This window comes from Gastrolobium bilobum, unplaced genomic scaffold (assembly GCF_033153095.1).
Source record: "Gastrolobium bilobum isolate Gb01-03AN ecotype WA unplaced genomic scaffold, APGP_CSIRO_Gbil_v1 utg916, whole genome shotgun sequence".
Classification (NCBI taxonomy): domain Eukaryota; kingdom Viridiplantae; phylum Streptophyta; class Magnoliopsida; order Fabales; family Fabaceae; genus Gastrolobium; species Gastrolobium bilobum.
Genome location: NW_026896968.1, coordinates 202,881 through 269,524, shown reverse-complemented (window position 1 = coordinate 269,524; position 66,644 = coordinate 202,881). Strand labels below are relative to the sequence as shown.

At 35.9% G+C, this 66,644-nt stretch overlaps 2 protein-coding genes across 5 annotated transcripts in view; one reads left to right on the top strand and one right to left on the bottom strand.

The window, feature by feature from the left end:
* Positions 1 to 16,027: 16,027 nt before the first annotated feature.
* LOC133303054 (pre-mRNA-splicing factor ATP-dependent RNA helicase DEAH1-like) lies at positions 16,028 to 44,023 on the bottom strand. Of its 3 annotated transcripts, XM_061502898.1 has the most exons (29): positions 43,825 to 44,023; positions 43,118 to 43,186; positions 42,876 to 42,980; positions 42,638 to 42,765; positions 42,304 to 42,510; positions 42,117 to 42,188; positions 41,473 to 41,559; positions 39,095 to 39,128; positions 38,898 to 38,952; positions 36,834 to 36,893; positions 36,590 to 36,661; positions 34,654 to 34,714; positions 34,186 to 34,265; positions 33,918 to 33,985; positions 33,748 to 33,805; positions 33,492 to 33,549; positions 33,340 to 33,408; positions 28,801 to 28,869; positions 28,488 to 28,577; positions 27,728 to 27,814; positions 27,296 to 27,411; positions 27,150 to 27,216; positions 25,682 to 26,722; positions 25,324 to 25,386; positions 21,655 to 21,778; positions 21,476 to 21,576; positions 17,832 to 17,894; positions 17,668 to 17,740; positions 16,028 to 16,471 (listed from the first exon to the last, which is right to left on the bottom strand). In XM_061502898.1, the coding sequence occupies exons 3-29, from the start codon at positions 42,973 to 42,975 to the stop codon at positions 16,431 to 16,433; spliced, it is 3,144 nt and encodes a 1,047-aa protein (XP_061358882.1). In that variant the 5' UTR covers positions 42,976 to 42,980; positions 43,118 to 43,186; positions 43,825 to 44,023; the 3' UTR covers positions 16,028 to 16,430. The 3 variants fall into 3 exon arrangements, with proteins under 3 accessions (XP_061358882.1, XP_061358883.1, XP_061358884.1); XM_061502899.1 differs by lacking the exons at positions 42,876 to 42,980; positions 43,118 to 43,186; positions 43,825 to 44,023 and having other exon boundaries at positions 42,304 to 42,558; positions 42,638 to 42,649; XM_061502900.1 differs by lacking the exons at positions 42,638 to 42,765; positions 42,876 to 42,980; positions 43,118 to 43,186; positions 43,825 to 44,023 and having other exon boundaries at positions 42,255 to 42,358.
* A 17,165-nt stretch (positions 44,024 to 61,188) lies between these two features.
* Positions 61,189 to 66,644, top strand: part of LOC133303062 (plant intracellular Ras-group-related LRR protein 7) — a 13,159-nt gene continuing 7,703 nt past the window's right edge. Inside the window, exons 1-7 of one of the 2 annotated variants that reach the window (XM_061502913.1) lie at positions 61,189 to 61,392; positions 62,419 to 62,488; positions 62,664 to 62,710; positions 63,616 to 63,724; positions 63,855 to 63,940; positions 64,486 to 64,576; positions 65,219 to 65,304. In XM_061502913.1, the coding sequence (XP_061358897.1) occupies positions 61,294 to 61,392; positions 62,419 to 62,488; positions 62,664 to 62,710; positions 63,616 to 63,724; positions 63,855 to 63,940; positions 64,486 to 64,576; positions 65,219 to 65,304 (588 nt within the window). In that variant the 5' untranslated portion in view covers positions 61,189 to 61,293. Of the gene's footprint in view, positions 61,393 to 62,418; positions 62,489 to 62,663; positions 62,711 to 63,615; positions 63,725 to 63,854; positions 63,941 to 64,458; positions 64,577 to 65,218; positions 65,305 to 66,644 lie in introns of both variants that reach the window. The other variant, XM_061502912.1, reaches the window with a different exon arrangement.

Below are 66,644 nucleotides of genomic sequence, written 5' to 3'. Positions count from 1 at the left end.
GATTTCCAAGACACAGCACCTCCACTATACTTCAAGTATCCCAAAACTCTTACCATAGCTTTCCAATGATTCTCATTTGGATTACTGGTAAAGCGACTTAACAGACTTACTGCATAAGCAATATCAGCATATAACATACATAAGCTTCCCAACACTTGAGCATATAGCTTTTGTGCTGTAGCTTTACCAGTGTTCTTTAATAAACTCAAATTAGAATCTACAGGATTCCTCACAGGAGTTATATTCAAACTCTTGAATTTATCAAGAACCTTAACTATATAGTGAGCCTGTGATAATGCCAACCCTGCAGATGTTCTATGGATTTTAATTCCTAGGATAACGTCCGCTATCCCCATATCTTTCATCTCAAACTTACTTTTAAGTAATTGTTTAGTAGCATTAATCATTTGATTATTACTACCCATGATCAACATGTCGTCTACATAAAGACAGACAATGGCAAAACCTTTTTCAGTATTCCGAACATAGACACATTTGTCACATTCATTAATTCGAAAACCATTTGATAACATAACTTTGTCAAATTTTTCATGCCATTGTTTTGGAGCTTGCTTTAACCCGTAAAGGGATTTTATTAAGCGACAAACTTTCCGTTCTTGTCCTGGAACAACAAAACCTTCAGGTTGTTCTAAATATATCTCTTCGTCCAGGTCGCCGTTTAAAAAGGCAGTTTTCACATCCATTTGATGTATTTCTAATCCATTCAATGCAGCTACCGCGATCAACATCCTGATGGATGTGATCCTTGTAACGGGTGAATAAGTATCGAAGTAATCGAAACCTTCACGTTGCCTGTAGCCTTTTACCACAAGCCTTGCTTTATATTTATCAATAGTGCCATTCTCTTTCATTTTTCTTTTGAACACCCACTTACTTCCTAACGGCTTATTGCCAGGAGGAAGATTTACCAGTTCCCAAGTGTGGTTGGACAAGATAGACTCTATCTCACTATTGATAGCCTCTTCCCAGAATGGTCCTTCCGGGGACGTTATAGCTTCCTTATACGTCCGAGGTTCATTTTCCAATAAGTATGTCATAAAATCAGGTCCAAAGGATGTGGCGGTCTTTTGCCTCTTGCTACGTCTAGGTTCATCTTCTATGTTCTCTACGGTATCAGTATCAGTTGTAGCATCTCGAGGTATCTCAACCTGATCATCATCATTACCACTTGATTCATGTTTTTTCTTATACGGAAATATGTCTTCAAAGAAAGTAACTTCCCTTGATTCAATCACTGTATTAATATGTATATCTGAGACATCAGATTTATACACTAGAAAGCGATAAGCACTACTATTAAGTGCATAACCGATGAATACACAATCCACGGTTTTAGGTCCGATTCTTAACCTTTTAGGTTTAGGAACCGCAACCTTAGCCAAACACCCCCACACTCTAAAGTATTTCAGGGATGGCTTCTTTCCTTTCCATATATCATATGGTATGCTTTTTATCTTTTTGTGGGGCATTCTATTAATAATATAGTTAGCCGTCAACATGGCTTCCCCCCACAAATTCTGTGGTGAACCGGACGTAATTAACATAGCATTCATCATCTCTTTCAGTGTCCGATTTTTCCTTTCTGCAATCCCATTTGATTGCGGTGAATAAGGAGCTGTTGTCTGGTGTATAATACCAGACTCTATACAGAATTCCTCGAAAGGGCCATCATATTCTCCCCCACGATCGCTCCTTACCATTTTAATTTTCTTGTTGAGTTGATTCTCAACTTCACTTTTATATTGCTTAAAAGCAACAATAGCTTCATCTTTACTATTGAGTAAGTACACATAACAATATCTACTGCAATCATCAATAAATGTAATAAAATATTTCTTATTACCCTTAGATGGTGTAGATTTCATGTCACATATATCAGTATGTATTAAATCTAACAACTCGGTTGATCTTTCAACTGATTTAAAAGGTAATTTCGAAAATTTTGATTCAACACATACTTGGCACTTATTATTTAAACATTCAAATTTAGGTAATAAATCTAAATGTATTAAATTCTTAATGGACTTTAGATTAACATGTCCTAATCTACTATGCCATAAATTAGAAGACTCAAGCAAGTAGACAGAAGTAGTAGTATTATTAATAATGTTGGAGTTGTTTACAGTCATCACATTCAGTTTGAAAAGGCCCCCACTAAGGTAGCCCTTTCCTACATACACATCATTCTTAGTAAGTACAAACTTATCAGAAACAAATACAAGTTTAAAGCCATTCTTGCTTAACAGAGATCCAGAGACTAAGTTCTTGCGAATATCAGGCACATGGAGCACATCATTCAGTGTCACTATCTTGCCAGATGTCATTTTCAAAGCCACTTTGCCCACTCCTTCAATTTTTGAAGTAGATGAATTACCCATATAAAGTTTCTCATCATTATCAGTAGGAGTATAGGAGGAGAACATCCCCTTGTTTGAACAGACATGTCTGGTGGCACCAGTGTCCACCCACCATTCGTTGGAGTCTCCCATCAGATTGCACTCCATCACCATTGCTGCCAGATTCAGTTCTTCAACCTGATCAGCAATATCAACCATATTGGCTTGAGTGCTCTTCTTCTTCTTATTGAACTTTTGTGGCTTCCTCTGATCTTTCCTTTGTTCCTTCTTACAATCCTTTGCACGGTGGCCAGGATTCCCGCAATTGAAACAGTTACCTTTGAACTTTTTGCCCTTTCCTTGCTTAGCATTTCCATCTTCAGAATATTTCCTCTTCTTTGACTTTGATCCCTCTTCAACTACATTAGCTTTGGAGATCATAGGATTGTTGCCATTCCTCTTGTCAGACATCTTATTGTCTTCTTCTATTCTCAATCTGGTAACCAGATCTTCAAGTGTCAATTCCTTGCGCTTATGCTTCAGATAATTCTTGAAGTCTCTCCAAGAGTTTGGTAATTTCTCTATGAAAGCAGCAACTTGAAAAGACTCACTAAGAGACATTCCTTCCGCATGAATTTCATGCACAATCACTTGAAGTTCCTCAACTTGACTCACAACAGATTTGGAGTCTACCATTTTGAAGTCCAAGAATCTGCCAACTATGAATTTTTTCAAGGCAGCATCCTCAGTTTTATACTTCTTGTCCAGACTTTCCCAAAGTTCCTTACTAGTCTTCAGGGTACAGTACACATTATACAGTGAGTTGTCTAGAGCATTGAGAATATAGTTCCTGCAAAGGAAGTCAGAATGCTTAAAAGCATCAATGGCAGCAACCTTTTCCTTGTCAGACTCTTCTCCCTCTTTCAGTTTAGGAGCATCTTCCTTGAGGAAACGGTCTAGACTCAGAGTTGTCAAATAGAACAACATCTTCTGTTGCCAGCGTTTGAAATTTGTTCCATTCAGTTTTTCAGGCTTGTCAGCATGCATTGGAACAGAGGCAGTAACATTGGCATTGCTAGTACTTACATTAGCCATTTCTGTTACACAAACAGAATCCGAAATTAATCACACAGATTAATTTATCACACAATAAATAAAACAGAAACAGTATATATAACGAAAAATAAGTACTGATCACAGGTTCAAAAGCACCAAATTGTCTTAAGATTGTTATTGAAGACAGTGGGTGATATTATATCACTAATAGATTTGAACCCATGTATAAAGCAGAGGAGGTAGATGATCAGGATTATCACTGTGTAATTAAAAATATTAAAAAACAGACTTACTTGTCAGTGGCAGAATGATGAAACAGACAGAATGAAAGGATGAATATATGCAGTATAAGAAGAATTAAATCCGAGCCCACAGAACGTGTCTCCTTAAGACAATTTGCCCCCTCACTGATGCCTAAGGTTGATGGACACTTGTCTCCCAGGATAGAACGGATTTCGTCTGAAGAATGGTGGCACTACCAATCAACAGCCCAAACGAACACAACAAAATGCCAGAGGAAGTCACACCGGAGGATGAACAACAGTATGCAAAACCGGAAGAAGAAAAATTCCGGCAGAGTTTAAGTGCAGGAAAAACTGGATAGATTTCTGAAGGTGTCAGTGTCTATTTATAGACACTGACCGGTCACGATGAACAGTCGCCGGCGGCGAACCGCCGTGTCTGATGGCGGCGAACGGGTGCGACCGGTGACTGTTCCGACGAACAGATACGATCGGTGACCGGTTCAGCGAGCAGACACAACCGGTGACTGGTTCACGAAGGGAAAGAACCGGTTCGGTTCAATACTGCTCAAAAAACCGGCGGGTAGAAACGTTTTTGGTTGGAGGGAAGCAACGGTAAATTTTTTTTTGGACAAAATATTAAAAAAAATAATTTAATAAAAAATTATTTTTTTTATTACACACTATGAACCGAACCGAACCGATCCGAGCCGGCCGGACGGACGGCGGCGGCGGCGCGCGCGTGTGTGGTGAACCAATGCTCACCTAGCTCTCCCCCCTACATAAAACATGTAGTGACCCAAGGGCCAATCTAAGAGAGGGAAGTGGGAGCTTATATACTCTCTCATTTCCTACTAATTGTCCAATGTGGGACTTGTTGAAACCCACACACCTCTTCATCTTCCCTTTTTCTCTTTTCTTTATTAACCCACTTCTTATTCATAACCAATGGATCATTGTACATTAATTCATTCATTAATTCCAACAAATTCCACATTAATCAAATCAAATATTAATATATATATATATAAAATAATAATCAAATTAATTTCAATTCCATCATATAATATTTATCTTTATTAAGTTCATTTAGTGTATTTAGTAAGGGGTAATTATCAACTAACATATTCAACACAACATTAATCATAATATTACATAAATGATAATATTCACAACTCATTGACATTCATCGTAATCAAATCAAATAACATTTAATTATTAATCATGTTTAAGTTCATTTTATTTAGTGGGAAGAGAACCATGGTAGACCCGGGAAACCCTGTTGCCGGTCTACCCCGTGACCCTAGAAACCCTATTGCCGGCCACGTATAATCAAAATTGGCCATATCAAAATATCAAATCTTAGTGTGCACACCTCTTCCCAAAGTTGTTACTAGTACCCCAGGAAACTCTGTTGCCAGATACCACTTTGGGAAGAACGGAAACATCATTGTCATATCAAATAAATATCAAAGGCATAAAGCCCAAAAAGTTGTGTTCATCACTTTAGGAGGTACCATCCCAAAGCTATCCTCCGACTATTAATTATTCACAATCACACATCATTTCAATTCAATCATAAATATCATAATTGGAAAATATCATACATCAATTTAATCAAGAATATCATTTCAATTGTCCAAAATATCAAAATCTCCAATCATCATTACACATAATCCAATCATCATAACAATTATTCAAATATTTCAGGGTATAAAAATCATCATTTCCATTATCCAATCATATCATAAATTTTCAAATCATAATTCAAATATCATATCATAATTCAATCTTTTATTACAATAAAGCTCTAATCATATCAATATTGATATCAATATTGATATCAATCATTATAGTTATTCAAGGATATCATAATTTAAATAATTCAATTATTCCTATTTATTATCATTAAAGGGTTAAAATTTAATTTAAATAAATAAATTTAATTCAATTATTCATACCAAAATAATAATTTATCCTATTAATTTCTAAAGTTAAAAGAAAAAGAATTAATGTAAATACCCTAAAGGTTACATATAACATGAAAACATCCTAAAATTTTCTAAGGATTAGGATTACATATATCAAACATATAATTACCTAAAGATTAGGACACACCCAATAAAATTGCATAAACAAAAAATCTACAACCACCTAGGGATTAGGATTACCTGATCTCCGTGTTTGCTACCTTCTAGAATTTGGGGAAGAGAAGCGGTTGGTAACCAAAGTAAAGAGAGAGAGAGAGAATGGAGAAGAAGAGTAGTGGAGAAATATTGAGGATTGAAAGTGAATTGGTTTGGTTAGGCTAGGCCTCTATTTATAGTTAAAGTTTTGGGCTCGGATATGGGTTTCGTGCAATTATTTCCTTATTCTTTGTTGATGTATCTGGTTCAGATATTGGCTTCATTCACTATTTTTTATTTTTTATTTCTTATGGCTCAGAATATAGCTATCTTATTTGCTAACTCAAGGCTGACTCATGATTGACTCATCATATCTAATCAAAGCTGCTTACATGCTTCTCTTTCATCCTCACGGAGCACCAGGGCAGCAGCGACTGCCATAAGTAACAACATGCATAACCATTGCTGGAATTTCAGAATCCCAACTTCCGCCAGGATCAGCGAGACTCCATCCAATGTTGTGATGTGGGCAGCATGTTCCAAGCTCCGCCAGGATCAGCGAGACTCCATCCAATGTTGTGATGTGGGCAGCACGTTCCAAGCTGTAAGAGATTGGGGCTGTTGTGATTTAACGACAACTATTACGAATCAAGCCAACCCAGCCAAGATAGTGTGGAAAAAATGTTATATATGCACAAAGACATGGAAAAATTCTATTTTGCAATTGATAAAGTTGCCTGATATGCTAGATACAGATACAAAGTATATTGTCCATGGAACTGTTGTTTTGGTATGTGAAATATTAGATTGTGGGCCTTGGTATGAGTTTTCAAAATTAAAATGTGTTGTAAGTGTAAAGAACCAATTCAACCTGTAAGCTTAAGCTGTTGGGTGAGGTTACAATAATGGTTTTTATATATCTACCTCACACAAGAGCCCGCTGGGGTTGAAGGGTGGACAATGCACAGACCCACCTAACTGTGTTAGAAATTCCACAAAAGAAAGTGGGAGCGGTGAGGATTGAACTCGTGACCACTTGGTCACTGAGGCTCTGATACCATGTAAAGAACCAATTCAACTCAAAAGCTTAAGCTGTTGGGTGGGGCTACATTAATGGTTTTTATATATCTAACATTAAGAAGGGCCGCCAAGACTCATGAGTCTACTCTCGTGGTTCTTTCGTGGGAGAAATTGATTATGTTCATGGAAATATAAATGGTGGTGCTCTACAGGAAGAAGTATACCAGTGGGTATATGAAACAAACTATGACAGCTTCTTGCCGGTAGCGAATATCCTGCTAAAAGCTGGTCAGACAGAGGAAGTTGAAGAAAAGTTATGAGATCCTGATGGAAGTTCTTACTCTTCAAGTATCAATTGGTCTTTATATTTCAAACAGTGGGATCCCAGAGGAGAGATTTTTCATTGGTGACCTTCACCTTGAGGACAAGGTGAATGTTTTTGGAGGGGAGTATTGTTACAACCCCTAACAGTAAGGCGTTCAGTCAGTATGAGGTTAATTATGGGAATAATAGCATGTAGTTAGTTATGGGAATAATATTCCCTTTTTTTGTTATGGATGTGTTCTGTGAGGTGAGGCTAAAGTTGTTATATAGAGGGTAGGGAATAGTTGCAAAGGGGGCATGTGGGATATCTTGGGACTTGGGCATTGGGAGAGTCCAAGGGCTTTATAATTCTCCTGGTTTTATCTTTTCTTTTCTACACTTTTGCTACTTCTCTTTGTAACCTGCCATTGTTGCAAGCTTGGCTGCAACCTTTCATTTTTCAATAAATATTATACCAGTAGTTTCCTTTTTTTACTACTTCTTTCCATTTCTGTTATTCAGATCCTATCACATACATGTCCTTGATGTTCATTGTTAGAAATTCAGATAATAAAAAATTGGATATGGCTTCAAAATGTGCTCTACACTGCAATTGTCTTATTCTGTTATCTTTCAAGCATAGCATAGAGACTTGGCTTCATTGAAAAGGCTCTTGAATTTATTTCCTACATCATAGTTGACATGATTACTTAAATTCCAAGCCTCTATCAATAGGACTCAGGACAACAGTCGGAGATGGAGATCATTTGCTTAAGGAGTTCAGCTCCCATTTCAACCATGTTTTAGGAGATCAGTTGTTTTATGTGAAGTATTAGTCATATGAGAGCTTAGGAAAATTGTAGGATAGTAATGTCCTTTTGTTTTGGAGCTAGCATTTGCTAGCTAGGGGATGAGGGATTTTGACCTGGTGGACCTTTGATGGAAATCCAGGTTACCACAGAACGATCCTCTATGGTCAAAGTGGACTCCAAAGAGTCAACCAGGCTGTTATCACTTATCACGCCCTGATCCAACAGTGTTGGTTCAGCAATCAGGCTTAGGTTCCTGTCTCCTTTGAACTCAAGTACACAGGTAAAAGCCTGCGTAACATATCTTGTTCAAGTAAGGTCATCTAGAATGGTAACGTCTAAAGTGCAAAATTCTGAATTGCACTTCATGAGTTGTATTACATTGATGAGAGAATTAATGGAGAGTTTGGTAACTCTCTGAGAAGTAATGTTAATCTTGGATTACCATAATCTTAGATGAAATTATATGATGGTGATTCTGGTATTTTATTTTTCTTCATTTCTTCACACATCTGTAAACATGATGTGTGTCATGTAATGGTTTGTATTAAATTTTCAAGTAATATAAATTTGGCGCTATTTTCTTCACTGTCAAAACTATTGACTTGGTGTTACTCTGAACCCCAGGTTTTCCTTAATGGGATTGATGACAACCTACTTTGGACCTCCTAGACCCGGCAAGCAAAGTTGAGATCTCAAGTGTTTAGGTTGAAATAGCCTGTGTGGGGCTTTTCGGGAATTAAACCAACGAACGTCAGAGGAAGTTTAAGGTCATTAGGAGTTTCTCTTTTCTTTGTGGCTTTTCATTTGGCTGCTTGCGAAGACTGGATACCTGTGTATTTAGACAATTTGATGTTATGAGCATTAAACATTAAAGATAGATTAGTTAGGAATATGAGGAGAGCGATACAATTAAGCCGTAAATGGGATACTTCCGTAGTTTTGTTATAAAATGCATGTAAAGTGCATCATTCCTGCTGTTAAAAAAGAACCTGCAAAAAACAGAAAACAGATTCATAATGTAACGAGTTGGTTGCTATTAACTTAAAGCTACATCATGTATGTTACATGTACTTCTACTGTCAATATTTCCTGTAGACAGTGAAATGCAAAAACAACCTAATGAAAAATTATTTGAGTAATCCTAAAATGCCAATATTTTTTAATTTTTTTTTTCTTTTTTGTGATACGTGATTTGTTTCTTTGGTGGGTAAAATATATGTTTGAAAAATAGTTGCATGATTTTTATGATTTTAGTATACCGATCTTAATTATTTTTTTGAGATGAGTCAGATAGGTATTTTTACAAATTTCAATTTTGAGTCTGCTATATTTATATATAGGTTCATTTTTTCTGCAGTGAATGCAAATGTCAATAAGTTATCTGCATATATTATTTTGGGAGTGAATGCAGTAGAAATATATATATATTATTTTACATTAGTATAAATTATATTTTTAATATGATTGGTATAATAATTTTAAAATTTTTTTAGTAATATTAGTTTGACAAAATGTAAGTAAATGCTATACATTTTTGGAAAATAATTCGAATTTGATTTTCGATATAGAATCATAAATGATGAAAGAAAAATCAATTGTTGGTGTAAATAGATTAAAATACGCCTACTTAGTTAGAAAAGAAAGGTATGTATGTAATTTTTTAAACATATTCTTTGTAATTGTTGGTTGATAAAGAATCGGTTTACATTTATGTCAAATCACTCTGACATGATAATAACTTCAAAGTCACTCTCGTTGGTTTTTGCACTTAAAATGGAATGAGTTTTTAATATGAAATTACAATTCTTGAGACCAACTTCTACTATTTTCCAAATTTAAGTTAAAGTTGCATGAAATTGAGAATTTTGAGAGGTAAGAAACAAGCGTATTTTGTATGTAATTACTTGTAATGTCAAAAGATAAAATGCATAGTGTAATCGTCAGCTTCCGTTCTTCCTTTTGATAGCATAGGTAGATGGGAGTCCTCTCCCTCTTGTATTTCACTTTCCCTCCATATGAAGGTGTTTTTGTACCCTTTGATATTAATGCAATCCTAAGCAAATAACAAAAAAGAAGCTTAATAGAGTTATCTTATTGATGGGTAATTCTATTCGGCTTAAAATTTTAAAAGGGATGTAGTTTTATTTTTTATTTTTCTCTAAGACTATATATATATATATATATATATATATATATGTATATATATATATATATATATGTATAGCGGAAAAAAGTTTCTGATGTTACTTTAGACAATTTTGTCTAATGTTCATTAAAACGACGTCGTTTTGAGATTGAAAAATTAAAAAATTAGAATGATAAAGACTATTATAACCCTGAAATAAATTAAAATTATAAAAACACCATGATTTCTGCCTCAAAACGACGTCGTTTCAATGAACATTAGATAAAGTTATCTAAAATAACTTTAGAAAAACAAACCCATATACATATAGGTAGGTTATATTTACAACCTTTTTTATTTTACAATCTCTTACAACTATATCTTAACACCATTGATTTTCGCCAATCAACGGTTATGATTTTCGCAAATTAAACTCATTAATTAATTACTAATTCACAATAAATAATAATCATTGATTGGCGAAAATAGATATGGTTGCAAGAGGTTGTAAAAAACGATTATCATTTATTATGAATTAATAATTAATTAATGAGTTTAATTTGCTAAAATCATAACCGTTGATTGGCGAAAATCAACGGTGTTAGGATATGGTTGTAAGAGATTGTAAAAAAAGGTTGTAAGTATAACCTACCTCATATATATATATAATGTCGTAACAATGTTGTAGCTTCGGAACCTTACCCTCCATAACTTATACCTGCACCCTATGATCAGTGTTGTTAAACCCGACCCGGGCATCGACCCGGTCGGGGTACCGGGTCACTGGTCGGACCGGTTGACCCGGATATATATAAACAGATAAAGATATATATAAATATGAACATATAAATTCAATTATATTCTCCACATCTAAAATTAATTAAACAAGGTTCACTAAATAAGCTAAAAAACATAAAGCATAAATAAATAAAAGTGCATGTTATTACTATGTCAATTTAAATTGCAACTCAGAATCCCCATAAACATACATCTCAATGACATTGAACTCATTTCAAATTCAACTACATTAAAATAACATATGTCACATTCTCTGATTTATTATTCCACAAATTACTTCAGTATTGGAAACTAAGAGGTCATTGTAGAAGAGTATACTAGCAAATAAAATTACAAAAAGTTTTTAAAATGAGTTTTACATTTTTTTTATAAGATGAAACAATTTTGATTTTTTTTTTTTAAAATGCATGACCCACCGGGTCACCGGGTTGCCGGGTCACCGGGTTTGTCCGGGTTTTGACCGGGTCGATGCATGACCGGTCCAACGCATGACCCGAACCGGTCTGATGACCGGGTCACCGGGTTTCGGGTCGACCCGGCCGGGTTTTACCACACTGCCTATGATGCACGGACACGGAACACGTTACGACACGCTGACACGTTAATTTTTAAAAATGTCATATTTTGACACGTTGAGACACGTTTTGATATTAAATAAAAATTTTAATATATATAATATAATTTATATTCAATATATATAAGAGTCCATAATAAGTCATATAACCAATCAAATATTTAAATTTTATAAATATAAATTTTTTTCCGTACTTTGCTATTTTTCATGTCAAATTTCATTACAGAAAAAAAATTAATTTATAAATTATTTCTTATATATTTAGTTAACAAAATAAAATTAAGATTAAAAAAAAAAACGTGTCCGAGCGTTGATCGCGTGTCAGAAAAAGTTGACTGTGTGTCGGAGCGTGTCAAAGAATTGACCGTGTGTCCCCAAATGTTGACCGCTTGTCGGACGCGTGTTCGAGCTTGTCAAAGCGTGTCCGTGTCGGACACGTGTCCGACTCGCAAAATTTAAAAAAAAAAAAAAAAAAAACGTGTCCGTGCTAAGGAGCCGCACCCATAAAATGTAAGTTTGTGTACAATCTACTTAGAATATAACTATAATTTAGGATATATATATATATATATATATATATATATATATATGTGTGTGTTTTTTTTAGATCAAATAAGATCCTTTTATTTATTTATTTTGTCAATTAGAATAAATCCCTATAATTAAGTGATTTTCTTATTTCTCCATTTAATTAAGGGTTTGATGTTTGTCATTTTAAATGACATAAGTTATGTTATTTTAGAAGAGAGATAGACACAAAAAATAAAAATCATGGAAGAGAATGTGAGCGATTTTCTTTAATTTAAATTTTAAATAATTTTTTTTAATTTTATATCTATCTCTCTCTTAAAATGACATAATGTTATGTCATTTAGAATAATAAATATTTTTTTCTTTAATAATTAAAAAATCCAATCCAATGCAATGCAGTACAATTATTTTGACATAAGCCTAACCGTAATTCTGTGTTGTGTTGTGTTGTGTTGTTGAGTAACATGGAGGAGAGTAACATCATCCCTGAGGAGTTGGTGCAGGAAATCCTATTGAGGTCACCTGTGAAATCTCTTCTCCGATTCAAATGTGTATGTAAGTCATGGCTTTCTCTCATTTGTGATCCGATCCCTCTTTTGCAAAATCTCATTTTGAACTATCTGCTGCTCCGTCCCATAGACTTCTCTTCAAAGAATTTTATACTTAAAAAGCCCTCCATGTTGACGAGTCGTTTCACGATGATTCTGCTGTTGTGAGCCTCATTCACCCGCTTCCAGAGTCTGATGATTTTTTTATTCATGTTTATGCTATGTTGGGTTCCTGCAGAGGGTTTATTCTTTTCATGGGAGAGTCCTCACATCACATCTCTATATATGGAATCCATCAATTGGTGTTCACAGATACATACGATTCCCTGATAATGATAATATAAGAAAGACACATACCCAAAACCATTTCCTAATTGGTCTAATTGGTTTTGGGTATGACCCATGCACTGATGATTACTTGGTAGTTAGTTGGTTTATGGTTTGTTGGAGAGGGAACCCCCATGGACATGTTTCTTTTCTCTTTGAGAACCAATTCATGGGAGAAAAAAATCCAGAATTCCCTTTCTCGCAAATTGAAGTTCGGCCAACATGATGGATTGTTCTTTAATTGGGCTATTCATTGGTTGGTTTTCCCTGGAATTGAACGACCAATAATTATTGTCTTTGATTTGTTTGAAAAACAACTATCAGAGATATCTCTTGCAATAACCATTCGTTTGGAAATTTGTTAATCATGGATGGATGTCTCAGTGTATGGTATTACCATTTTGGTTTAGATAAAAATCAGGTGTGGATGATGAAAAAATATAAAGTGCAGTCATCTTGGACTATGTTTGAGATTCCTGATAGGAATTTCTGCCACATTTGGTCCACCAAAACCAAAGGTGGTGAACTTCTTGCTTTAAGTGTAGGTGATGACAAGTTGACGAAACTTAATGACCAAGGAGAATTGCTGGGAATTTTCAGAATATCTGACGCTATGACTTGGTTGAACCCAGCTCTCTATACAGAGAGTCTACTGTCACTCCCTTAAGAGTGTTAATTGTGTCACATATTATTAGTAAATGATAGCTGGACTCAGTACATGCTCTTTGGCATATTTATCTTATTTCCTCTCAATGTTATTCCAATTTATGTAGTTTTTCTTCTTCCTATCCATCACTTACATTTGCAGCTTCAAGGCGTAGTTATTTTAATGTATTTAGGGGCCTTTTATTTTCTATATGTAATGTGATGTTTCTCATTTGCATACGAACTTATGGAGATATTGTTGATATTAATCATCTTATGGATATTATTGTTCATATTACTCCTCTGAAAGCCTTGAAACGGTTGATGATGTGATTTGAGTGATCTTGCATGTCCTTTTTTTGACTGATATTTATGTTCATCTTATAACTGTTGACTATACAGTTATCTAAAATGCTGGTGATTCTCAGTCTGGTGTCTCTTGTTGCTAGGCTATCGGCGAAGAATTAAGATGCAATCTGTGTTACTGGAAATTCAAGTTGTTGATCCATGGAATTGTTGTTCTTTCATATCCTTTGCCCATTATTTTATTTTTTACTTGTAGTCTTTTAGTATTTTTTTTTTTATTACTCTTCAAATGATGGTTGTCAAGCCATATATGTGTGTTGCGTGCGTGAGTAAAGAGAGAATACGTAAATCTTATTGTTTTATTCAGTTCAAATTTATAACTTTAGATGGTGATCCTTACGGGAATTGCTTGTGCATCCTTTTTTTTTTCTTTTTCTTTTTTTATGTCCGTGTTATGTTAATCTTATGATCCACACAAAGGCCTCGTTGGATCTTGAATGCATAAAGATGCATGTTGGGAGACATCAGATTAAGTCAACAGTGTGCTTGAAGAGGAAATCCGAGGTCCATATACATATATGTCACCAACATAATACAAATATTTGTGTCGTATGATGTCAAACTGCATAATAAGTTACATACTTTAAGGTTGCGGGTTATTTATGTCTTGCTATGTCATTCCACAAAATAAGCAGGTTATGTTTGTAAAAAGATTTTAACTTGATTTTAAATTCGTATCATATTTATATTCAGTGTATTCATATTCGTATGGTTTGAACTTGCCACCCCTAAGCCCATTATGCCTCCATCGTAAAAAAGGCTACGAGGAGTATCAAAGTTATGCAAGGTTGGTGTTCAAGATTCAGAAGCTCCTTCGCAAAGACTAGACCGTTAAGGTCAACCATATCTACAGGGAAGGCCAATGGAGTGGCTAATTGGCTAGTCTCCAACCTTATGGCTAGAGTTTGGAGCATGCAGGGTTTCGAGTCTCCCCCTCAGGGATGTGCTTTATTGCTAGACAATGATAGTATGGGATCTTGGTATCCCAGACTGATTAGGATGTAATTCTTGTTTTGCTTTCCTGTTCTCTATCCAAAAAAAAAAAACACGATTCGTCAACATGACTCGTCACCCGTAACTCTTACAAGTTTTAATTAAAAAAAAAATACTTGAATAATATTTATATAATTTTACATTTATATATCTCATTGGTAATATATTTTAATTTAACTTATACTAATAATATTAATAGGAACTGTTCTATCCTAAGGATTGATTTTGGATCTAAGGCTCTTGGAAGAAATACTTTTAAGGTAAGTGAATCACTGTTCATAATAATAGTGACGTAGCCATGGGGTAATGTGTGTGCACAGTAATAACAAATAATGAGAGAGTGTAAGTATCATACTTATAGACTTTATCTCTTATTTATAGAATTTACATATAGGTAATGAAATTCTAGACCTTTAGTGGCTTTTTGGAGGCCCAATGCTAATATTATTTAGGGATTCTTTCATTTATTTTCCTCTTTCTGCTACACTTCTTGGGCCTTCTAGAATATGAACATGAGATGGGCCCATAACATGAATAGGTTATTCTTACATAGGTATTGCTTTCCCAGATAAACAAAAAATATCCACGTAACAAACGACCCCTTAGGTGGTGTTTGGCTGGCGTCTTTATCCAATTTTCCTAGACAAGTGACACAAGAAATCCAGTTTTAACGTGTTTTGTTGGATGAGATTCAGACAAAAAGTCAGTCATCCAAAATGCATAGGTTTCTCAATTGGATAGGAAAAAGATAGATTTTGACACTGTTAGAAAAGCTTTTTGTTATGTGGTTTTTGGTAAAACACAGCTAAACCACTGTTTGTGAATTTTTGTGAAGTAATTTTGTCTCACTTTTGCGAATTTCCCCAGTCAAGTTTTTTCCCACCAAACAATTTTTTTTTACATTTTCCTATCTATCTCACTTTCTTACCATTTCCCTATCAATTCTATTTCCCTAGATTTCAAAAAAATTCTCCTCAACCAAACGACACCTTTAAGGCATTCTGGCTCTTGGAAAAGGCAGAATCTCTGGAACTGAATCCCACATGAAAACAACTAGATTACGTAGCGAAGCACTAACGAAAAAAAAAAAAAAAAAACTATTCGAATGATACAATATTGAAACGGTGCAACATTTAGCAGCACAAGTCACACATTATAAACACAATAAGAATGAAAGGTAAAATATTGAAATGAATATGTACGGTCATTTCTGCATTAAAGCAGAGTATCTCCTGAGCAATTTATACAATATTAAACTAGCAATAATATAAAATTAAATCAGATGCTACTCGTCACTAAAATTGAAACAGAAGACTAAAAAGACAAATTTTCTGTCAGTGAATGACATCATACAAATCATTTCCCCCTAAACTATCAAGCCACCACTCACCAAGGGATGCAAGGGTTACTACAGTCAAGGTTAATTTCAACGTCTAAATATACAGAATACATGCTATAGTTTAGATGTACAGCAATAAAAGAATATCCACAGTGCATCTTCTCCCAAGCCTAAGGGCGACATTTTTTCTCTCCAACAAAACCACCTTCCCACGAATGTACTTCCTCCTCCCAAAGCATTTGTGAAGATGTGCCTGCTGCTTATCCTACTATGCACGTCCTACTCCGCGAGGCATTTTCTTGGAGGCCGCTGCATCAAAATTTGATTTAACAACTAAATAGCTAAAGAGAATAGTAGAGGTTAATGGCATAAATCAACAAAACATTCTTGTTATAATAATTAACAAATTAAAAACTGATTTATATACTACAACCTCTTAATTAAATTAATGAACATAGTTCGCTCGAAGGTTCATCACAACTCCCCTTTTTTTCCATTTACCTACCAGTGGAAAATGAATCTACTGACTTCAATGAATTAACACGAGACAACAATAATTCTTACCAACAGAGGATCTTTGCATGCAGTCTAATTGTGAAACAAGGGATATATAAAAAATCATCTAATTAACTATCCATATTTTAAGTTACACAAGTTAGGTTAAATCAAATGTACCATGTAGAAAGCCATCAAATTCCCTAATCCAAGGAGAAGAAGAATATAATAATAATTCTCATGAATAGGAGGAATGAAACGCTCCCGCTTAACAAAATTATTCTTTCCATGCAAAAAAGAAAAAAGAAAAAGGTTATGTTTGAATGGATGGAGTGGAGTGGTTAGTAATGGAATAGAATGGTAAAAGGAGCACAATCTATTGTCCAGGAGTTTTTTAAATAATGGAGTGCAATGGTTTGGGATGGGAACTGTTAGAGGAATATAAAATCATTAATGTGGCCTTCACCTAACAGCTTAAACTTTTAGGTTAATTGATTCTTTACATGATATCAGAGCCTCCGTGACCAAGTGGTCACAAGTTCAATCTTCACCACCTGAGGATGGCATCCAAAATTAGAATGAGCCATATTAAAAATCTGTGGAAGTATTATCCACAAACCAACGACAGGAACCTTGCTTGCATGCTTGCATTATGATCTTTATTCAAACAAAACTTGATTAAATTCTCTGTCAAAGGGTCTCAATAATTTAAATCATGTTAAAGCTCAAAGGGAAACATGGTTGAAACCTCACAAACATAGAACGGAAATATTAGAGATAAAAAGATCTATGGAAGTATTATCCACAAACCAACGACAGGAACCTTGCTTGCATGCTAACTACAACCTGATCTTTTATGATCTTTATTAAAAACAAAACTTGATTAAAAGATCAATTCTCTGTCAAAAGGTCTCAATAATTTAAATCATGTTAAAGCTCAAAGGGAAACATGGTCGACTCCTGGTAAGCATAGAACGGCAATATAAGAGATAAAGAGAAAGAAAACATACAGTCTTCAACATCTTTAAGCTGGTAATAGTGGGGGGCTATCTCCACCAACCACTCTGGCTTTAATTCCGTGACCTGCAATTTGAGTATGCAATTTCAGCTATTGAAAAATATCCATTGAAAGAAGTAAAAAAAACCATTTGAATTAGTTAACATTTAGGAATACCTGTCTCATATATTCCTTGGTTGTGAGTACTAGTTCATGGTATACAACCCATCTAGGAAGAACCTATGCAGTGTAAACAAAGTGAAAACAAAAATAAATGAGCCAAACAAATAAATTTTAGTTACAAGAGCACAGCAGTCCCAACTTTAGTACTGTGTATATATATTCATGCAACATAAAGTTGTTTGATTCTTATCAAATTGCATCAAATTAGACATCCATATATATAGTATTCCACAACTTCTGAAGTTCAAATATAGCCCATACCGCGACAGTAACAAGTTACATACGGTTGTAACCCTAAGCAGAAAACAAACCAATTATATAATGTGCCACATTGCCATTAATCTTAAACTGACTAATACAAAAAAGGCTACTTAGACTATCAGACTATGCTATATTCTAATTGTTAGAATATAATATAAATCATTAAAGAGGTCCTCACCCAACAGCTTAAGTTTTTGGGTTGAATTGGTTCTTTACATGATATCAGAGCCTCATGTTTCGGGTCTGATTCTCACCGCCCCTCACTTTCTCTTGTGAAATTTTCTTAGCACAGGTAGATGGGCCTGTGCATTGTCCACCCTTCAAGCCCAGTGGGCTTTCGTGTGAGGGGATGTGTTAGGATATAATATAAATCATTAAAGAGGTCCTCACTCAACAGCTTAAGCTTTTGGGTTGAATTGGTTCTTTACACTAATATTCCCCCCAAAAGGTCAAGGGTGTTGGATCAATTGCGTGTGATCCAAGAAGCAGAGAAGCAGACAGAGCCTTTGTGAAAGTGTCTGCAACTTGAAGCTGAGCAGAGATGTGTTGCACAATCAGGGATTGGTCGAGGACCTTTTCTCGGACAAAGAACACATCTAAATCTATGTGCTTGGTGCGAGAATGCAAACAGGATTATGAGCAATTGACACAATACTCTAGTTATCAGTATCACAGTATACAAAGGGAGTCTTTATTAGAATGTGCAGTTTCTGGAGATGGGATTTAACCCACAGTATTTCAGCAGCAGTATTTGCTAGGCTCCATATGGGCTGTAAATAGAGATGGGACAGCGCATTTAGAATGGGTAGTGATGGAATAAGTTGGTGAGGGAGTTCTGCAGAGGTACATATTCAGAACTTGACGATGAGGAGTCGAAGAGAAGGAAGGAGAGAGGTGGTGTTTTGCGGTGTAATGAGTGAGCCAGAAACAGAGGGAGAAGTTGGACTGTTGTTGCAGTCTGAAGGGCTAGATATCTGTCTTCAGTGCTGTCTTGAAGACCCCGAAGATGAAGTGAGACTGACTTGAGGCACTATGAGTATTAGAAATATGTAGTGAGGAATGAGGAGTACCACTTATGGAGAAGACAGAAAAGGACGATTATTTGATGAAGTATTTTGAGAAGAATTAAATGCTTACGAATGAGAGTGAAGACTTGGGCTAGAAGTAACAGAGGAAGGAGTGATAGGAAGAATTAGGCTGGAGTATGTTGTGAGTCACTCTTTGAAGTGAACTAAGATTTTGGAGAAAATGGAGTAGGATAGAGAAATCTGAACTCATGGAATAGAACATCCATAGACAGGTAGATTCTGCCATCTGAGCTGAAGCACTTGTAGCCTTTGTGGTGAGGAGCATAGCCTAGAAAATATACTTTTTGGATCTGAATTCAAGTGTGTGTTTATTGTAGGGCTTGAGTAATGGCCAACAGGCACAGCCACCGGTCCTTAGGAACTTATAATCTGGGACAGTTTTGAAAAGTTGTTGATATGGGAAATTCACTGCCATTATACCAGTAACCAATTTTGAACCATGATTGAGCTTCTAAGGGTTGGAACTTCAGAATATTGGAAAGGTAAGGAAGCTTGAGCTAACAAAGTTAGACCCATTTCCAAATTTCCACTATTTGGCGATGCCTTCTTTCAATAAATCCATTTTGATAATGTGTTAGAGATATAGAAAACCATTAATATAGCCTCACCCACTAGCTTAAACTTTTGAGTTGAATTGGTTCTTTACATGGTATCAGAGCCTTGATGTCACAGGTTCGATCTTCACTGCCCCCCACTTTCTCTTGTGGAATTTCTTAGCACAGTTAGGTGGGTATGTGCATTATCCATCCTTCAAGCCCAGTGGGCTCTCGTGTGAAGGGACATGTTAGAGATATATAAAACTATTAATTTATCCTCACCTACCAGTTTAAGCTTTTGGGTTGAATTGGTTCTTTACATAATGGGTGTGAGGATAAATGACTCGGTGTACAATTGCCATTTTTTGAGAAAGAAGGTGAATGAATTGTACTCACCTCCCCAGTCAGTTTGAATAGCCTAAATAGGAACATTAAATTGTGCTTTGATTAGTACCACAAGCCCATAACACCATTAATTTTAAACTAAGATACAAAAAGGCTACTCAGACTATCAGACTATAAAGGGCCGACCCAGTTCAAATACTCACTTCGTGAGTGTTTGGGGAAGGGAATACTCTAGGCAGTCTTTCCCCTGCTTTTTGCAGAGAGGCTGATTCGAACCCGCGACCTGACACACCACGGCAAGCAAGCTTACCGCTGAGCCAAGCCGGCCCTTCAAGGTAGATGAATTCTTTTATACATTATATTTCTAATACAACCCCTCACAGATGAGATGAGCTTATTGGGCTTGGAGGGTGAACAATGCACAAACCCACCTACATGTGTGAAAAAATCCACAATATTTATTAGATGATTATTAGCTAAATGGGGGCAGCAAGGATTGAACTGGACCACTTGATCACAAAGACTCTGCTACCATGTCAAGCAACCAACTCTCCCAAAAAAATTAAGCTATTAGGTGAAGATAGATGAATGGTTTTGATATATTGCATTATTTCTAACACTTACTAAGGCAGCAGGCCTTTGAATATGAACGTGTCAGTTAAGAGAATATGCATAGCAAGACAGCTGGTGATTAAGTGCAAATTTTGGTTTTCTTCAATTACTATTATTAACCTCTCAGCTAGCAATTGCCATGAACTTTTATGAGAGGGAGATGGAGACTCCAGACTCAATGACAAAATAATTTTGGAACTTACAACGACAATAACCTTAACGAGATGGACCGATTAACAAGCTCATTTGCACGATGTTAGATTGAGACTAGGGGTAAAAGTCAGAAAATGTAATGGATGAAAAATTCCAGTAGAAATTATGCAGTAAGTAGGTAGTTTCAGTTTTATAATTTCTTTGGTTCAGTTTGTGTAGGAACTGCTTATTGCAATGCAACTTTTCTGATATTTTTTTTTTTTTTAATTGTCACAAATCACTCAATCAAAAGCTTAAACTGTTGGGTGAAGGTAATGAGTGGTTTTATTATATCTAACACAATCCGTCAAGCAAAAGCTCTTTAGACTTGAAGCAAGGACAATGCACAGACCCAATATCTTGGGCTGAAATTCTACTTTCTAATAGAAGAATTGAGATGGCAAGAATCGAATTCTAAACCATTTGTCATAGAGGCTTTAATACCATATCACAAACCAACTATCCCTAAAGCTTAACAGTTGGGTGAAAGCACATAAATGATTTTATTATATCTAACATTAATAATTAGAAATGGAGACGAGAGCAATCCATGAAAACAACAGACCACACTAGTGAGTTACAGCAATATATGACACGAAAGTACCTGTGCCAGCCCAGAACTAGGATGTATGTGGACAGTCTGTTGATATTTAACAGTCCGATATAATCCATTCTTTTGAAGTCGTGCAGAGTGTGGGAAAAATCCTGCAGTGGTTAAAAATTATATTCAGTAGCCTGAAAAGTGATCCACACCATAAGTAAATACTAGTTTTATAAGTTTACCAGATGTTATGGATTTCTTGATGGCATCTAAATCATTAGAATTTGAACTTAGCTCAATCTCAACCCTCTCCAAAAGACCTGCAAGTTGATCACGTATATCCCTAGCCCGTTTCATACTCCTTACCTGGACATCAAAACAGCAACCATAAAAATAGAATATTCCACCAAAAATCAACACATAGCTATACTGAAGTATGAATTAATTTGGAAAAAGCTGAAGATGTCATATTTTGATGATGCACAATATTTTGATATAGACCTACACATGTGGTTGTTCTTTTTATCAACAGGTATCAAGGTGATCAAGAGCTTATGGATTGAAGAGTTATTTTTTAATAATGACCAATTTTCAATCAGTCCTTTATATCAAAATGGCTTGCTTTAGGAATTGCATCTCATGCATAACATAAGTTGTTATTTTTTTTGTATGTCATTTTTTTAAAAAGCTGCGCCACTAAAAAAAAAAAAAAATCTTTATTTTAATTTTTTTTTGCCACACCTATTTCAGCCCATCATCTTTCAGCTCAGATTAAAACACCCAAAATGTTTGCTTCGGCATTTTTTTTTTGGCTATCAAAAGAAAAAAAAGGAGAAAACAAGATATTGAGTTCATTAGAGTGTAATCAATAATCACAGTGAGAGAGAAAAGAAAAAAATCATGAACTTGAGAGAAAAATCTGAGCAAATCTTAAGAGAGAAATATAATCTTGAACTGAGAAAAAAGATCATGAGAAAAGGATTTAGAAAGAGTTCTTGGGAAAGAGAGCTTATGGATTGAAGAGTTATTTTTTAATAATGACCAATTTTCAATCAGTCCTTTATATCAAAATGGCTTGCTTTAGGAATTGCATCTCATGCATAACATAAGTTGTTATTTTTTTGTATGTCATTTTTTTAAAAAGCTGCGCCACTAAAAAAAAAAATCTTTATTTTAATTTTTTTTTGCCACACCTATTTTAGCCCATCCATGCACTCTCAGTTAAAGTTTAATCACAGCCCTTCATTCTATGCCAAAAACAAAAAAATCTTTCAGCTCAGATTAAAACACCCAAAATGTTTGCTTCGGCATTTTTTTTTTTAGCTATCAAAAGAAAAAAAAGGAGAGAACAAGATATTGAGTTCATTAGAGTGTAATCAATAATCACACTGAGAGAGAAAAGAAAAAAATCATGCACTTGAGAGAAAAATCTGAGCAAATCTTAAGAGAGAAATATAATCTTGAACTGAGAAAAAAGATCATGAGAAAAGGATTTAGAAAGAGTTCTTGGGAAAGAGGAGTAGATTGAAGATACAGGGGTGAGAACAAGAACGCGATTTGCTGTCTTCCTTTGGAAATCTCTCCAAATCGCTGATTGAATTCTAACTTTGATAATTCTTAATCAGGTGATGTCAATCCTTTGATTCTCTTTTATTGCATGTTCCTCTTGTGGTGTCAATCTCTATTTGATGTTGCTTAAATCAATATGTTATATCTTCATCAACTCTCTTGATTGTGCTGGTTGTGTATTGATCAAATGCATTCAATTCTTGAAGTCTATGTATAACAACTTCGTTATATAGTGCGAAATAAGAGGCGACCTCAAGGTGTTTGTTAAAATTCCTGTTTAAACTTGAAACCTTGTGTGGAGTGATTCATCTTGAAATATATACCAGAACCCTGACCTGAATGAGTTTAAATTGTTTTGATTCTCATAATTCTGGTTGCTATTTCATAAAGGCTGAGATAATATCTTTTGGTTGAAAATCACATTGCTGTTTCGATCTAATTTGAAGTATTGTTGATTTTAGTATCAAATAGAGCTGTTGTCACCTTTTTGGCACCTTCTTGTAAACATCAATATATTCACAAGTTAGGTAACTATAAAGTGGTGTGCTCTTGATTGGTTTTGGATATAAATCTATTTTGATTGCAAATCTGACCCAAATACTTTGCATGCTGTAAAACTGATCAAATAAGTTTTTTGAATCTGTTTTCTCATGTGAAAAGTGTGAATAATCTGTTCTCTAATTTTGATTATGGTTGGATTGTGCTGCATTGTCATGGCTTCTTAAATGGTGTCATTAAGCTGAAATCAGTGTTGGTTTTATCGTTCAAGTCTCTGTAATTTGTGTCATATCTCTGCATCATTAGTAAGCAAACTTTTATGGAATAAATCTGATTGACAAATTGTTGAATAAATGTTGTAAAATTCTATTCTATTAAGGGCTTAATAGCCTGGGTAAATTAGCTACTTGGTAAGCATTGTTTGTGTTTAACAAGAGCTAAGGGAAGTCCTTAGACTTGCTTGGGTGAAGCTAAGTCAAAGGCAAAGGTGAAGTCCTAGCATACCTTGGTGTGAGGTAAGGTGTAGACAAGGACATATCTCGGTTTGAGTGGGGTGCTCAAGACCTTAGGTATTTGGTGTTGATTCGATTGGAATCAAGTGATTTGTGATTAGAGTTAATTTTCAGGTTTGAGAATTTTTTTTGTAATTGGATATTGTAATTTCTTTTGTTAGTGGAAGAAAATCCAAGAGCATGTTACCTTGGGACTGGATATAGCACCTCACTGCACTTAGAGGTGTGAACCAGGATAAATACTGGTGTGATCTTCTCTTCCCTATACTCTGATATTATTCATATATTTTTGTTGTTCATATAAGTAGAAATTGCAATTCATTCTCGCTTGTTAAATCTGTCCGATATTCAGTATTTTTGTTAAAAGAGAAATAAAATAAAGTGAAATAAGAAAGCAAAGTTGAAACTTTGTATAATTCTATTTTGTGCTTGATAAATTGCAAAAAGAATTAGATAACCCTATTCACACACCCCTCTAGGGTTATTTCCAGCTTCCCTCTTCCTTAGTAGGTAGCCACTTGGATAACAAAAGCCTTTGAACAGAGGAAAAAGAACAAAGAAACAGAGGTTGTAGGTAGCCACTTGGATAACAACAGCCTTTGAACAGAGGAAAAAGAACAAAGAAACAGAGGTTGTAACAACCGTGTATAATCTTATCACAGATTGGGATCATCTTGGAATAACCCATTTGAGATTCTAAGGGGCAGGGGAAATCAAACAAGGGCTGCATTGTCATAAGCTTGCATACAAGTTCAAAAATTCATTTTTATAAAAGAAATATTATCAGTAGAGCAAAAGAATAAGTAATAAAAGAAAGGATAAGATACCCTTTTTCAAGAAACAAAAAAAGAACAAATAAATAAACAAAATGAAAAAGACAAGATAAGTACAACTTAGCAAAGCTAGCCAATCTCTTTGCGAAAAACAAAAAATGGCTATTTCCCTAGCACCGTAAAAAAGTTTAACAAAAAAACAACATACATCTCCACAATCAATAAGGAGAACATGGAGGTAGTTTTTTATGCAAAAATAAATCTTCCCAGTCTTCAATTTTAGTCCAAAATGTTGGAAGATTACTATTACTAAATTCAAATGCTTGTTAAATGAACTAATAAAATTAACTAAAATGAAATATAAAATTAGTTAAATAAAGTAACATTTCTGAATAAAATTACAACACCAATATCTCTCTTTTCACTTCCCTTAATTTTCTCCACTCACATCTCCGCTATTTTTTCCCTTAACCGTGCACATATAAGTGCATACTACTTTCTAGCACTTCCACTAAATATAGATGTGGCAAGTAATAGTTTGAAAAACAAAGAACCATACCTGTATATAATTTTCATAACACCATTGCGTTGAATAATTGGTTTCCATCCATGAACTGTAAACCTGAATGCAACAATTCAATAATAAGGTCCAATAACAATCTAGAATAAGGAAACATATTGGTAATGGATTACAACTTGTCCACAAATTCAAATGAGCACCCCCAATAATAACCTGGCTATAATCCATGATTGATTTATAAAATGTCCCAGCTAGAAGAAAAGAAAAATATACAATAGGCACATCAACAAATATTTAATGCATAATGAATCAACAATAATGCCTAACATTTCACAGAATGGAAAAATGGAAATAGACAAGCCATAAGCAATAAAATACAGAAAAATCAAAAGTGAACCTTTAGCAATGCAATATGATCTCCAACATTTCCAGTGTGAAAATTCAACCTTGCATTGTCTGCATGTACTTGTTTATCCTTTGGACGGTAAAATATTGAGTTGCCAATAGAAAGCATAGCAGCAATAGAAATGATCTCGTCAGAACAGTTGTACTTTTCTGAAGCCACTATCATTTTTGACAACATAGGATCAACTGGGAACTCTGCCATCCGTCTACCTACCTTAGTTAACTCACCAACCTTATTTAATGCACTTAATGCAAATAGAAGCTCCAGAGCTTTCAATAAGGCCTCAGCAGGTGGAGGATCCATAAAATCAAAGTGCATCAAGTCATGAATACCAAGACTTTTTAAAGTCAAAACTACATTTGCAAGATTAGTCCGCTGTATTTCTGGTACAGTATTATCATCCAAATCATTGTGAAAATTGTATGCCGTATATAATCGGAAGCACTTTCCAGGACCTGTTCTTCCAGAACGACCAGCTCTCTGCATTGCTGAAGCTTTTGAGATGGGAGTTATTGACAAGGACTCCATTCCTGTTCTTGGATTATAACTTTTCATCTTACAGAATCCTGGATCAATGACATACTTGATCCCATCAATTGTCAATGATGTTTCTGCAATATTAGTAGCAAGGACAACCTTTCGTGCCCCTTCAGGAGTAGGTTCAAATATTTTAGCTTGTAGCTCAGTTGGTAGGTTAGCATATATAGGGCATATTATTAACTCAGCAATTTTAGTCCCCAAGCCTCTAGTTCGATGCTTCAAGATTTCTTCAGCCGTTTCAATTTCTTCTTGACCAGTAAGGAATACCAATATATCTCCGGGAGGTTGAGTGACATGGATTTGAAGTGACGTTACAATAGCCGCATCTAAGTAGTCAGCTTCCGGTGCTTTGGTAAAGTTTATTTCAACAGGATACCGTCGACCTGGAATTTTGAATATTGGAGCAGTATCAAAGTAGTCACTGAACTTCTCTGCATCAAGTGTAGCACTTGATATCAGCAACTTAAGATCAGGCCGGAAACGAGATATATCCTGTCACAAAAACAAAGTATGTAATGTGCACAGGAGGATCCACAAATAAAATTATTTATTCATTTAATCTGAACATGAACTTAAAATACATTCAAGTATGCGCAAAGACAAAGCATTGATGAGTTACAGATTGACCAGCAACTAAATAAGAATCATTGCACAATATAGAACAAAAGAATACATCAATCCACATCACGTCAGTAGCCAAGCAAATGATTGCAAAAATCTGATAATCCTATCAGATTTGTTACATGTATGGAAAAATACTTATGCTAGACTCAACCAGATATTTGCTCAAATAGTCTTGAATATCAGATTCAAGATGCTGATTGTCCAAGGAACAGAATTTCAATTGTCTACCATTAAACCCACTAGAATTATAAATAAAGCATACAAATTTAATTCAGCCCAAGGTTTTTCTGCTCACCTTTACTAATCCAAACAAAATATCAGTTGAGAGAGTTCTTTCGTGAGCCTCATCCACCATCACAACACTACAACATTTGAAGACTAATAAGAGAACAATCTATAGCATCCAACTTGACACTAAATCCAAATCCAATATAAGCTCACCTATAACTTGCCAGATCAGGCTCACCAAGGAATTCCCTCAGTAACATTCCATCTGTCATATATTTCAGTATAGTCTTCTCTGATGTGCAGTCCTCAAAACGAATCGAATAACCAACCTTCAAAAAATAAAAACCTTGAATTAAATATAAACAACATTTGAAGATTGAGCCAGGCAAAAGAGAGAGATGTACATGTAAAGAACCAATTCAACCCAAAAGCTTAAGCTGTTTGGTGAGGCTACATTAATGGTTTTATATATCTCAACAGTACATAAATAAAATCCGTATTAAAGAAAGCTCATTTTCCCATATAATCTGCATATAAATATCCATCTTCTAAAAAATAGGAAATCTTAGCAGCAAATAAACTTTATAATAATAATAAAAAATAGACAATATAAAATTATAATGTTTAATAATGAAGGTAGTCTACCTCATGTCCTAGTTTTACAGCCAGTTCTTGAGAAACTCGAGCAGCAACGCTCATAGCAGCAACACGCCGTGGCTGAGTACATGCAATCTGTAGAAAAATATAATAACTTAAATCTGCTTTTTTCCAATACCTAGAAAAATATAATCATTTGCAACTGAACGATACAATCACGATTAAATTCTTGATTGATAGAATCCGATAACAGTAACTTCCGAGAGAAAGGTAAGGTTGAAGAGGAGAGAAAATCATCTTAACTAACCTCTGATTCTCATTCACATTGCTCTGAATGTGTTACAATATTTATAGGGGTAGATGCTGATTAAGCAACTAACTGAATGTTAAAACAGATTAGCAGAGTTCTAATTAACTCTGCTGCAGTGAGCTTAGCAGCCCACTCACTGTAACAACTGTCAAAGAATAACTGAACCATAACAAACACAACCATATAGTCATAGGCCCTGTAGGTCAATATATCTTACATTAAACCATGGCCACTGTTCTTTTATTGTTTTATAGGAGCTAAAGCAACACACCATGACAAAATGTGCACAGCTATTTGATCCAGAAATTAATAATGATAGTTGGCAAGGACACGGCACAAACAAATAGAATATAATGAAACATGGACAAAGTGACATTACATTGACTCATCAAAATTCTGCAAATCGTAAAACAAAAGTAAATATAACAGAGACATCAAATAAGGTTTTCAAATCAAATTAACCTATTGTAAGCACATAAAAAGAAATTAAAAACACACCATCCCACGTTTTGTGTAGCCAGCTTCATGAAGATATTGGGGAATCTGTGTAGTTTTTCCAGAACCAGTTTCACCAACAATTACAAGTACCTATTCAAGGATATTATTCAAGGTTAATATGAATGAACACACAACTGTATACAAGAAAATGTGAATAAAAAGTTGATGAAATCAAATAAATACAAATTATGAATAGTTCAATGACAACAGAGATGAAATCCACTAATCGTCAACACCAAAATTCAGAACTAGTAGAATAAAAACAAAAATAAGGGAAAAGGGAAGAAAACAAGAGAGAGAGGGGTGGGCATGCCTGATGATCATTAATAGCTTGGAGCAATTCATCCCGATAAGGGTAAATGGGTAACTTTTTCCTCTCCTCCTAAAAAAGAAAGATAGAAAACAATGTGAATAACTTATGTCAGTGGTCATATAACACCTCGTAGATTTGAAACACATAATTATAGTTAAGTTAAAATAAGAAGTTAAGGGTAGGATCAGTGAAAATCCTGTGTTCTGAGTCAAAATACGTAAAAATGGTACAACGGTAATTTAGCAAATATATAACCCTAAACAGTAAAATGATAGTATAAGGTCTCAAATGAGAAAAGTAACCTTAGACATGGATTCAGAACGAAAAATTGAGTGATTACACAAGTTTCTAAAAATTTGATGAATAGTATTTTTACCGGATGAAAACACAGCGATATAGTTCTATGATGCACCGGCACCGACACGGGACACGACACGACGACACGTTAATTCTAAAAAATGTCATATTTCGACACGGGACACGTTTTGATATTAAATAAAATTTTAATATATATAATATAATTTATATTTAATACATATAACAGTCCATAATAAGTCATATAACCAATCAAATATTCAAATTCCATAACATAAATATAAACAAAAATATATTTTCGTACTTTGTTAATTTTTCATGTCAAATTTCATAACAGAAAAAATTGATTTATAAATTAATTTTTTTATATTTAGTTAATTAATAAAAAAAAATTAAGACTAAAAAAAAAAACGTGTCGGGTGCATGTCGGAGCGTTGCCTGCGTGTTGGAAAAAGTTGACTGCGTGTCGGAAAAACGTGTCGGAGAGTTGACCGCGTGTCGGAACGTGTCGGTGTCTGATACGCAAATTTTTTAAACAATCATGTGTCCATGCTTCTGAGGTATAGTTGCACCAAAAAACGTGACGAGTGAAATTTGAGCTCTAGGTTTGAATATATGTTGGAAAAGGTACTTAGGACCAAGAAATATGATTGTTGATGAAATTTGATGAATTTTAGGTGGTGTTTGGTTCAGGGGATTTTGAAATTTCCCCATGCAAATGAACATGGCAATATAGAAAGTCATTGTTTGGTACAGAGATTTAACCAAGTTTCCCAGCAATAGCAAATGCATAGGATTCTTCCATTTAGTCGTAGATAGCCATCTATTGTCACTGTTTAAAAAGACAAGTTAGTGGTGGGTTTGTGAGGATAGCCGGCTAAGTTGCAATTTGTCAAAATGAAGCAGACGAAAATACCCACCCTCTAATTGTCGAAAAGATATTTATCCTCTGACCCTCTATCAGAAAACTTGTCATAATAATTACATGTTGTTTGGGGATTGAAATCAGGAGGCTCAAAAAAGCTTGTCTGAGCATGTCCATCCTGTTGGTGACTTCTAGCCCACCAATGACTCCTGTTAGCGTGGGACAGTTCATTAGAATTTTGATCCTGAATTAGGCTTTCCCTGAACATGGGAGCTGATGTGGAAGCCCCAAGATGAGATGCAGCCCGATCTTCACAAAACTCATTTGAGCATTCTTCATACCCAGGTTCATTCTTTGTCAAGTTGGAGGTCATCCAATTCTCTCTGGAATGATGCTCCATTTCTCCAAATGGTTCTAATGGAATCTCTCTTAAAGTAGCATCATGAGGTCGAGATGTATAGTACCAATCAAGAAGATATGGATGATTGTTTTGGTTGTCTTCAATCAACCACAATGAACCCAAGTGATTTCCAGTTACAAAAGTACTGTATGGCATTTCCCTGGATATAAACCGGTTTCTGTCTCCATTGCTTTCCATGTTGCAAAAGTGGCAAAAGTTTTATAAAAGGGTGATTGTAAAATTGGCAAAAGTTGCAAAGCTTCCATTATTTTTAAAAGGATAGTTTCGTAATTTGAATTAGTTTCCCATCAATATTTTCTATTCAACCAAACACACTCTTCAGAAATTTGACATAATTTTCCTAGTAAAATTTTACTCAACCAAACAACTTTTTTTACATTTTCCTACCAAACTCACTTTCCAACCATTTTCCTATCAATTACATTTCCCTAGTATTCAAAAAATTTCTCCTCAACCAAACGCCCCCTTAGGGTTTTGGGTGAAACGTGCCAACGATGCACATACCAGGTTAAAACAGTGATTTCACCGAATTACCGAGAAACTCCGAATTCATTTGTTAAAGTATATTTAATGGACTTTGATGAAGGTTAAAAATTTGATTAATTGATTGGGTCATGAATTAAGTGGTGATTAGTGGGTTAAATGAGTGGTTTAAGTGGTATTTCGTCCTATTAGAGCCTATGTGGCAATCCAAGTCACTTTCTCTCTCCTCCCTCCCTAAATCAGCGCCCCACAGCCCCATCAGCTGCAAAAAACCGTGGCATCCTCCATTGTTGCAGGAGCTTGAGTTTCCATCTTCCTTTCTAGCTACTTTTAGGAAAATCATGAACACCAAAGCTGTTCCTCTCATCCTTGTGATCAACTTTCATGTATTAATCTTGTTAGAAGATTGAGATATTTTTTCCTTAATACTCAAGTTGTAAACTGCTTCGTAGCTTGATTTCTTAAAAAAGAATTAAAATATCAATAATACAATTCTTGTAATTATTTCATTAAACAATATAATAGCAGCCTCAAGTAATCTTCTCCAGTTGCCACCTTATAATCAGAGCAATAGCTTCGTAGCCTCAAAACAATCATTAGCTAACACTAGCAGACTGTAGTTCTGAGTGGCACTGAATTAAAAATTTGTCAAGCCACTCTTTTCATATATACTACTTAATAAAGGAGTTGCCCTCTTTAACTGCCTGAGTCACATTTTTTTACCAAATTTTCCATTATTGATTAGTTTATATTTACAATTTACCAATAAAAAAAAAAACTATCTGCTGGAAATTGGATCAAAACACACTCAGCTATGATGAATGAGTCTACTGTATTATTCTTCTGCAGATTCTGATATCAATGTGATATCAGAACCTGTGGTGGATTTACAATGGAAGACGAAGAACTGAAACAGAAAATAGGTAACACAGGGTATGACATAGCCAGCACTCTCCCTCACTGTTCTCAACTTTTTTCCTTACCCCTCTATCTTCTCCCTCTCCTCTTTATATCCATACAGATCAAACTTTTCCTCCCAATTCCGCTTTATTGTCTCACTGGCAATATGTTATATTAACCATTCCCTCCCTGGAATCTCAATTCCCCTTGATTGCCTCTCTTGCAATCTGTTACTCCGCTCCCTCCCTCAGAGACCTGGACCCTCTGCCCTCTACACCTTAGTAATAGTTGGTTTCCTAATACTACCCGACTTAACTGCTCCTCCCCTCTCCTTTCTCAATGTTTTTTGTTCATTTTATTTTTTAAATATTTTTTTATATTATAACTTAATATTAAATATTTTCCTTCAATATTTTCTTGTTTATTTTTTTTTGGATCATTGAAAGTCAACCCTAAGTAGTTTGAAATAAAGATGATGGTGATGTTGAATATATATACATATTGTAAAGTGTCATTTCAACCCAAAAATTTAAGCTGTTAGGTGAAGCTACATTAATGGTTTTTATACTTCTCTAACACGGACCCTCACACGAGAACCCACTGGGCTTGAAGGGTGAAAAATGCACAGACCCACCTACCTATGCTAAGAAACTTCACAAGACTTAATTGATTATTAATTAAATGGGGGGCGATGAGAATGACCAAGGCTCTGATACCATGTAAAGCGTCATTTCAACTCAAAAACTTAAGTTGTTAGGTAAGACTACATTAATGGTTTTTATACTTCTCTAACATACATATACATACATATATATATATATATATATATATATATATATATGGCATAGGATCCTTTGACACCAAATCTTAACCGTTAATTTCCGTCACTCTAAAGAATATAATTTATTTAGAATTAATAATTAATTAATAAGTGTGACCCAATAAATTATAATCGTTAGATTCACAAAATCAACAGTTAAAATTTGGTGTTTAACATTTTAGTTTGACACCGATGTCAAAGGATCATGTGTGTGTATATATATAACATTTCTGTTATAACAGAAGATAAAATTATCTCTTGCAACCTCAAAGTGACGTGATTTAGGGGTTTGAAAAAAAAAGAAAGGGTATTTTAGTAAAATTCATGGTATAAGTGAAAAGTAAAAATTCCAAAATACCCTGCACTTTATTCCTAAATCCCAAAACGACATCTTTTTGGGGTTGCAAGAGATAATTTTATCTCTTGTTGTATATACAGGGAAAATTGTTTCTCCTGCAATAGGAGATAAAGTTATCTCCTGCGACCCCAAAACGAAGTCATTTTTTAGGTTTAGAGAAAAAATGCAGGGTATTTTGGAATTTGTACTTTCCACTTATGTCATGAATTTTACTAAAATTCCCTGCATTTTTTTCCCAAACTCGTTTTGGGATCGCAAAAGAAACGTTAATCCCATATATATAAATGAAAAATAAAAAATGTTGATTTGACTGGCAATTAATGCATGTACATCCCCTAGCAATTAATAAAGCCATTAAAGAAATATTAAAATGCTACCTGAAGAGCATCTGAAGCTGACTTTGCTCTGGACTTTTCAAGTGAATCTTCCATCTCTTCATAATCAAACTGCGAAGAGAGACGGCTCAAATACAAGAACATCAACACTAAATCCTAAATCTTATGAGTTAACTTATGAGTTATTGACATACCTTATCTCCGTCCATCACTGATTCCTTGATAAAATCAATCTGGTCCTCAAACACAAACCTAAACAAATAAGTTGAAGTTTAAAATCAATAATCTGTACACTCAAAGAAATAAAGGCAATGAACCACCTCCTACACCATACCTAAAGAATAAAAACACACAAACTTAAGACTTAAATGTCATACAATAAGCAAGTAAATCAAAATCATATTACAATATAATCTTGAGTAAAAAGTTATTTCAAAATGAAAGACTTACTGATAGTCATCAGAATCTTGTCTTTTATTTTTTGAACCAAACTTCAGCGTTGCCTTTCCTGAAAGACATTATTCAGAACCTAGGAGTATAACAATATAGAAAAGGAACAGAGATTTCTTTCTGAAAAAGGAGAGATTTTATGAGAAATTTGATGATACAGAAATATTTACCAATTTGATGTTCCTCCCATGCCTCTTGTTCAGCAAATGGATTCATCTTATCCTCAGCACCTGGATCTCTATAAAGAAATAAAACATAAGATGTTTGTTTAGCAAGTAAAAAGTGCTTTTGGACATTCATGCCCACTAACATGAGATGCAAAATCTGAGGAAATACATGATAACTGGTATTATGGTAATAGTGTACATGTGAATTCCACTTTCTTTTGCTTTTTTTATTTTATTTTTTCTATTGAAGATCATGTGGTAAGTGAAACACCTGTAACGCTGCATAGCCACAGAAAATCGCTTCTCTTGATTAACACCACCTTCCTGATCATAAGCATCTGGCATTCTATACTGCAATTCCAGGAGAACATATGAGAGTTTAGCAAAGAAGCATATAGATGTGTCAATTTAACATATCATATGCCTAATCCCTTTGTCAAGGGCCAGATCCTAAAAGGATTAAATTTTTTCAGCTAAAAGATCTCTATACCAATTTCCATTGCAAATGAGAAGGATGGCATCATATTATAGAACTACACACTATCAGTCTTGGCATTAAATCAGTCCTCGTCAACAGAAAATAAATGCAGAACCTAATATAACAAGAATAACTGGCAAACAGCTTAACTCAAACAAATAAAAAATGTAGCTCCATTTCAACAATAATCAACCATGAATGAATATATAATTATAAACAGATCTCGATCTCACACTCATGGAATAGAAACTCACTGATTACCTCATTCACATTGTCAGTCTCCTCTGACCGCTTCGCAAGTTCAAATATCTCTTTCTTGTACCTGGGGACAAGAAAAAAAGAAAAAGATAAAACTTTTTCCGAGTGCAAAAGGGATTACCTCATCTTTGATATTTTTATTTGGGCTCTCCACACACACCGCATTATGATAGAAGGGCTTTTGCTGCCATGTGCAAATGAAGAATACACAAGTATACTTCCTAAACAAACAGGTCAAGTCAAACATATTACTGGAAAACATAAAGGAGTTAATTTCAAGCATAGTTGCTCATAATGAATAGTGCACTTGTAGCAATGAGTGGCTCATACGACTACAGCATACAGCATAGTGCAGCTATTTTGACACATGGGACATATAAAACAATCTCTATGAAACACTTAATACTATTAAAATTACAATAACATCCTTATCATAAAGACTTAAACATCCTGGGAACTGAAAGTATAATAGTAAACATACACAGTGCTTATGAATGAACTTCAGGGGAGTGTGGGGCTTCTCAATTACAGCAGATTGGAGCTGCTGCCTATAAACTTGCACTTCCAGCAGATTGCAGAGTTCCTAATGTGTTTCATGTGTCCCTCCTAAAGAAAGTCATTTCACCTTCCACTACTGTTCAACCTTTATGTTGGCTGAGGACCGGGACAGGGGGGAGTATCGATACAACTCCCTTGAAGGTATATTCAAGGAGGCGTCACAGGATTATCTGGCAATGGTGACTCAGTTCTAGCAAGGAATATTCCACAAAGGTTGTTAGGGGGAAGTTCTGTAAGAGGAGAGAAGGTATCATCTGCTGAGGCGGCTAAGGAAGTTAGTTGAGTGGGTTTATAAGGGAAAGGAAGCATGGAAAGGAGGCTAGGCTGGAATTTTGGGAATTGGGACTGGAAGAGATCAACACCTCTCAAACGTGTTGAATTTAATTTCCTTTCTTTCAGTCAGTAGATTGTGTTAGTCGTTCATTTCCTTGTAACTTTTGCACCTCTGTTCATTGTAGTTGTTTTCTCATTCAAAATATGAAAAATTCCAGAAACCTTTTCTGGGCCAAAATCTTACTTGTGTTTATTCTATTTCTTATTATCCGATCCAGTTGTATCGGATTCATTGATTAAACTACCTTATGAGCATATGCTTGCTAAACTAAAAAGATAGATGCTGAGGAAACAAAGTGGTACCATGTTCATTTAACGTAATCAACTCCCCGTTAAACCCAACTAGCGGTGTGAAGTGGAGGAAATTCTTATACGCAGCCCTACCCTTGCATAATTGCAAAGAGGCTGTTTCCTGGATTCGAACCCATGACCTTTCAGTCATGAAGGAACAATTTTACCACTACTCCGATTCGCCCCCTTTTAAAGTGGTACCATGTTCATTTAACGTGATAAAGGATGAAAATCCAAAGTTTCTCCAACTTTCAATCTCCAAAATCAGTGTAAGAGGACACAATGATTGCATCTTTTTAGCTCCACCCCCAACAATGAAAATAGGTGAAGCATATGCAGACTGGACATGAAGAAATTAACAAATTATAAAAGGACAGGAAAGATCAAATAAAAATTGTTTTCCCTTTTTTGAAGTATTGTCAAAGTATATACTAACTTTATTACACTAGTCAAAGAAAATAGTAAATTATTCAAAACAAGTTATTGACAGATTTAATGTATTTCAAAATTTAAAAAGTAAAGCATTATGAAGACAAACTAAGGGAAAACCAAATAAACAGCTTGAGTATAGTTTAAAAATTACAATAAAAGAAAGACTAGAGCCGAAACTAAAGTTGTGTATAGTGTTTCCTATACATAATTTAGTTGACACTATTTTACTCGGGAAACAATATTAAGGAAATAAAAATGTCTCATAAAGCAACAAAAGAAGAATTGAATACGAGGAACTCAAAAAAGCAGCAAATAGATAGATTACCTAAGCTCTCTATATTCTGTTTCTGAAAGCTTCACACCTCCGAATAGATATTGCTCATCTTCTATATCATCTCTGCAATAATCATGTTAAATTATTAAATTCAGGGAGAAGATAGAGAACTAATAAGCATTATAACATAGAAAACAGCATATTAATAAAACCAAACTATAATTTGTTCATTGACAGAAAATAAGATGTAATAAATAACCTTCAAAAAACAAAAGAAACTGCAGTGGTATCAAACCTGAGTTCCTCTATTTTTTTTTCCTCCCTTTTCTTCAAGTATTCTTGCCTTGAAACCTTTCTGAAAACGCAGGAAAAAAATAAAAACTGTAAGTGACATGACATACTGCTCAACAAGAAATATGCTGAAAATCTTTAATGGTTCTGTAGAAGTAAAGAGCCTAGATTTTTGTAGCAATATGCAATCTATGCAACAATGTTATGTATATGGTTGGAGGGCAACTCATGTAACTTTAACGAAGTTTCTTGGTCATACATAGCAGCTAATCAGGGATACGATTAGGCATTTGGCTTCTAATTGGTTTAAAGCCCATGGCCTTATTAAGGGGCCTTCCCTAATAGATATAGACATGCTAAGGGAATGGGTAGCTTTGTTCCATTGATGTATCTATTTTTCTTTGTCGTTTATGTTTTCCTTTGATGTTAAGGAGGATCCCTTATCCTCCAAATATTTGTAAATTATCTTCTTTTCTCCTTAATGGATTTCTTCTTTTATAAATAAATTTTAAAATAAAAAACAATGAAAGTAATGGGGAGCAGGAAGAACTCACAATTCTTAATGGATTTCTTGTTTTATAAATAAATTTAAAAAAAAAAACACTGAATTTAATGGGGAGCAGGAAGAACTCAAAGTTTCAAAAACATACAGATGGAGTATGGCATAGAAATAAAATTAGAATTTCTTGGTAATCATGCTGAGTTTTGCTATTTAAGGGTTGTTATCTACTGAGTTTTAGAGACTTCAGATTTGAATTTCAGACCGAATTTGAGTTTTGCTATTCAGTCTCTCCCTCTTTGATCTATTCCTTCACCTTATTCTACTCTAATACACCTATACACCAAATGTTGGTAATGGTACTAGGAAAAGTAAAATATAAATGCGAAATTCCTTTGAATTAGAACTGCCCATCACATATTCGGTGACAACCTTGTTTGGTCTAAAACTCCACAACATATGGTAAAAAATTAGAATTAAACCTATTATGCACTACCAGTGCTCAACCAAATGACATGACCACAGTGAGGATTTTCATTTTCTAAACCAATTAGAACAGTTTAGCCAGGAGACGACCAGTTATACCCTCATAACATTTTGTCACAACCAGTCAAATTTTATCAAACCAGGCAGTTAAACTGCTTAAATGTGGATCTGGTTCAAGAGTTGAACTGGTGAATTTGAAATTTTAAAATGGCAGCCTGCCCATGGTGCTGCACAAACAACCTGATACACTTGGTCTGCCATTTTACTATTACTAATAGCACTGGCCATCTATCTATTGGTATATTTCCCATAACTTTTATTTTTCCAAAAATCCTAAGCCATGATAAAATATTTTACATGGTTATGACATATTCCTAATAAAGTAACAATTATAAACACAATAATTTACAGCACTTCATGTTGAACAAATAAAATAAAATCGAACAGATTCTATCCAAAAGCAAAGAATGCCAAAATCAAAATGTATAAAAGAATTTATAAAAAATGAATTTCTTTCTTAGTGATTTGAAGGCTATAAAAAACCCAGAAAGTTAATAAATCATTTGGTATTACTTTAATTACAATTTAATAATTTGTAAGAATAAATAATAAAGGGCACCATGGTGCTATACAGCTCCAGCTATGCACAGGGTGCATGGAAGGGTTAGACCTATTGCATTGGTCACTTGCATTTGTAAGTGACTTGTTATATGAACCGAACCAGTGACCTTCAAGTCACATGGCAAGAACACCAACCATTGCGCCAAGGTTCCCCTTCTTGTAAAAATAAATAATTATTAAAAAAACTACATAATAAATATTACTAATTTCTAGAATAATTTATAAATTTAAAAATAATAATAGACATCATCAAATGTATATATCAACAAATTGTAAAATAGTTTTAAATTGTTTGAGAATATTATTCATAAAAAACTTTTGTTAGATTTCCAGTTTACTCCATAATTTGCATCAGTGACTAACCAGGTTTTGAAAACATCAGTCAGATGTCCACCTCCTAAATATCCCAAAAAGAATATTTCCACACAGAGCAAACAAATAAAAAAATATATGATAACAAACCTCAATGCTTGAATATCATCCTGCTCTGCAGCATTAGATCTTCGAATTGCCTCTTCTGTTGGAAGACAGATTAAACCAAGAAGATCAAACCAATATATAGATATAAAGGCATATAAACATGCATGAGGTTTACATGGATACTTTATGAGCATATGTTTGTAAGTTTAACAATCCACTCACACACACACAAAGCTTACCTTCCTCCTTCCGTGTTAATTTTGGTTCAGTCAGCTGACAATATAAAAACAATTCAAACAATTAGAACAAAGCAACAGCATAGGTAAAACAGGAAAAAAAAATATACATCATAAATGTATGCATTGAACTATCTAAATGTGTTTTAGATATAAGCATCACTATATTCTCCAGTGATATTAAGAGAATCTATCAAGTTGTAAAAGGAAAATAAATTCATAAAGTTATGAGCAATGGGTATGATTAACATGGATTGAAGGCTGATAATGGCGGAGTCCAGAAAATTTTCTGCACTGAGACACGGCTAGTATCAGAGTCAGCCCTAAGCCAAAATAACCTCACATATATAGCACTAACAATTTTTCATTGGATTTGGGAGAGCCACATATCAACATAACACTCATTGCTGTTATCTAACCAAACATATTAGACGAAACATAGACAAGCCACGTTAATAGTCTGAGACTCTGAGTTACCTTATCTAGCCACTAGAGAAACAAGTGCACATTTTATTTTTCATTATAGAGCGGCTACTTTCTTACAGAATAATCTATTTCAAGTTCTTGGTCAATACTGGGTGTGCCTATATTCTTCTACCCTAGAGCAAAAACTTTGTAGCATAGTGCCATTTTTGCTGTTCTGCAGTGTATTCGGTTGGAATAGAATGCAGATATCTTCAAGGGAGTGCTTGGTAGAGAAGAAAAAAAAAATTATCGGGGAATCACAATTACTGGGAAAGTGTGTTTACTGGGGGAAAGTTAAAAAAAAGTTGTTTGGTGGGCCGAAATATTACCGGAAAAATTGGTTTAAGTTTCCTGAGTCTATGCTTGGTTGAAGGTAAAATATTGATGGGAAAATGGGGTGAAATTACAAAAGTAACCCTTGCCTAAAGAGTAATTTTTTTAAAACTCACTATAAAGCTGGGAAAAAAAAAAGAATTGAAAAAAAAAAGCAAATGCAGCTTTCCCATGCAAATCAGAATACCACCCTCTGGGTGGTATTCTCAAGTGGTGATTTGCTCTCAATTTTACACACAATGTCACTTTCCCATGCAAATTACAACCCTGGGCAAATATTTTCAAAACCCCTACCAAACGCAGCTTTCTTTGAATCCCATGTGCACTTTCCCAGGCAACAAATCAAAACTCTCCTACCAAACACCCCCAAGTGTGTTTCTATGCCCTTACATTGTTATGGGATAGGGTTAGTGTGTTATGTGGTCATTTTAAGGGGAACCTCCCAATCTGATATGGGACATTTACCTTACATTATCTCCCAAAAATGTTGCAGGAAGCAAATATTCTTACAAAGGCTTTGTTGAAATCGGACCTTTGATCCTAATGTCGGCATGCTAGGAATTACTGACATCTATTCCACAGATTGAGGGGGAGTGTTGGAAAGCAATCTTGGAAAATTGTGAGATACACAACATCTCTTGATTATAGGGATCATAGTCAACTATCCTTTTAGTTTCTATGCCTAGTTTTGTGGGATTTACCAAATAATAATTGGGTTTGCCCAATATTTTTTGTTTCCTATTTTAGCTTTCTGTTTGGCTATATATTGTACACTGATAGTCCAAATAAAATTAAGATATGGAATTTTATCCTCTACACTCTGATTATGATATGTACCAAGAGTTAATAATAATTCAAAGGAAACAAAGAAAAGTGAAAAAAAGGAGAGAAAAGAAGAGAGAGAACTCGAGTGTTTTCATATATTTGTTATCTGGAATAATCTGATACAAGTGCGGCTCTGTATATATAGAGCAGTGTATTACACTGATGACTCAGCACTGAGTCAGTTGCAACAGTAAACAGTTCACTAAACTGAACTGAGATAAAGTTCTAATGTACTCGATAGTATAGTATCAAAATTGAACATATTACAACAGTAGCACCTATTACAACAGTACCTAATATACTACTACTCATTTTATATGCTAATAAGGGTACCGAAAAGAAAACTCCTCGAATCACAAACCTATGAACTGAACGATGTAACCGCAGCAGGCTAGTTCCTGCTTTTAGCTTCTTCTAGGGTGGTGCTCTTGGATGGGACGTGCTAGGATGGGTATCGGGTTCAACAAGATTTGAATTTGAAAATAATAATTACTATATAAAAAAAATATTTACGCAGCCTCCACCTACGATACCGATTCAAGCCCATTGATATCAACAGAAAATGCAAATTGATAAAACAATAATGTCCATGCACATCATTAACCATGTACCTCACATTTTTCCGTTATTTCTAATATATTTTCTTTTTTAATCCAAAAGAAAGCATTCATGTAGCTACTACTTAAGACACTAACTCCAGCACAGTGGCATCAATTTAAAAAAATAATAATAATAATAATTTAAATATGGATGAGTACCTTCCGTGTTCCTGCTGCATCTCTTTCTTTCATATGTTGCTCTAATTCCTCCTTCTCTCTTTGATCTTTCAATCTTTCTTCTTCTGACTGTTTGCAAATAGACAAGCAATCACATCAAGACTGGAGGTAGGAAAAAACAATAATGCTTTTACAAATATGATATAATAAAGCATCATATATGTAAAGGTAAGAATTTTCAATAAACAAACTCTTTAACATGATCATCAAAAATTAGACCAACACAAAAGCTTTTTTCTTTTGGAGAACATAAATCATATTTAAGACGGACAATAATAGCTCGGCTCCACCATAGCACATATGCATCACCCTTTGTCAGGACATTGTTCTCTTGTTTTGTTCCCTAAAATGGAGCAAGACATGGATTTTTCAAAAAGATAAATAAAAAATCACCTAGCAAGGGGCCTAATTACCCAACACCAACAGAGCCAGAAACTCAATGATTAATTTAATAGAAGAGTTTAATATTCATATTAAAGCTGACTGAAATGCATCCAGTGAAAAACAGAAGTCTGTATAACAGCACAGAAAAAATAAATAAATTAAACAAGTGGATATAGCAGGAATTTCCTTATCAGTTGTAAGTCTATGTCATATATAAGCACAACTAGACATTTAAAAAATACCTCTGAACCACTATCTTTATCAGGGGAAGTTCGTCTCTTAACTTGTCTCTCCCTTTCCTTTCTTGAAATTACCTGCATGATTGTATTTGATCAAAACAAGTCACATGTTGTTAGAAGAACCGTTGATCAGCAGCTTACCATGAACAAGAAGTACAACAGTAAATCTAATAGGTTATGAGCACTTTGCCTCATCATCTTGATCATCTTGAATTTCAGTTTTCTTCCTGAAACGTTTCTTATGACTGTCTACCTTTCTGGACGTAGCAGTAGTTATGGAAGATTTATCTTCACCACCAACATAGTCATCGTCACTATTCTCATCAGCCTTCAAAATTGTGTAAGACTTCTGCTTCCTCACCAACATTGCAGCTTGTCTCTCTTGTCTCTGATATTGCTGATATAGTATACAAGAGTATCAATAGCCAGCAGATATTAGGTACCTCTACAATAAAGAATTTGCTTAGATAAACACCATGAAGATAGCAGTATATTTTCATTGCGCCTTAGTTAAAAAAACTCACATTTAAGCCCGATGATTTACGAGGAACTCTCGAATAAATTTCTTCAGCAAATGAATGAATATCTGTAGACGAGACCCCAAAATCTGCAAGTTTTCCCACCAAATCGGTTGGTGAGGTAGCTTGCTTGGCTGCAACACCAAAAAGAGATTATCAAAATATTGCGCACAAAAAATTTCCAAAATGATTATATAGAGGAACTTTTAAGGGTGAGTGTAATGATCTTAGATGAATTACATACATAGCCCAATCATGTACTGTACAACTGTGGGCTGAGAATATCCCAGCAATGACATCAACTTATCCGATACCCATGTCTTTAGACTGTCATCACTCCCCATTTTCACTGCAAGAAATAATATAAAATACAAAAGAATCAGCCTATTTTTGGATTATCAGTAAGGGAGCATGACAAGAGTGACTCTGACTGATAATTGCAAATTGAAATAAAGAATGTAACATATAAGAAAATAGAAGACTTACATAGCGTTGAACGGAATGGAATGGGAGAGGTCTAGGGCAAAAACAAGTCCAAAGCGAAAGCTAAGTCACCTAATAATATAAGAGAAAACAAAACTCTATAAATTCACACGGACAAATTACAACGGAATTAATTTTTATCCTCAAAAGAAAAAAGGGAAAAGTTCAAAAAAAATAAAACCCTATAGTTTTGCTTTACACCCCTATGTGTTTTTTAATCACTTACCGGCAACAATTCAGGGTTTCCTTTCCCTGACAAGGAAACAAACACAAGGAAACAGGAAAGAAGAAGAAGAAGAGGAAACAACAAGAACCAAAACTAAAATCTAATAAAATACGCACAAAGTCACCCGAGATGAATTGGGAGGGAGCAAAATACACAAACACTCAATCACAATTCTTCTCCCCCAACTCTCGGGGCAGCTTGTTCAACCCAAAAAACAAAAACAAAATAAAATAAAATCACACATTCGCAGCGAAAACACAAGATCAGAAGCACGTGCACAATTCCATCTCACAAGCAGCATTTAAATTCGACGAGACCGCACAAAAACAACTGCACGAGCTTCGACAATTGCACACAATCATAGATTTACTATCTTCTAAACTAAGGTTTTCTAGAGAGAGAAAGCGGAAGCTAGGGTTTTTAGAGACAAAGATAGGCAGCGAAACTCACTGTGATATTGAGAATGGTACATTAAAGCACGAACCTGATCCCCGAAGCGCGTTGAGGAGCCAAGCGTTTAGGGTTTGTAGCGAGGAAGGGGAATGGGGAAGGCAATGGAGCGTGTTCGAGCTCTTTCAGACAGAGAAGTACTCGAAATTTTCAACGAACAAGACTCAGGTTCGCAGGTTCGGAGAGCAGAACCGTTTCTCGCAATTTGGGAAGCGCTTCGATGGGGAAGAGGGTGTCAGATGCGCTAGGAGAGTTTCCTAGAGAAGAAATTAGAAATACTGATAATTATGGCATTGTTCCCACACAAATATGCAGCGCGTGAACTAATTTTCCAAACTGCCATGTCGCTTAGAGCAATAGCGAACTATGCATTGATGAGGTGTCAGCAAGCTGGTGGTGTCATAGTTCGTTTCTGACACCTCTGTTGCAATTAATGTCTCACCTGCCATGACACGTGGCTTGCATGCAACAGAGGTCGCCTCCCACCTGGGCGACCTGTGTGCAACGGCCAGTGTCACGTGACTGACATGCGTCAAGGTCGCTCGTCACCTGGGCGAACTTGATGCAACGGTTCCCTATATAATCCCCCTCCCCTCTCCCTCCATCATCGAGCAGCGCCCCCTCCCCTTCCCTTTTCTCTCTTTCTCTCTCCTTTATTTTTATTCTTTCACTCTCTTCCTCTTTAATTTTCTTTCCCTCTCATTTGTCTTCTCTGTCTTCATTTGAGGTTAGTGATGTATAATATTGTTAATTTTTATTTATATTTTTGTTGTTATTTAATTGTTGTTATATATATTATATGTAACATAAAACATTAGGTTATATGACATATTAATTGTTTTATTATTTTAATTAGTTTAATATTAGTAGTTTAGTATAATAACATATAGTTTAATGTTAATAGTTAAATAACATATAGTTAAATTAATGTATGTAATAAATTGTTTTATATGCATTATTTATTCATAGGATTTAGGGTAAGATAATTTTTAGGATTAATGTTATGACACATTAGGTTAGATGACATATTATTTATTTTATTAGTTGAATTAGTCTAATATTAATAGTTTAGTAATTGTATGCTAATGTTAGTAGTTAAATATTTTATATTTTAATTAATGTATTTAATAAATTGTTTTATATGCATTATTTATTAATAGGATTTAGATTAGATTTTTATATTTTAATGTTGTTAAATTATGTATTTAATAACATAATTGTTAAATATGCAATAGATAAATAATAGTATTGAATTAAATAAAATCACTTATTTGTTGGATTGAAAAATATGTTAGAAAATTTTGAACATTGACTTATATAATACGTATGTTAATGTTATTAGGTGTAGTACTTTTTATTAATGTATTATTTAATAATATTAATTGTTTGATATTATTTATAGGCTTGGAATCTAGGTTAGAAAAAAATTATTTTAATTTTGTTAAATTTTGTATTTAATAAAATTTAGATTATGCAATAAGTAAATTATTTGAATTAAAAAATAATTATTTAATTATAGGATTGACAAATAAATGTGACAAAGTTCTTTTACCACACAATGTTTGTAGTTATTTATTTATTTATTTATCAGTAATTAGTATTTATTTTTAGCATTTATATAATTTTTGTATAATATAATATATATCCTTGTATGCAATTATTTAATTTTTAGATGTAATATGTATTGACTGTCTGGTACTGGTTGTATGTTGGACTTAGTAGGCCTCGTTCATTTGCTATTACTGCTGGATGACCGTTATGTTATTCATATTTCGTGTGGTGTTATGTGTTATTGTTTTGGTTACTAGATTAAAAAATAATAATTAACAGCAAGCACACGATGATAATATTAAGCACCATATTACATTCACTAAACATATTTTATTCTCTAAACTTCACGACCAACGACAACAGCAGAAAATAAAAACAGAATTGCTCAAAAACATAACAAAAAAACGCGTGACAACACACAGGCAGGAAAGCGGTACAAACGGTTCAACAAGTTTGTTTCACACCAAATTTATGTGCCTTGCAGGCGAGATGGACAACGACGTCTGTCATGACCTACAACCCTACAATAACCACATCTTACCTGCGTTCTCACACCCTCGCGCTGATCCATTTTGTTACAGATGCGGGTACTTCGCGGCCTGCCATTTTTACGTCTAAGTGACACATCCGGGAGAATGGTTGGCCCTTGGCTGGGTGGGATGAAGTCTTCATTACCAATTGGATATCATTGCCCGGAATAGACCTGGCATTGATATGATGCATTGAATGCAGGATCAATGTATTGTAAAGGGTCATGATTTACTGATTTGCATGCAGCAATCACATGACTACATGGGTACCTAAAAGCAGTAAATTCACCACACTGACATGCCCGATCAGATAATGAAACCCACCATTTCTTTCCGCCTCTATGAGTTCTTTGATTGTAAGACTCTTAAACTTCAAATCGTGTTTTCTCTCAGTCATACGACGTAACAAAGTGTCTTGCAGCATTTTGTTGATTTTTAACGTATTTTACCCAAAACTCTTTGGCGAAACGATTACCTTTGTCCATCTCTTCTCGAGCCTCCTGCCCGTGGGCCAAAAAATATTCATTTAGCCTAGCGTACGTGATGCGAACTAGAGACGTGATTGGTAAGTTTCTGGCACCTTTAAGAACCTTGTTAACACACTCCAACAAGTTTGTAGTCGTGTGGCCAAATCGCCTTCCTTCAGCGTCGTATGATATACTCCATTTTTCCTTCGGAATTCGATCAATCCATGCTGCAATTTGTGGACTTGATTCTTTAAATTTTTCCAAACCAGCGTCAAAATCCAACCGCGATGTAGTGTAACCTGTACATGACAACACATAATTGTTAATCAATAATGACATCAGCGTCGTTCATGATTGCAACGCGTACGCAAAAATTCTAGTAACAACCATACCTAACTTCTTTAATTGCTTCTTCAGCTCCATGTTTTTGAACTTATGATTGAAATTGCTTGCCAGATGTCTCAGGCAAAAAACATGGAACCCTCTGGGTGGTTGCCACCTAAGTCAACATTATTGACTGCCGCCAATATGCCTGCATGTCGATCAGAAATAAGACATATTCCATCTTTCTAGGTCACATGGATCCGTAACATCGCCAAAAACCAGGACCAATTGTCAATATTCTCACAACTAACAACAACAAACGCAACAGGCAGGATGTAATTGTTACCGTCAACAGCTGTAGCAATCATTAGCGTTCTGCGGTATTTTCCATACAAATGTGTCCCATCGATTTGGAGCACAGGCTTGCAATAATTAAAGGCATCACAACACTATTTGAATGTCCAAAAAACCCTTTTGAACACCTTGTGCGATCCATCGAGCCGGCCGTCAATCCTATGTTCAGTCACATCCAGTTTATAGGCAGACCCTGGAGAAAACAATAACATATAATCCAACCACCTCGGCAGAAACGCGTACAACTCATCCCAATCCCCAAAAACCCTCACAATTGCCTTCTGCTTTGCTTTCCAGGCCTTTTGTATGATATATGAAATCCTAGATTTGATGTAATCCTCTCTTGTATTAACCCAATTTTAACGCTAGGCTCTTCACGTATCATTTCTGCGGATTGACAAACAACAGCAGCGTATTAGCATAACAAATTTTTTTGATTAATTAAACATAGAGCAGATGCTTGACTTACCGATGATCAATTCACAAATGAAACTAGAGTTCAGTTGTTTGTGATCCTGTGAAAGTGTTTGAGATACACATGTATGGATGTTGTTCCATACGCCTATTATCCATTCATGACCGCCTTTTTTCATATATGCCCGCATCCTCCACGGACAACCATCACTGTGATTTTGAAAAATCATGATCAGCCTTTGCGTATCACTTTTTAGCACGACAGTTGTGCGATTATTTGCCATACAATATTGTTTGATGGCCATTTGTACATCCTGCTTGCATTCAAATTGCTGGTCCTTATAAAGCTCTTGACCCATTTGCCGATTTGGTAATTGTGCCCCTTGCATGTCTTCACACTCTTGGTCGGGGTGTGCCCAGTTAATGTTCGTGTAATGAGGTATTTGCGACCAAAATGGAACATTATCCTATCCTATTTAACACACATTTCGAATGTTGTTAAATACATATAAATATAATAAAACTCAAACAGTAAACTACATAAAGACTCAAAACTACTAACCTGCAGCAGGTGGTGGGTCATGTGCACCAACAATACCCGGTGATGGAATCGGTTCAACCAAAGCAGTGGACGTTTCCAACTCGAAATCACCATCAACGTCTGTATCCGAGGAGCCACTGTCAGGGACTAGACCTTCATCAACCTCCTCCTCAGAACTATCAGTATGCCACGACGGATCATACATGTCATTGGCAGGAATCACATCTAAAGGTTGTGTTATTGGAGGTGACAGTGGTGGGGGTGACACATTCATATCTTCCAGATTTACTTTCGGCTCCCTGTTAATGTCTATGAAGTAACTGGTAGGGATGAAAGTTTGAGTGCTTGCCTCTCCACCGATGTTTAGTTCCGCATATAACTCGATGTATGAGGACTCTCCATGTTGTCGAAATGCATCAACTACTAGTGACACATCTTCATCCTCAACCACCTCCACAGCAACCCATTGCACGGGGTTACCAGAAGAAGCACATCTAGCAATCAGTCGAGACAGGGATTGACCTCGTTGTAATCTCAACTTCTTGTATATTATTTTCTTGAGCTCAGTATATTTGCAACGCGGACTCATGTGGAAGATCTTCGTATCTCCTTCAAACACTTGACCGTTCGGTCCAAAATATCTCTTCCCATTGTAATATAAAAGGCATATTACATCGTTGTTATTCTCACTCATTATGTACTGAAATAGACAAAGCAAACCAAACAGAAATGGAAATTTTCTTCTAAGAAAACGGACGAGACTGATTTTGGGAGAAGAGGAGGAGGGGAGTTTATATAACACTGAGTTCGCTGCCTGGGCCAGCGACCTGTAACTATCGGCATGTAGTTCGCTTACCTAGGCAGCAAACTTATGGGGAACTGCCACGTGTCACCAAGTTCGCTTCCTTGTCCAGCAAACTAGTGCAGTGGCTGCCACATGTCACCTAGTTCGCCTGGGACCCAAGCGACCTAGGCAGGGGTCTGACATGTGGCAAATTAAGTTCGCCTGAAACTTCAGCGAACTCATCATACATGTCAGCATTTATTGCAGACAAGTTCGCTTGTGTCAGAAGCGAACTCTGACACCACCAGCTTGCTGACACCTCATCATGCATAGTTCATTACTGCTCCAAGCGACCTTGCATGCGTGGCAGTTTGGGAAATTGGTTCACGCGCGTGGCATTTTGGAATATTTGTTTGGGAACAGTGGCACAATGGTCACTGTTCCGAAGAAATTACTTTTATTAGGAATCACTAATCACTATTATGTTACGAGGAATGTGATAAAAAAATAAAATTCTCAGAAATGTGACAAAAATGTTGTTTAGTAGGTTAAAATTTTACTGGCAATATTGGACAAAATTTATTAAATGAGTGTATTGGATTGAGATCTCAAAGAATTTTAATGGATTGTTTTTGGATAAAAAAACTCTGTTGGTATTCAATTAGAATTTTAATGGATTGAAAAAAAAAATCACGTGGTGTTCGATTAGGATTTTAAAGGATTATTTTAAAATCCGTCCAAATCCGTTAATATTCAATCAGGATTTTAAACAATGGAATCACAGTCTCGTGGTATTCAAAAATTCGACGATTTTAGTGAGACTTTTTAGTGAAAAATACAATTAGGATGCATCTCTCACAATCTTACCCTAACCCCTAGGATTTCTTGAGATTCTTCTATTGCAGTGTTTTCTTCTTCTCTTGGCAGGTTAACTGCTCGAAATTGGGTTCCGTCATGGGAGTTTCATAAAAAAAGAGAGCATATTTTTGAGCGATTTAAGGGCTTGTAGAGGTTTGATATTGCTGTTAGCCTCTGACATATTGTAATTTTCTTTTACTTAGTAGTTTGAGCTTGAGCCCATTAATAGTTGCTGTTAGGTTTTCTAAATCCTATTATATTCCCTTATAAATCGAGTGACTTGTAACGAGTGGCGATGAGGTGAATCTCGTACATATAAGCTAGACATAGCCTACATTTGATGAACTATAGTAAATCATTGTGTCCATTTCTCTCTTCCCTTTCTTGTTTTGTTTTTCGATTTGTGTGTGTGTCAATTTTCAACACTTACCAACTCCACCTTTCTAGATGAAATTCAAGTCTCAATTTCAAGATATAGCCGCAATGCAATAAAGGCAAAAAAGAATTAGATACAAGAGAGAAAGAGATAGAGTATTATGGATGAGAGAAAATGTAAAAAATTAATAAATATACATCAAAATATGTTGTCCACTTAAAATGACACAAAATTGTGTCATTTAAAATAAGAGTAAATATCATTTTTGGTCCTCAGCAAATTTTACGATGCCCGATTTAGTCCCTAGCAAATAAAAAAGCCCATTGTGGTCCCTAAAAAATTCAAAATGGACCAATTTAGTTGAAATCGTGGTCCCTCACAATTTCAAAAAAGGCCCATATTAGTCCTCAAAAAGACTAAAATGGGTTCATTTTGTATTTCTTAGGGACCACGATGGGCCTTTTTATTTGCTAGGGACTAAAACGGGCATCGTAAAATTTGCTAAGGACCAAAAAGGGTATTTACTCTTAAAATAATTAACATTTTTTCCTATCAATTATGGTATTATACTTAGGAAAAAAGTATCTAATGTTACTTTATATAACTTTATCTAATGTTCATTGAAACGATGTCGTTTTAGGGTTAAAAAAAATAAAAAATTAGAATGATAAAGACTGTTATAACCCTAAAATAAATTAAAATTACAAAAACACCATAATTTTCGTCCCAAAACGACGTCAGTTTAATGAACATTAGATAAAATTATCTAAAGTAACTTTAGAAAAAACAAACCCTTATACTTAAGCAAATTTTTTATAAAAATCTAATGGTAAATGATAGAAAAGGCATTAAGTTATATATATAATTTATTTTATATTATAAAGTAGGTAATCAATTCATTAAAAATTTCAGTATTTAATTTATGAACTTGGAACATTATTATTTCGAATATATATATCTTAACATATAGAAAGGAGAACCAAACTTTCGAAACTTTGCTGACGTGTCACTTCCTCCTTAACATTACCGGGTATACACGGGGTGTTACATTTTATGGTATCAGAGCGACGGTTCTAGGGAAAAGCATGTATGTATTGCAATGATTAGGATGTTTGGTTGTGTCTGTCTTGTGTGTTTGCTCCGTTGGTTTTTATTATGATGATGCATATGTGATCACATTGTGTGGGCCTGATCAACTCATAATTTGTGTAACTTGTGCAGAGTCATGGTAGGATCCAGGAGAACACGAGAGACTGATGAGGGTCAACCCGATCCGGTCCTGGCTGCATTGGCTGAAATGCATGCGGCCCGACAAGCCGACCAGGAGGCCATGAGAATGGCAAACCAGGCCATGCTGGAAGCCGTCAGAGAGGCGAACAGGAAGGCCAATGAGGATGTGTTGGAGGCCAACCGTCTGGCGAACATGACGATGATGAGAGTCATATTGGAGGAGTTGAGGACTGGTCCTGCTGTTGGCCATTTTCCTCCGCCACCACCTCCACCGCCATCGCCTTCGCCTCCACCCAGTCTGCAAGACGACAGTCAGAGTCAGATGGGTGAGGGCAGTCACCTTACGGGGGCCATGCAGACCGTCCCTGTTTTTGTTGAGGATCGAGATGAGATCGATCGCCGGCTGAATGCTTTCCGTAAGCATAAGCCACCTACCTTTGATGGATCTTATGATCCTGTTGCTGCGGCGCGTTGGCTGCAGGCGTTAGACAAGATCTTTCGGATCATGCAGTGTAGTGATCCGCAGAAGTTGATGTTCACTACCTACATGCTAGAGGGCGATGCCCATGAGTGGTGGACGAACATTTCCCATGTCTACGAGATGCAGGGTCATGTGATGACGTGGCCATTTTTCGAGGATTGCTTTCTGGGTTAGTATTTCCCTTACGATGCTCAGGAGAGGAAGCAGGGAGAGTTTGACTGGTTGGTTCAGGGCTCGTTGTCTGTGGATGAGTACCTGGCCAAGTTCAACCAGTTGGTGAAGTTTGCACATTTCAGGATGGTGAGGCCTACTCCTACATTCTTGGCTGCTAAGTTCCGCAGAGGACTTAGTGAGGATATTGCTGGTTACCTTGCTGGTTCTGCTTCGAGAGACTTTTGGACACTGGTTCAGCAGTGTCGTGATATCGAGGACTTCTACGACTCGAGTAAGGCCAAGAAGGCTAAGGTTGCAGAGGCGACGAAGTTTGTCGTGATATTGAGGGACAGGAAGTTTGGGAACAAGGGCAAGGGAAAGCAGATGGCAGCTCGGCAGGCGCAGAATCAGTTCAAGAGGACTTCTGCACAGGGGAGTGCAGCGAGACCTCCTGCTCCCAGGTGCTCGGGATGCGGGAAGACTCATTTTGAGCCGTGTTCTGCCGGCCAGTTGATTTGTTTCCAGTGTGGCAAGGAGGGTCACTTCTCTAGAGATTGTCTGTCGTTGACGGCGAGAGCTACTGCAGTGCAGGCAGTGCCACTTCAGATGGTTCCCCTTCCACCTACTTCGGCATCGGCAGTGCCACCATCTACTGGATGTGTTTATACCCTGGATCGTCAGCAGTCGGATCGAGCTCCGAACCTTGTCAGAGGTACTATTACTATTGGTGCATCATCTGTTGATGTCTTATTTGACTCTGGGGCTACGCATTCTTTTGTTGCAACCCCGATTGCTGTGGGGCTTGAGTTGCCCATGTCTGTGCTTTCTCCACTGTTGCGGGTGACCACCGCCATCGGAGAAAAGTGTGATTCTACCACTGTACATCGAGATGTCGTGTTTCAGTGGGAGGGCCGTGAGTTCTCGGTAGATCTGATAGGATTGCTGATGGCCAACTTCGAGGTTATTCTGGGCATGGATTGGTTGTCCAGAAATTGTGCATTGATTGACTGTTGTGCCAAGCATGTGGTGATGTCTCCGTGTGATTCCACAGCTAGTTCCTCGCCGTACATTTCCTTGCTGCAGGCTAGGAGAGCCTTGAGAGCTGGGGCATTTGGTTATGTCATGTTGGGAAGTTTGGTGAGTGGAACACAGGAGGATATCACTAGCATTCCTGTGGTGAGGGAATTCCTCGAGGTGTTTCCTGAGTTTCCGCCACAATGGGAGATAGAGTTCTCCATTGATCTGCTGCCTGGTGTGGGGCCTATTTCATTAGCTCCATACCGGATGTCGCCACCAGAGCTGGCAGAGCTGAAGAAGCATATTGAGGATCTTTCAGTGAGAGATTTCATTCGACCGAGTGTGTCTCCTTGGGGAGCACCAGTCATCTTTGTGAAGAAGAAGGACGAGACAATACGATTGTGCACCGACTACAGGCAGCTGAACAAAGTGACGATCAAGAACAAGTATCCCTTTCCTCGGATTGATGATCTGTTGGATCAGCTCAGGGATGCTTGCGTGTATTCCAAGATTGATCTCCGGTCCGGATACCATCAGATTCGGGTGAAGCCGGAGGATGTCCCTAAGACCGCATTTCGCTCGAGATACGGTCACTTTGAGTATTTGGTGATTCCGTTTGGACTCACCAATGCACCTGCTGTGTTTATAGATTACATGAACCGAATTTTCCAGCCGTACCTGGATCAGTTTGTGATCGTCTTCATTGACGATATTTTGATTTACTCTAAGACGGAGGAGGAGCATGTGGAGCATCTGAGGATTGTTCTGCATGTGCTGAAGGAGAAGAAGTTGTATGCGAAGCCTTCAAAGTGTGAGTTTTGGCTCAAGTCTGTGAAGTTTCTTGGGCATGTGATTTCTGCTGAAGGAGTTGCAGTGGATCCGAACAAGATCGAGGCCGTACTGGATTGGGAGAGGCCCAAGACAGTTACGAAAGTGAGGAGTTTCTTGGGTTTGGGTGGTTACTATCGGAGGTTCATCAAGGGTTTTTCCACGATGGTTCTCCCTTTGACTCGTCTTACCCGGAAGGAGACTCCGTTTGTGTGGACTCACGAGTGTGAGGTCTATATTCAGGAGTTGAAGGAGAGACTGACTACTACACCAGTGTTGGTCCTTCCTGATCTTACGCTTGAGATTGAGCTTTACACCGACGCCTCCGAGAAGGGGCTAGGTTGTGTGTTGATGCAGTTGGGCAAAGTGATTGCCTATGCTTCGAGCCAGTTGAAACCTCATGAGGAGAACTACCCTACTCATGACTTGGAGTTGGATGCTATTGTGTTTGCTTTCAAGATTTGGAGGCATTATCTTTTTGGTTCGCAGTTTGTGGTGTTCAGTGACCACAAGAGTTTGAAGTATCTTTTCGACCAGAAAGAGTTGAACATGAGGCAGAGGAGATGGATGGAGTTCATAAAGGATTACGACTTTGAGTTGAAGTACCATCCTGGCAAGGCCAATGTGGTAGCTGATGCTTTGAGCCAAAAACCCGGGAGCTCATCCAATTTGTTACTTGGTAACTTTGATGTGGTTGAGAAGTTCTGAAACCTGGCAGTGACCGCTCCGTGTGGGAGTGCACTTCTTGAGATGGAAGCAGCAGACGTTGTGAATGAGCTGTTAGAAAAGATCAAAGAGGCACAAGTTCAGAGAGAGTGTCTGAATTATGTGAAGAACCAAGACGGTGTGTCTTGGAATGATGATGGACTTCTTTTGTTTCAACAGAGGATCGTGGTTCCTCGAGGTCCGTTGACCGACGAGGTTATGGCAGAAGCCCATAAGGGCCAGTTTTTTATCCACACTGGTGCTACTAAGATGTACCAAGAACTGAAGAAGAACTTCTGGTGGCCGGGCATGAAGAAAGATGTTGTTATCTTTGTGTCCAAGTGTTTGGTTTGCCAGAAGGTGAAGATTGAACATCAGAAACCGTCTAGTGAACTTCAACCTCTTGAAGTACCACAGTGGAAGTGGGAAGGTATTTCCATGGACTTCGTGGTGGGATTTCCGAAGACTCAGGCGGGTTGTGACTCTATCTGGGTCATTGTGGACAGACTGACGAAGTCTGTCCATTTTCTTCCAGTGAAGGTGAGCTTCACTACAGAGCAGTTGGCCAAGCTTTATGTTCGCGAGATTGTGAGGCTTCACGGGGTGCCCGAGAGTATCATCAGTGATAGGGACTCGAAGTTCACATCTCGGTTCTGGGAGGCGCTATAGGAAGCTTTTGGTACGCAGTTGAGATTGAGTACCGCCTATCACCCTCAGACTGATGGACAGACTGAGAGGACCATCCAGACCTTAGAGGACATGTTGTGGGCTTGCACGTTGGAGCAGGGCTCGACATGGGATAGGTACCTTCCGTTGGTTGAATTTTCGTACAACAACAGCTTTCATGCTAGCCTGGGCATGGCGCCCTACGAAGCACTGTATGGTAGGAGGTGTCGGACTCCTACTTGTTGGTCTGAGGTTTGGGACAAGGATCTTTTTGGCTTGGACTTTGTCCAAGATACCACCCAGCAGATGCAGATGATCAGAGAAAAATTGAAGCAGGCGCAGAATCGCCAGAAGAGCTACTATGATGTCAAGCATCGTCCACTGGAATTCAGTGAGGGTGAGCACGTGTTTGTGAGACTTTCACCTGTCACCGGTGTTGGTCGGGAACTCGGAGTGAGGAAGCTGAGCCCGCGATATATTGGGCCATACCAGATCCTTGGTAGGGTAGGACCTGTTGCCTACCGGCTTGCCTCACCTCCGAACTTGGCCAACATCCACGACGTGTTTCACGTGTCTCAGCTTCGGAAGTACTTAGCAGATCCGTCGCACGTGGTGCAACCTGATGATGTAGAGGTTCGAGAGGACCTAAAGACTCCCGTCGGACCACTCAAGATTCTCTATCGTGGCGAGAAGCAGCTGAGGAACAAGATCATTCCAATGGTCAAAGTGCAATGGACCGGAATAACTCCTGAGGAGTGTACTTAGGAGCGTGAGGACGAGCTTCTCCGGCAGTACCCCGAGTTTCGAGACAGGTATGTTTTCTGATTTTGAGGACAATATCCTAAAAAGGTGGGGTGAATGTAAGAACCCGCACCGTTAATTAAGGAAATTAATTAATTATATAGGTGAAAATTAGGAAATAATTTCATAATTGACCCTAATTATTATTAAGAGAATTTAATAATTATGATAAGTGATTAAGAATGCTGAAAGTCGCTTTTCGGAAGAAAAATGCAGATACCGGTTCTGCTAGTCGGTATAAATGCGTACTGAAAAAGTATCCCAAAAAATTATAATAAGTGCATGATAATTCCTAGAATAATATATTTGACTTGTAAAACGAGTTTCAAGTTAAAATAATGAGAACTGGTGCCAGAAACTGATACTGGTTATGAAAAGCGCGTACCGGAAAGGTGCTCCGAAAAATATTATAAAAATATGATAATTCTTGTAAAATTGAATAGGTTAAGAATCCAAAATTTGGGATTAAAATGCTAAGCGTAGCAATTAAAGTTAATACTGTGTGTTTTATTTTAAAGTGGCTATATATACTCTTATGTTGGGCACAAAACCCTAGAAACCAGAATTTCTACGTGAGTGTCTTCTGAACTTTGAGCCTCAAAGCTGCCACCTTGCTCTCCTCCATGAAAACTAATCAAAGAACCATCTTTTCTCCTTGTATCTTCTTCTTTTTGTGCTAAACACTTGGGTGTGAGCTTGGTGAGGGAGAAAGGTGCCATCTTCTGAGTTTTTGGGTGCTGTTTAGTGGTAGTCTAGGGGTTGACTTCATGGTGAGGGTTGAAGGAACCATTGTTATGGTGTTTTGATAACTTCAAGAAGCTATCTTGTGAAGAAAAGAACCACTCTTGTTCACCTTTTTCGTTCTCTTGGCAAGTCAGTACCCTAGGAGCTGAAGAGTGAGCTCCAAGAGCCATTCTTGCTCTGTTTTAAGCTTTGGTAAGTGTCACCAACCTTGATCATGTGTTTTGATGATTAAAAGAGGTGTCTTGGCATGTTTAATGAATTAATCAAGTAACCAACTGTCATATGAACCTAAATGGACCTTAAGATGCATGTTTAAGCTTCTGGAAGTGTTAAAAATGGAACCTTGGAAGGATATCTTCGCGAAAATGAAACTGCATTCTGTCGCGAAATATCCGGATATTTCCAGAGAAATATCCGGATATTGGATATCCGGATATGAGATGTGAAATATCCGGATATTGGATATCCGGATATGTCCCCGAAGAATATCCATATATGTGATATCTGGATATGCCCCCGAGGAATATCCAGATATTCTGGGTTTTCGATGAACAGTAAGGTACTGTTCATACAGAGGTCTTATATGGGTTTGTGGACCCTAGTTTGATGAAGTGGTACTTATATAATAACTTAACTAAGTCAGAATCAATTGATTAAGGGCTTATGGCTTGTGAGGAGCCTTAAGATGTAAATCGTAAAAGGAAAACGTAGTCTTTATGTTTATGCTTATGAGCTACGAATGTTGAAATGCTTGCTGGTCCTAAATCAGATTGTGATCTGCTGTGTGTTGGACTCGAGCTGTGTGGACTCTTGGCTTGGATTGTTAGCTTGCAAGGTAAGCTTTCGTGTCCTCGGTTTAGTCATGTTGTGGTTCCACCATGTCCCATGGGGGTATGGTTGTATGCATGCTGTGTTACATGCTTTTGATGTTTTGGAAATGCTATTGAGCTGTTATATGCTAGTGCCTTTATGATATGCATGTGGTGTTCCACTTATACGGTAAGCCTGAGTATGTAGTACATACAATATGGTGAGGCTGTGGGTGAGGTGCAAGCGGTGTTCCTTGTACTATATGTAGGTATAGACGTATTCCTGCATTTCTCTGGCCAGTAGAATAGTGATAAACACACATGGCATGAATATCTGTTGCACTGCATAGTTTTGGAACTGATATTGATATTACTGCTTTTAGAATTTATATTGCACATGTAAGTGAGCTTGGGGTGGAAGATCCTTGAGGACCCTTTGTCTTACTGAGATTTCTGGTTTAGAGATCTCACTCAACGTTTGGGGAATGCTTATTTCAGGTTCAGGTAATGCGGGGGTTTAGACCTCTAGTGGCAGGAGACCAGAGCTTAGCTGATAGATGTTGCATGTTTATGCTATTATGTTTGATGCTGGATCCTATTTACCGTCTTATGCTTTGAGCTTCAGTTTTTGGATTATTATGTTGAGACTTGGTTGATTATGTTGTTGATTTGGTGAGCATGAGAATTGTCCATGCCACATAGACTCGTTTATGTCTTGTTTTAGTTGGAGTTGTAATAATGTATCAGGATTATTGTCACGACTACGGGTAGTAGATCCGTGACTTAGATACTCACTTTATTATATTATGAGGTATTCAGTTAGCTGTCTTTTGCAATTTACATACAGGCATGATTTTATGAAATTGATTAAGTAATCAACTTGGCTAAGTATAATGACGTCACAATTGAAAAGAAAAAGATATTCCGCATTTTTAATTAAGCGCAACTTAATACGATAGTATGATAACATTACCGGGTATACACGGGGTGTTACAAGACTCATGTTAGTCATTTTGAAAGATTAATGTGGATCTTTTTGAATTTCAGAGGACCATGATTTTGATTATCTCGGTCTATTTTTGAATTCTGAGGATCACAAGTAGACTTTTTTCCTCCTAAGAGATTAAATTGAGACCCGTAATTTTTCTTAAGGACCCAAAATGTTCTATTGTAGTAGTTTTGCTGACTTTTGATTACTTTTTTTTATATTAAGTTAAAGTTTTCTTTTCTTTTTTATTTATATTCTTTTGTATTTTAATATATTTAAAATAAATTTAATTTTTTTTCCTTTATTCTTTTATTCTAAATATGCAGACATTGTCCGCTATTGTTATAGAGTACATAACTATTTTTTATTTGCATAAAATACTGACACGGTTCTTTCTTTTAGCGATTAACCAATGACAGACGCTGACAAAAAATTTGATTTTTTTCTCTGTGCATCGAACGGGTACTGCACTAGTTGATCTAAAGAGAATGACATAAATCATTTCATCACAATAAATGTACACATTCTGTTTTGTTAGTGCAGTTGTTATCTTGCATATTATAATCCATGTAATTAAGCAAAATTTGTGACTCAAGGTGGGAAGTAAAAACCAATGTTGTAAAATTCGAACCGGACTGGCCAGGTCGACCCAAAATTCAGTGAATCGGTCATCTCATTGGATTGGTCAAGTACTAGATTCGGTGCTACCCGGCTAGTTTAGGTGAAAACCGAAGACCAATCGGTTAACCAACGACCCAACTCGGTTTATTAAAAATATAAAATTCAAAAAAAATAAAAAGTTTTCCTAAAAAATTCATAATTGACAAAGTTGAGTGATATGTTGCTTATTGACTTACATAAGTTATGTACTCACAATACTAATATTATCTTAGTTATGTACTATGCAGGAAATTTTGATTTGATTTATAGTTAGAGATGTAGTTTACTGAACTTGAAACACCATTATCATAAATATTATATATTTGTTTGATCCTTTATTGTAGAATAATATATAATTTATTATTTTTTTATAATAAAATATTTAGAATTTATATTATTTTTTGAGTTATTTGAGTATTTTTATAATTTTTTAATATAAATTATTGATTTATATATAATCACCGGGTGATGCGGTTCAACCCAGTGTTAATAAAATAAGACCGACTCGGCCGGGTCGACCCAAAAACCGGTCATATAATCGGTCCGGTTGAAGCAACAGACCGGCCATGCATCAGAACCGATGTGACCCGGTGCGACCCGGCCGATTTTCATGAAAACCAGTGACCCGACCCGGTCCTAAAAAAAAAAATTCCAATTTTTTTCAAAAAACAAATCATAATGGACATATTTGAATATTTTTTTGCTTATTAACTTACATATATTATGTACCAACAACACTAATATTATCTCAATTATGCACTATGCAGAAAATTTTGATTTGATTTATAGTTAGATGTGTCGTTTTTCTGAACCTAAAGTCTCGTATCACGATTATTATATTTTTATTTGATCCTTTATTGAATAATAATATGTGATTTATTATTTTTTATATTAAAATATTTGAAATATTTATAATGTTTTTAGATATTTGAATATGCTCATAATTTTTTAATATAAATTATAAAATTACATATAATTACCGAATCATGCTATTGAACCAGTGACCCACTAGTTGAACGAGTGACTCAGTACCTCAACCGAGTCAATGACCGGGCCGATTTTAATAATATTGATTCAACTAGTGACTTACGGAAAGAATCAGTGACTCAATGCCTTGACCGGATTAATGATCGGGCTGATTTTAATAATATTGGTAAAAACAAATTCAAATAATCGAAAATCTTATTTAATTCATGCTAAAATACTATACACGTGGAGAGTTTGTGAGACAGAAAAAAAGAAAAAGGATATTGAGGGAAATAACATCGTAACCACCTAGCATTCGTAACCTCGTTGTCGTGTGTGCAATTATAACCCAACACCCTATTGGATACAACGCAACGCCACTACGATAAGGTGAGAGTGGATCTTCTCACGTGAAAAAGTGGTCATATTTTTTGATCACAACCATTCATTCATGATAAGATAAGAAAGAGAAAAGTATATAACTTTTGAATGAATGGTTCTGATCAAAAAACATAACCATATAACCACTTTTCCACATGAAAGAATCCAATCCCCCATAAGGTTGCCTCTTATACCCATGGAATGACGATATAAACAAAACAACTATTTTTTTAATGGGTTTGGTGTTTGTCGTTTTAAATGACATAAGTTATGTCATTTTAGGAGAGAGATAGACGCAGAAAAATAGAAATCATGGAAAAAAGAAAGTGGATGGTTTTTTTATTTAAATTTCAAATTTTATGTGTCTGTATCTCTCTTAAAATGACATAACTTTCTGTCATTTAAAATGACAAACACTTTTCTCTTTTTTAATATTTATAAATATAATAACGCAAAATTTCTAGTAATATATTAATATCTGTTGTCTTTTATATTAGGGTTTGTTGTTCGTTAAATTTCATAAATTATGTTATTTTAAGAGAGAGATAGACACAAGAAATAAAAATAATAAAAAAAATAGTCATTTTTTTTAATTTAAATTTTAAATAAAAAATATTTTTTTTGTGTTTATCTCCTTTAGAATGACATAATTTTATGTCATTTAAAATGACAAATAGTTCTCACTTAATATGGCTCTAATAAAAAAATATAAAAAACGTTAGGACAAGGTGGGAGAAAAGGCAAATAAAAATTAAAAAACGCGGTTTCTGTTTCGTGGGTGTCTGACTCTGACTCCTTCTTCAAACTCTCTCTATGTAAAAACCTTAATCAATTCACACGATTTAACTCAAATTTTGCATGGTGTTTTGGAAGAGATGGGTTGTTGTGAGAGCAAAAACGCTGACACCAAGGCAAGTAGAACCGCGCGGTGGCGATCCACGGGCATTGTTGCTTTGCGCGATTCCAAATTGAAGGCAACGAACGCTCTTTTCTTTCTCCTTCTTGTGTTTTTTTATTTTTTGTATTTAATTATTTTCTGCTTGTTTGGTAACATTAAATAAACCGATTGTGTTATTGTTAAGGGTTTTTTTTGTATAAACTTTCATATGCAGTTTTATTCTGTGGCATGGGTTATTTACAGTATCATGGATTAAACCTTGAGAGTGTATTAATATTGTTGTAGTATCTTCTAATATTAATCAATCTTATGTTATTGAGATGAGTGATGCATGTTATGGAGCAGCAGCACTGTGGTCGAGTTAATGATACCTGGGTCACTGCTTGGTGTCCTGTTGTCTTTTTATTCTTTTTTCTTCTTCTTACTTGGAGTTAGGAATTTATACATTTTATTCTTTATCTTGTTATTCTCTTACTTTAAAGTGAAACTTGGCACAACGGACATTGGTGTTGTTGCCATTTGATCCGAAGGTCACAGATTCGATTCATGTAATGAAACTCTTGCAAATGCAAGGTAAGGGAGGGTGCCTACTTTGGACCCTACCCTTCCCTTCCCTTGACCATATGCATATTGGAAGCTTTATAACATCAGGCTGCACTTTTTTTTAGCCTCAGTATGTGTTTATAGCATTGAAACGAACCTTACTTTGTATCATACATTTGATGTACAAGAAAGGATGGGCTGATCGGTTACTTCATGGCCACTTCATGAATACTAGTTCGATTATGCTAGATAGGCAACTTTTATCATATAATCTCCCTTTCTTGTTTGAATTGTGTTACTTACAAAGTAAACTATTTGAGGGTAATTTGTGAGTCTAATTTGATTTCCATAAAAAAACTGGTGTTATGTAATACTCGGTGAGACCTATGTCTAAAATATTTGATGAGGTCATATGGCTTATTGAGAATTTAAAATTTATGCTGATTTACATATAACCAACAAGTTTTCCTTCTTTTTGTGTATTTGTATTTGAATGTGTGCTAGTGTGCCTTTTTGAAACATACTTACCTTGGTACCTTTTGCTCCCCTTCTTAAACAGACATTTCCGGATGAAATTGTTGATTTAGACAGATCTGTACGCACTCTTGACTTAACACATAATCGAATAGGTAAGCAATTTTTTCTTTCTTTCATTTCCTTTTCCTTAAATTTCGGTTAAGAAGCCTTTGTTGGGACGTAGATATAATGATTTTGATCTCAAAGAGAAGTGCTTTTCCTCTGAAGGATTATTATCATTGTTATTGCTGTTATCTTGTCATTAATAGTTCATTTCCTTGACTGCAGTTGACATTCCCGTGGAAATTAACAAATTAATTAATATGCAGCGCCTGGTAAGAACCAAACATTTTACTCTATGACTATAGCATGATAACTTAACTTCTATTGAACGTTTACTGTATACTTTTTGTGACTGAAAACTTTGATGATAGATTTTATCTAGTTCTGTTGAACTATGAAGGGCCAGTAAATTAAATAAGCTGTTACAGATTTTGCTTGAAATTAATAGCTCTCTTTTGTGAATATCAGTATTCCAAACAATTATGGTTGACTTGAATATGTGCAGTTTAGTAATGTAATAATTGTTGATTACTTTTTTCCCAGCAAAGTACCAACAAATTGTGTTTAAACTTTAAAGGATAGTTATACACCATGCTTTATATTCAGATCTATGTGCTATTTCATGTTCAGTTCTTGTGCTGTTAGTGAAACTACCAACTTATATTCTGTTCATTCACAAGCTGGTGATAGAAGGCTTTCAAACCATTAAAAAATAATTGCCCACAGAAGCAAAATAATGGAAAATTGTAGTGCTGACTGGTTGCAAAACCTACAAGCAATTAGGCGTTATAATTGCTTAGTTGGTAGTTGCTACGATCTTATCCTAGTTTCTGTACATGCCTATTTTATATCCCTTGTCGGATCAGACTTAGGCCTGATTGAAGTTTGGCTTCATTCCCACCTCAAACCCTGTCATATTGTTGTTTTTCCTATAGAAGTTTGTCTACTGAATGATTCTAGTAGAATCATTGAATTTTGAGTTTATTTATTCTTTTTGAAACTCATGCTTTTTGGGACACGTGTTATGACTATGAACACTGGGCTACCTTTCATTTATTTTTGCCATGTTAGTGTGTTGGCAGTGGTTGCTTTAACATTTTTAAAAGAACTGTAGTTATATAGCATTAAAGATTGATTACAAAACATATTACATATTGAAGTTGCACTAACATCACAGGTATTAGCGGACAACCTCATCGAGAGACTGCCAGTGAATTTGGGGAAACTCCAATCTCTAAAACTAATGAACCTTGATGGAAATAGAATTACGTCCTTGCCTGATGAATGTAATTCTCTTTTTACTCCAATAAGATATTATTTTAAAGAATGTTATTATTTTATTTGCTTACATGACGTGTATTTGGTGGAACTTTTATTTGTTTTTATGTAAAAACTTACAGTGTATTGTTTTTCTAGTGGGCCAGTTAGTAAGGCTTGAACGCTTATCCATCTCAGGGAATTTGTTAACATCATTGCCGGCGACTATTGGCAGTTTGAGAAATGTAAGTAATTGTACATTTTGAAACCTGAATACCATCTGACTTCTCTATGATTTGGGATTTGCATGCATAAATGCATTAATATTTAGATACGAGTATCATTGCTGCATGATCATAGGAATTTTGAAGAGTTTGAGATTATACTATGCAACATTACTCATTGTAATGTGACACTTTAAATTTTGTCATGTTGTCCTTGTTTTAGCCTGTTTTCATCTAACTGTCAATGCTTCTTGAGAATATATGCTTTCTGCTGACAATGGCTAATCTTCAAAACCATGAAGAGTCTTTAAGTATGCCCTTTTAGAACTCAGGAACTCTTTGATATTTATTATATTTATGTTATCTTAAAATGTCAAATAAATAATAATTTATGCCAGAGAGACGTATGAGTTGGATTTGCATGGGGCTTGGATCATAACCATGCACTCGTAATAAATGAATTGATAGTTTCCTTATAATGTTTTGTTGTATAGTATGGGAAATTTTGATATGAAATGTATACCATTTTTAACTTTCAGAGTATGATACACTGTTTGGTAATGCAGCTGTTACTTTTAAACGTGTCAAATAACAAGTTACAGTCTCTTCCAGAATCTGTTGGGAGTTGCTTCTCTTTGGAAGAATTACAAGCTAATGGTATGCTTCTGATTGACTTGATTTCTTCATGTATACAAGCAAATGCACGTGTTTTTCATGTGTGTGTTTATGTATGCATTTTCTTTCTTTTTTTTTAGGGATGTGTTCTTTCCTTGTGAGTCATGGGTGGAGATTGGAGAGATATATATTTTTTTTTTTTTTTGTGAAGTTTTGTCTACTAAACTGGTTTTATTGATTATTAGCCTGCTGAGGAGGATCCACCCTCATGCTATCTTTGTTTCTCTTCAATGGAAGCTTTGTTTTATGGTAGATTTACATTCAAGATTAGATTACTTTGCAAGTTTGCTTTAAGCTTGAGATTGCTTTTCTGATCTTACATTTTATCTCTAGATTGAAGCTTAGGTGTTTAGACTGCGTCGTGCTTTATAGTTACTTGTCTAGTTTGATTTAGTCAAAAGTCACGATCTGGTTATATGTGGCTATAATTTGAGGATAATGACAATATTTCAGGTTGAAGAATGACTATGGTGACATGCATACCATAAGATTGATTCCCTTGTGATTGACTATTTCTATGATAATCTAATCTTGATCTTCAAAACAATTTGCACCATTTTCCTTGCTATTTGGCTTTATTATGGTTGACTGAAGCTAATTTAAACCTTTTTCTGATCATTTCAGATAATCTTATTGAAGATCTTCCCTCTTCGGTGTGCAATCTCTCTCACTTGAAGTCACTTTGCTTAGATAACAATAATGTGAAGCAGGTAGTAATTTGTGGTTTTAAAACCTTAGTCATGTAATGCTGGACTTGATTCAATTTCACTTGATTGTTTTCTTGTTCTCTTTTATTTATTTTGTTTGTGCATGTTTAGTTTTCCTTTATGATCTTAAAATAATTTATGGACATGAGGACATCTTCCAAGGACTATCCAACTGTAATGTTAAGCCATAGATTGGCCGATCATCGATTGCTTGTAAGTTCCTGTAAAGAACCTTGGGATACACCACCCCAAAAGCTAGCTCAAAGGGTGGGAGTGCTCAAGGCCTTATAAACTTCACATTAGTTGCACATACAACCAATGTGGGACTATATATCTCAACACGCCCCCTCACACGAGAGCCCATTGGGCTTGAAGAGTGGACAATGCAACAGGCCCATCCTACCTGTGCTAAGAAACGCCACAAGAGAAAGTGGGGAGCGGCGAGGTTCTGATACCAAATTGAAAAGAAGTTTTTGTATTTAGATCTTGAATAATTTACATGAGTGAGTATTTATACAAGAAAGAATCGCTAAGAATGACTAAGCGATGACTAAGCGATGACTAATCAATCCTAATCACAATCAATTCTAATCAATCACAATCAATCCTAATAAATCATAATCAATCCTAATTAATAGGAAATAAAAACGGAAACATGTTTGAATTCTGATTTTCTACACTCCCCCTCAAGTTGGGAGGTAAATATTGATCATTCCCAACTTGCCAATCAAGTCTTCGAATGCTGGACGGAAAAAGACGTTGGGAAGGCGGCGCGTGGAGCTCACGCGCCGGAGACTGGCCGCGCATGTGACGGCGCGTGCGGCGGTTGACGGCGTTGGGTCCAGCGGCGGTTGACTCGTCGGATCTTTCTGAGTCGAATGGTCACCTCACTTTCTTGATCGGAGGTCAGTAGACTAGGTTTCTGTGTTGGACAGATTCAAGGAGGTGTTTAGGAGGTGTTTGACGGTGATGGAAGTGTTTGGATGGTAATTTAAGATTTGAATTAGGGTAGGGACGAACCCGCTCTTGATACCATGTAAAGAACCTTGGGATACACCACCCCAAAAGCTAGCTCAAAGGGTGGGAGTGCTCAAGGCCTTATAAACTTCACATTAGTTGCACATACAACCAATGTGGGAATATATATCTCAACAGTTCCCCTAATAGAAATTTGATGATACCCATTGTAATTCTGTATGAATTGGGAAGCAAGTACGTTCGTTAGTCCTTGAAAATATTAGGAAGCATAATCAAAACAGTTAAGGAAGGTTTGGCCTGATTATGTCTGTGGTGAACCTTTCTCAAGAGTATATACAAGGAAGAAAAAGAGGAATGGGCTTTTG

Coding starts and splice junctions, on each gene's coding strand:
- LOC133303054 (XM_061502898.1), bottom strand. CDS start 42,975: ATGGGGAGTGATGACAGTCTAAAGACATGGGTATCGGATAAGTTGATG. Junction 33,550..33,747: donor CAAGATTCTGATGACTATCA/GTAAGTCTTTCA, acceptor TTATTTGTTTAG/GTTTGTGTTTGAGGACCAGA. Junction 28,578..28,800: donor AAGCTATTAATGATCATCAG/GCATGCCCACCC, acceptor ATCCTTGAATAG/GTACTTGTAATTGTTGGTGA.